Genomic DNA, 72,089 nt, shown 5'->3' on the forward strand with positions numbered 1-72,089 from the left:
AAAGGTAAAAGGCAACAAATTTTAATGAGGCTAACATATGTCGTTTGTTCCTACTAATATCTGCACAAAATAGGATAGTTTGGCTTTAATCGTTACCTTTTTGTTTATTAAACTCAAGCCTCTGTCCAGTTGTATAGTATATTCAATAACAGAAATCTTCAAATTCTTTTCGCAACACATGTTTTTTCATAATAATGTAGATATAACTGTTTCGATTATATTTAATAACGATCAAATAAGAAAAAACGATCGAACACTCAACCTGAAATACGACACAAAAAGTGTATGATTGGCACCGAAAATTCAAATAGCTAAACATTTTCATCGGCGCCACCTCCTGTCAATAGCGCCACTTCCTTGACATTGTCTCCATCATTTTTTGGAAGTAAAACACCAAAGTATCTATTAGATCGACATAAGTCAATGTTTTTGTGCATAGAAAAACTTACAAATGTTCACAGCAATGGTCTGATGATGTAAGCGATTTCATCGGGTGGAAATGTGCCCGTCACACAGTCGAAATACTTCACCAATACTTATAAAGGTCACCACGTTTTCAAATGGATTGTTATAATATGTTTATTTACATGTGTCAATGAATAATCGTACTACGGTGCCAGATTTTAAAACTAATGCGAAATGTGTTATCATCATATCGAACTAACACACTATGTATAATTATCCGTGACATTTCATAACAACCGGTCCTTAGAGCCACCTCAGAAGTAACATTGGCTCATGTATCCATGCATCGAAAAAAGAGGAGGCGCCCGTGCTTAACGACCATGTTTAATGTACATTTCGCTGTCAAAAGCTATACACACTTAATAACGCTTTATGTTTTAATCTTGGCAAACTAAATGTCTATAACTGGCGCCTTGTTACCTGGAAATATAAACCATAATATTTCGTGTTATACCGATACAAACATAAGTTTGGTCATATGTGATTAAATAAACATGTAAAAATTACACTGTGTAAAGTATACCGCCAAATGTCTTAAACTAAGAGCACAAGATGTTACCGTTAAGTATGTTAGAAAGCATTTAAATAACTGTTTATGTCAACTTTGAGATAATTACTTAAAACTTAACAATTCCATATGTATTACATACTGGGTCAACTGCCAAAAAATTATAACTGTAAACTATAGACTTCTAAATAGAATCTTTTTCTTTAAAAGTTCTCATGAATTCGAATTTATTCACGAAAGGTATTTTATTTAAAACCTTCAAACAAAGGTATGAGATGTGTTTGTCGTTTAAAAGTCAGGTCCCAAAATATGCTCAAACGAAAGTCAGTTCCAAAAAGGGGGTAAAACTATTACATGAATAAATAGAGATAAACAACAATCATAAAACTGAAATTAGCGTGATTTATGTTATATGTTACTGTAATATCTCGACGCCTTCGATCTTTAAACAAATAGGCTGAGGGTAGCAAATTCACCGTAAAGCCTAAAAAGCATATCCGTGTAAAAAAAATATAGTGGCTTACAGAGTGAAACTATAAACTACTTCTTAGCGAAAATCATTAAAACGACGCCTTTGTGGAATCACTTCAAACTTATCTCACTTAAAATTAGTCAGATCATGTATACGCATGCCTCTATGTGGATAATAAGAGAAAGATAGCACATTATACGCTTGTAAACAAACTAAATTGATTTTTAAAGTTTTATAACGGATCACGTATTTTTTAAATTGTGTTGTTCTGTTTCGATTGTTTGAAATCCGAAACCTCTGTCGCAAAGCATAAACGTACGGACTCTAACGCTGCGCATCTCTACGCGAAACACATCTTTTTATTAAAGCTTTTTTTTTCAACAAACATATATTGCATCATCTAAAAGCAAATGCAATAAGTAGTATACACCCATCGGTTATCACATTCAACACCGGCTTACAGTTTAATAAACGATAGTAATATCACCCAATAATTCGTTACATTAAACTTGTTGTTGAACACAGTACACATATTAGTAGGAAGTACATTTAGCATAAGAGTTACATGCAAGTAAAATGTGAAAATAATGTCCGTGCCTTGAAGTAAAGAAATCCATTATTTTTTATAAATAAATACTGTCCAAATAATGTGTTGCTAAGAAAATATGAATCATAAAGATGGTAATACATTTAAACTAATCAAACAGTTGAAATATCTCCATAAAATATCAAGCAGATCTGGATTAAGAACTTGTATTAAAATGATCAATACAAAATAAGTTGCAATTGGAAATATTTAAATGATGGATAGTTTTCCTAAGAATGTCAAGAGAAATTTTAAACAGAAACTATAACATAATATAATAAAATAATAACGATGACACAATTGAATAGGTTTACAATGATTAGATTTAAAATATGTCCTGCCGTTTTAAACATCTTATATGAGTATATGCTTAACAAAGAAAAGAATAAACAAAAAAACAGCAGTTAAGTTTAATCTAAACTAGAAATGTTACCATTTTTACATTTATCGTTTCCATTTTTTACAAATATCGCAGCTCAATTTCACCGGATATAAACATAAGTATTGCGTAACAATCATTCTGAGCATAAACAATAATACTAATAATAAGTTAAACCCATGTATACTGAATCTACAAGGTAAGAATGCTTTGTGTTGTTGTTACATAACGTACCTATTACCTGAATAAAAAATAAGTTGATGCAATTGGTATGTTATCTTGAAAGATGATATGCTTTAGTTGATGTATTTAATATGTCATAAATATATGATATGTATTAGTTGATAAACTTGATCTGTCATCTTCAAAGATGATCTGTACTGGTTGATGCACTTTATATGTCATCTTGATAGATGGTGCGTATCATTTGATGCTCTTGATATGTCATTTTGATTGATAATCTATATTGGTTAATGCACTTGATATATCATTTTGAAAAATTATCTGTATTATAGATGTACTTGATATGCCATCTTGCTAGATGATCTGTATGAATCGCTGCACTTGATCTATCATCTCGAAAGATGTTCTGTATAATTTGATTCACTTGATATGCCATCTTCATAGATGATATGTTGTGTGTTATGATCCTTTATTATGCAGTCCTTTAAATAACATTTTTCACCGTATCAATATAAAGAATATTCACAAAATTCAAGTGTTATCGTGTGGATGAAAGTGACAGGTTTTACATATCGATTATTTATGGCAATTTATTTCAAAATTCAATAAAACAGGACCAAATTCTGGGAAAGGCAAAAAATTGTCCATATAAACACACATACTAGTACACCGAACTAATACACACGTGCAAACAAGGTTTTCACTATTTTCCTTCTGTGATTATCATTACAAGAAAACTTAAGTATCACTTCATTGAAGATGAAGCTGAAAACAGTGTTAGCAGTTCTACAAAACAGTATTATATATTTTGGTTCAACTAACCAATGAGTTGTAATCATTGCAAGAATGATAATTTCAAATCTATGACATACGGGCATTACTTGAAAAAGCATAAAACACACCGGATCTACAACAATGTGTAGCTTTGGCTCTGACAGGAAACACATCCGCAATACCTTATACTTTCACCATACCAAGTTGAATAAAATAAATTGAACGAACAGAGCAATGCCATAATATATACCCCCTAAAGACCATCGTTACTCTATTACTCTTTGCTGCTTGTATTCTTTGTTTAGACGAAGACTATTTCGTCAACATCATTGCAATAACGATAATTATGTTGTTACTGTACATCTTGAACTCACTAGAACCTGAATAACAACGATAATGTGTTTTAGTTTAGTAACGAATACTTAGGAAATCATGATAAAATTATAAAGGTTAAGATCACAAAGTGGCCTGTGTGAGAACATATGACTTTACCACTGTGTATACAACACTGCCTTACACAAATTAAATTTATTCCACAGCCCTCACCCAAGGACGCTACAGGTGGAGACACGACAGTGTTCTTCAGGAACTCGCTGACAAGTTGGAACGCAAGAGGACCAAGAAGAGGCCCAGACAGAAACCCCAAATGATTCAGTTTGTGAAGGAAGGACAAAAGGCGCCTAAAAAACTGCAGCCTACCAGTTCTGTATAAGATGAATCTGATCAGTAGGAAATGTATGTTGACCTGAAGCAAAAGCTAGTGTTCCCGAACATTATCCAGACAACATTAGGCCTGACATTGTGTTGTGGTCCACTAAAGATAAGTGTCTGATCATGGTTGAACTGACAGTCCCTTAGGAATCTCGTTGTGAAGAGGCCTTCAGTGCAGACAGAAGGGATGGCGAGTGTGGCTCTACCCTGTGGAAATCGGCACTAGAGGATTCCCAGCACAGTCGCTGTTGAGAATGTTCAGAGCCTTGGGCATCAAAGGAGTAGACAGGAAGAGAACAGTGGGAAAACTGAGCCTAGCAGCAGAAAGGGCATCCAGTTGGTTGTGGATGAAGAGAGAGGAGAGGAGCTGTAATCCTACCACCAACACGTAGTGTCTGATCAACACTGCGGGCCCGCCGCCTGGAGAGTGTCATGTGATTAAAGGGCCGAAACATTTGTTGATAGGCGGTTCTCAGCTGATGATGTTGATGGTTCTAGCAGTACAGAACTGTATCTCACTCACACAAATTAAATTTATTCCACTGCTTCAACAAAGTTTGCAAGAGAGAAATGCTCTTACAAGCCTTAAAATGTTTAAACATTTTTATAAGCCAACACAATCTAAGATATCGTCCGTGACATTATAATCACAGAAGGCAAATAATGATTACTCTGTCTATATGGTATATTATTACCGGTGTATTGTATGTGGAAGAAGATAAGATATGCATATAATTTGAATATGGTTATTCTTTTGGTGTGCCCTTGGTTTTCTTCTTGATAACAGTTTTGGTAAATTCCATAGGGCAAATCTTCAAAGAAATAAATGGTGCGCCTATCGCTGCTAACTTTGCATGGTTGATCACTGATATTTTGTAAAAAATAACAAATATATAATTAATTCAGTGTTTAAACCTAACGTATACATGTATGAATGATTATCTCAACATGAATACGTTTTTCTATTAACAAAATGCCCAAAATATCTACCCTAAGGAACTTCCCTAATATAGGTCATGTTTATCTTTCACCGATGATGCAGTCAAAGACTTACATTTAACTTTTATAGAGAAAAGGGCGAAATTCAGTCAATCATAAAAACGAGATGACTTTTATTTCCTTATTGTACATTTCTCTTTCTTGAATTGTTATATTTTTATTAAATGTATGCTTGACAATTAAAACGCAAAACGCAAAGTCGCATCCCCCTAAATTTTAAATTAGCCGATTGAATATTATTATCTTTTAATTCGGGCCTACTGGCAAACATTTAATTGGATATGTTTAAAAGTAAAGACCTGGGCTTGGAAGCTTATTCGAATAATAATTAGCTATTCGGCAAACAATGTGTGTCAAACAAGACACTCCGGGTGCAATTGAACAATATTTCAAATCCATGTCCATCTGATCGAAATATTATCTATTGTTTGGGGCATTATGAAATAACAAAACTCAAGCAATAATTGAAAACCATTAAGCTGTGTCTCTTATCTTAAAAACGTAGAAGTATGTCATTTATGCGCTCACTGTCATTTATTGTTAATACGAGTGATATTGTTTTCGAGAGCTGAACGTTGAACATTTCACGTGTGCCTGTTACTAGTATGATTTCGAATATAACATGGTGGATGTTATCGTATAGTGGTGTAAAGCTTTGATTTTTATTGGTCATGTTTCACATTGGCTGTTTCATATGTGTTTTTTTAGAGTCTACCTCTGTCAGTTCTGCCTGCATTGTTCGTTTGTTTTAGATCAGTCATTTCAGTTTTGGCTTTTTGTTGGATGCTTATACCTGAAGGTAAACTTCTCAGTCGATTGATAGTAAGGACTGTTAAGTTTTGTTGCTCTCTTGGCTGGGGTCGGTCTCAGCCTCCTCTCTGGCATGAGAAAGGCTGCCGTGCGTAAACTTCAATCTTTGCATCTAGTATGAGCTAGGTATTGTTTATTTTAGGCCCATTGATACGTGTGTTAAAGTCTCGCACTAACATTATTTTTCTTCTCTTTCCTCTTGTGACAAATCTTGAGTAATTTCCGTGATTTGAATGCTAAAGGAAACCCATTTTCCTTTCTTCTATATACATTTTACGGGAAAAGAAGGGCTGTAGATGCTGCTGCGACAGAGAGTAAGTCAGACTGGTTGATGTTCACTTACTACGGACCGACACTTCTACTGATATTTCTGTGCACATCCTCTCCGAGCAAGACTAGTTCTGGGATAAAAGTAGAATACCATCGTTCAGAGTAGAATATTTGCTGCGAAGTAGGATCATTGACGAGTATCATGTGTGTCTCGTATTGCCACGCTTCTATATATTCTTCCCTCTTGTCAATGGCGTCACATCTTCAAATCTGTTTGAGCTGTCAAAGCCTTGAGCGATAAGGAAGCTACTGCTACACACCTCCATCTCAAATTCTTTGCTAAAGGAGCGCTTCTACCTACATGATACCGTCAGATCGTGAAGAGCCTTTTCTCTTTCAAGTTATACTCGTGTACGAGGGGATGTTTATGATGTGCTGCATGCTGACATTTCTCTTATTAAATTGTAGGTCTTCTTGTTTCATAGTCCCTCCGCATTCCAGTGCATGATGTTGATAAAGGGAATGTGTGTTCATGTCAGTGTAAGATCGTTTGTTATTTCACGAGTGAACATAGAAAATATTATTTTTCTATGATCACGAGTGACTTCACAAACGATCTTTAACTGACAAGAACACATTTTCTGTTTCTTTTATGCCCCTTTTTCTATAAAATATTTAACAGCCGTTTCCGTTTCGCTGAAAAGTTAACCGTGGCGTGCCTCAATACATTTCAATACACAAAATGAAGTCATTAGTGTGACGAAATGACGTCATTATAACAGCAAAATTCTCTAGTTAAACTCTTTTAAAATGTAAATAAACGGTGCAAAAGAACAAAATTAAAATAAAACGCGTTGGCTTCGGTAGAATGTCGATTTTAATTCACTCGTGATCGTAGAAAAAAATATATATAATTAGTTATGATAATCTAAAAATAGAAAAGGAGTTCAGATTTTTTTTTATTTTCATCGGTGAAAATAACAATTTGTATATTTTCACTGCTGTTATTTCACTGCAGAAATGTCATAATTTATCATTAGGTATAAAATAAACTGGGTTTCTTGTCCTTTCTGATTCTGGTCTAATTGTCTCCACCACTACCTCCCCTAAACCTTTCTCTGGTTCCAGAAGACGCGATCAAAGGTTCACCAGTACCTGGAAGGTGGTACCATCGAATCTCGACTCGATGACTGTTGTGTTATGTTAGCAACATTATTTGTTTGAATCCGCATTGCAGCATGGCACCTCTGTCTCAGCGATTCAGTTTTTCTGTCAGGGAAATCATTCCATTAGCTCTTAGTCAAAGAACATCCCAAGTGATCGCAGCGAACGAGTATTTTCCAGTGGTCCGTGTCCTGGGACAAAAAGTCATAGCGAACATCTTGATTGCATGATGTTCCTGTCGTTGTACATACGATTATTCCAATGAATGAGTATAGGCCTATCATTTCCTCTTCCAACATTCTAGTAGGAACACGTTCATCTGGCCCGGAGCTGTTTATCTGTCCAGACAGACCTAGATTATCTCACAGCTAGCTTTATTTAGAGACGGTCCTCTTATCGGCTACCACGAGACCCGTCCATGGTCACTACACTACCGATCCGTGGGTAGCATTGTCAAGGTTTTTCTAGTTATGGAAAAAGAATTGAGAAATAAAATCTTAATTTAATTAAATATTTATACTAAGGTAGTTTGAATATACACGCTATGCTATAACTAAGCACTGTCGCGTACGTGTGCTGTGTTTAATGTTAGGGCCCGTGAAAATACTTTATGTTATCACAACAATGCCTTCTTTTATCAAAGTCCTAGTTTGGTCCTTCTTTTAAGAGCGTCCACAAAATCTGGGGTATTATCCTTATATGCGTTTGCTTAGTTCTTTTGTGATTTTGTTGATGCAGTGTTTCTACGCTTATAAGATTACATCCGATTACATCAATGCACCAAAAGTTTGTCCGGACAGTCCAGTACTGGTTAATTTGTCATGACCAAATATATTATTTACTGACCATCAATTGATTAGATGCAAATACGCAAAGATGAAAACATGTACCAGAATAAGAGAAGTCAATCATTCTTCCGAGACAGATTTACGTAGTTTTGTTAATGACTATACAATATGAATCGCATGTCAACTATCTTATCAGCGAATGCTTATGTTAGCTTATAATAAATAAATAGGACAATGCTGCGAGAGCGTCAAATTAAACATGAAAACAATTATTCTACTTGTCATCGAATGGAGTTGTGTAATTTACGGTATGCACTTCATCTTTACACTATACACATATTACAGTACATGTAATTGTTAAGATTGGTGTATTTGTATTTCTTGATTAAGCATATCACGATTTAATAACATAAATCGTAGTGATTTCATTATGTATAATACAGCTAACGCTTACATATTTCACAATGTACTTCTAACCACTTAAATTGTCGAATAACTATGCTTGAAATCATATCGCTAAATATTAAATACTCAACTTATTGTACATATGGGTTTAGACAATTGTATGCTTAAATCATTTTGAGAGGACTTTGTGTGTATTTTAAACACGACTTGCTTTTAATTATCCAACTATTTTTAAGAAAAATCATACAAACGGAAAGAAGCCTCGTAAAATACGAGTTAATTGCAATAAATGCCGAATACTATTAACACTATTTATTTCTGCCTATGATATTCCATTGGTAATATTAGTTGTTTAGAATTCTTAATTTCAACCAAACGAAAGTGCGAATTTAGCAGTGAGAAATCGCATCGTACTATTGTTCATTAGCATTTGTGTTTAACATTTCGAGGTTCGAAATGAATCGTATGCCATGGCATTTTATAAATCTCACATTTTAATCTTAATATCTCCCATTTCAATTATGATACTCTGTATTGTGTCATGGCGTGATCTTATTGTAACATAAAAGTCGAACTAATAACAGACTTTACTAATCAGAAACGACGGCATGCGACCCTGGGTGGATGCAACACGGCGACTCGTGTTATTTCGTGGAAATCCACAACCATAAACATTGGTTTGGTGCAAAGGTTTGCTATGTTTCTGTTTTTTGCTCGAATTATATAGACATACCGTATGTAGATTTTATTTTATATATTGAAAACTTACATAATTTAACAGCTGTATTGCCACTTGACATCCAGTTATTTCGAGTTGTGGAAAATGTTCATATTGTAGTCATCAACAGTATTACACCGGTAAGGAGCATAGTAGTTGCTAAATTAGTTGCTAAACTAATTATATATGTAATGAGTAAATTGCAGTTGTTTAGCATCAACTACTAGCTAATACTTTGGGTGCAATATACAGAGGTGGTGCGAATCTCAAAATGGGTACCTGGCTGCGATTGCGAACTACGACGAGAACGAATTCCTGAAGACGCAACTTCGAAGACTAGGTAATGCGCATTATTATACATGTTAATAGCACATAATAAAATGCAGTTATTCCGCATTTCATTCTTGAATTTGTATCTCAGCGATAAATTTTCGGTCCATTATAAGCTAGATAAGTAAGTACCAGATTAAAGACAGCATTTTGAGGATCACATCTCATTAATTCGACTTTACTTCTTCAGTTATTATTATTTTACCTCCAGTAGAGGTATTGACGACTATATGTTCTCGTATTAATGGATTTACCTTGTAATGGTTATGGCGCATTTGTAATAACGATTTGTCTTTATCGTAGTAATAATTGCTTTTCTCTAATGTTTTACTCACTCAGCGCCGACGGTTCATATATGGCTAGGTGGCACAGACATTGCCGCGGAGCATAACTGGGTGTGGGCTTACACATGGGAACCGTAAGTACTTTTGATCAAGACTTCTACGTACGTAAACTGAATAAACCGATATAAGCATTTGAGATGAAGACATCTAAATTCGCAAACGGGATAAACCTAAATATTACAATCAAACTAAGTTGCATCGGCACGAGACAATGAGTGTCATCTGTACGAGCTCTTTTATTAAAGGCAAGTGAACCTTTGCCCAACCATTAGACACAGGACAAAATCACACGAGAAATGCAAACATAAATTAATAAAACTGATGTTACCAAAAATGAAAAACAATTTATAAAAAAATCAACGTTGAATCTGTTTTATTTCAATTGTAATGTTTGAAAATATTACGATATGTAACATAATATATTTTAATAATCATGTCTGACGAATGGACAGTGTTTTGTGTTCTTTTATAACACACAATGTTCGCTTAAGACAGTCCTTGTGTAATGATCCAATGAAGCAATATATAAGCTCGTAGCGCTATCTGGTTGTTTTAATTGATTTTAGGTTTGGCTTCTCGGATTGGAATACTGGTGAGCCGAACAACGCCGGTGGTCAGGAAGATTGCCTTACATACCTCGTAGGACTGTATCTATGGAACGACTTGTGGTGTGGCTCTGAATTAGCATACATATGCGAGAAGCCGTAAGCCATTCGTTAGTTTAGTAGTAATACAACAAAAGTCTAAGCGCGACCTTGACCTTACACGTTTGATGTTCAAACTGATGTATCATTTTGCGAACAATAATTTTATTTGCGTCATTTATTACACAAGAAATGCAATAATTATATATTGAATTATTGGATTATAAATTATAGAAATATGATTATGTATCTATTACAGTTCAATAGCAGGAAAGTGTTGAGCACAAGCTCGTAGTTTTCAATGCCTCTCTCAATAAACTGCATTCAACACTTATGCATTCTATAGAACATATTCCATGCACACCACCTTAAATGTAGCATGCTTGGGAATCCATGCGAATGGCGAGCGTTTTACTAAGCTTTTATAGTGAAATTACTGCTTTTCAAATGTGAAATATACTTTTCACCGACATACATCGGTTTCTGTTGTAGAAATTCGCTTCATTTCAAACAGTCGACATTGTGCAATAGAAATGAAACGTGTAAGTCCAGCATTGTTTGTGACAATCGTAGTATGTGCTATCATGGCGTTAATTCGTTCTTTTATTTCAGACTGCATCCAGGGCTGTTGATCGGATAAGCCGACTTGATTTTGGTATATCTTTATTAAAGTGGTTCAAAATAAATCATAATCTAGACCTGTTTAACTTATTTTGTTTTTTTATATATATTTGAAAGTACTTAAAAGGATCTGTGTGTTGTTTTCTTATATGCTATCACTCTTTGCCGTGATAGTACAACTACTATTTATCTTAATTATTTAAAGCTTTTTCAGTGAATACATTTTCATTAACAGAAATGACATCACGTTAGCAAACCATCAGAAGAATTAATTATATGTGAATTTGTCTGTCGTTTAAAAGCATGTGATAAACAGAGCCGACTCTCGTTGTCATTTTAGTTTAATTTCAACCTATTTAGTAAAGCTCGATTGCAAAGAAAGCCAAAGGCCTACTTGAAACGCTCTCGAGTCCGTTTCCTGGGCCAGAAACCAGTACTTGGCGTCTATGGGGAAGATCCGAAGAACTCTCCCATCGTGGGGATCGAACCCGGTCGCTAGGCGGACACCATATCCATTACACCACGGCGACCTTGTCATTCACTTACATTATTACAGTAAGGGGTATGTAACATTCAAGCACATACCATTACACTAAGACTTGTCCTACTGGCCGTGTTGGCCGCTGCTTACACTTTTTCTACCATAATAAAAAAAAGGAAAAAAAAACAAGACTCTGATGCAATTTAATCATAAATGAAAGCGGTAAGGTAAGTGTTGTGGGTAAAAATAAAACGATGTAATTTGTATAAGGCCATTCATGTAGTGATCAAACTGGCTGTGTTGTTTACTTAAAAAGTTAAAATCTATGCGTATACAAAGGTGAATAAGTTTAAAAGGTAGGAAAAGGCCAAAGAACGGTAGCTGAATTGTTAGTTGACGTAGTAATTGTGAAATGATACTTAAATCATGAATATTAAAATTGGTTTATGTGCACAATATACATTACTTGAAACATATTTGGAATTATAAAAAAATGAAGTGTTTACCAAAGGTCTGCAACAATCATTCAACTCAAATATCGTTAGATGGGACGTTTCCAAGGACATTATAGGAGGACGTACATACTCTATAACAACATTCCGCACACATGCAGCAATCTTTAATCAGCAATCTACACCTTTTTCTTAAATATATTAACACTTTTTTTACATATTACAGCTAAAACACCCAGTCAAGATCGAGCTTAAGGTATGCTCATAACAATTTTTGAACGTGGAAATCGACGCTAAATAAATTTAGGGGAAATTTCTGAATGTTACTTTCACTGTGATACCGCAGTTTTCATGCCAATGTGGAGACAGGGTGCAGGATCACGTGACTTTTTGGGGTTCCACCTTTTAACTTTTACGGTTTTAAACGACGGTAGGTGGTGTTTTATTTCAAATAACTTTTTAAAACAAGTTTTCATAAGAATTTCAACTAGTGCATAAAAGACAGATTTGTATGCTGCTTATGCCAAAATAAAATATATCAGAATGACTTTATTTAATAAACATGTGTTCTTGTTCAAAAGTTCAATTTTACTGAATTCATTCATTGTACACGATATGTGTCACGCAACGTGAAATTGTGTCACCGATTTCAGACGTATTCAAGTATTTATTCTTATACCATAATAAATCTGCCCAAACTGCAAGAAATCCTGTCTTTTATGCACTATAAATTGTTTGCAAATGTATTTCAATAACTTGAGATATTTGCATAAATAAAGTTCTTTACGGCGTGATTACATTCTGTCCATGACAGCCCGTGTGTAAACCCCTGAAAACCCCGTTGATTCTGCACCCTGGGAGATGTTCCCAACGATTAAACAGAACGAAGGCTGAGCTTATTTGGTGATTTCATGTCTTTTCTTGTCTTCATCTAATGTAAGTGTAATCCGAATATTAAACGATGATTTCTTTAAGTTCCTTTTCAACAACTCATATTATTTCATTCGAAGTAAATCAGAAGCGAGTCAAGACGGCAATAAGTTCAACCATCCATTGGTCACTCGGTAAACTATCGCTAATAATTTAAAACCGTCACTTCTTTTTGTGTGGTTGTCGTTTTAAAGTATTGAGTTAAAAAAATCAGTCTACAATTACCGGATAATTATCATTTTAATACAAGTTATTTACTATTTCTAATTGTGACCTACATAAATATCAAGTGCATGGTGGTGGAATAAAAAACTACTGAGCAGTAAGGTTCCGACATTGTTTACTTTTTAGAAACAAAATACTGAGCTCTTTATTATAACTATTTTTATTTTCCATGACATAAAAGTGCCAAGTAGTGATATACGTAAATTACGTATAAAAGTTTGTTTCGGGTACTTTCAGTCAAGCATTTCTCTCAACAGATATACATTACAAAAAAGCATATTGAACGCTATCAAGATACGAGGCGGGTAGCTCCGTTGGAAGATAGCTGGAATACAAAGCAGAGAATCGTGTGGTTAGAGTCCTAAACCGTGAAGATATTTTTTTTTATTTTCAGTATCGAACATTTATCCAAGTTCCAAATATCTTCGAATCACCAATGTATTAAAGCATGTAAAGAGAAAATTCCAATAACAAATCATTATCTAATCTAGTAGATGACAACACAATTTGATTTGTATAAATCATGTGCATTAATTTATTGGTACAAGAATATTCGTTGAATTAATATCCCTCGCCAAATAAATTGTGTGTATGTATGGGTGCAAATCCTTTGTTTTACAGTATAATCCTAAAAAATATAATTAAGTATAGGGTAATTGTGTTTATGCATTGCAACTCTCCTCCCTGATATATGCATACATCCAAACAAGAGATATATTTTTTAAAAAAAGATATACGGTGCTGATTGTGGTTGGAGTTGGTGAAAGGTAAAGAGTTCAATGAAATTGATCAAATATATCGAATGTCTTTTTCTGTGCAGTTCTTAGCTGCATCACAAGCAGTACGGGATGTTACTCGGAGTTTTCGCGGCTTATTTTACATTATTACATATTTCTGGTCATAAACCTATAGATACAAAACAGAAAAACAAAAGAAGAATAGAAGTGAAATTTAAACATATGAGTCAACCGGCCACACACGAAGTATCCGTACATATCTTAAATATTTATAGGCGCGTTCTTCGAACAAACCTACATGTATTATAGTGGTTTGTCGGGAATTGCTATTTGATTCGATTATTAACAGTAGCGAGAATCATCGCGCTCATGCTTAATACATTAGTAAATATGGTGGAAGAATCCTTGTTAAATTAATCAAAAATAATATTTATCATGGTATTGTTGAAAACACATTAAGAATCTATTATTGACATACCATAATTATATCGCTGAATATCTTCATTTAACATATTTCTGGTCTAAAGAAAATTCCAGTTCACGCGATAGCGTCTATATTATATAACGATTATTTTACTGGCCGCGAACTGACCATTATACCTTGCGGGTTGGAATAAGTGAGGCCACCAGTGGCGTAGCCAGGCGAAAATTTTAGCCGAGGCAGTATCTTAGGTCATTCTACAGGGGTCCGGGAGTATGCCCCTCCTGAATTTTTTTTATACCTTGAACATCTCTGGTGCGTTTTAAATGTGCATAGGGCTCTTAAAAAATACATTAAATCAAAAGCGTTTTCAATCATAAGCACATATAAAAAGGATCATGGATGAAAGCTATTTGGAAAAAACCCGGACCTACTGGGGTTCGAACCAACGCAGTGACAATATAGTAGTGGTCAATGGATCCAGAGTCCGACGAGTTACATATTGCGTCACATGGACAAATTGATTATCATGAGAAGTACACATATTTAACTTAAATCAGTAAAGTTTCTGGCCGTTTTTTTTTCTATTTTCGTGTGTACAATTTTGTTTTAGCAATACGTCATTATTTTCTGTCAGTTCTATCATCAACTATATTGACTATTGAAAAGAAAAGACTTGAACTTCTTTATATAAAAAAAGTTTAATACGCGGGATATCATAATTTGAAAATTCTAATGTAAACAAAGATTCTAATCACATGAAACGGTCCCGGATTTAACTCGACACCGGCCATGAAGAGGAGAATACCAATAAAGCCGAAATCGCCAACCACCCAAAGTGTTTCTAGGTCCAAAATAGACCCAGACCTGACCGTAAAACACCCGATTTTAGCTCGGTACGTTCCGATGATTATAGCATCGAAGTGTACAGTGCGACGCTTTGTTAAATTTACGGATTTTCCAAATCATTTGGCAGAGCCATTTTGGCATTAATTGAAGTTATTAAATTGAAATAATAATCTGCCTCAACATGAACCAATTGTATTCAATGATATTTGTTTGTGAATATCATAGTGCCTAAAATTCACTAAATTACCTCAATTTCTTATATAGATTGTATTGTTTGACATGAATTTTCATTTTTGTCCTTGTAATCTCAACATTGCTATGCAAATGTTAGCCGAGGCAACTGCCTCGTTGTGCCTCAGCGTGGCGACGACGCTGGGCACGCTTCCACTGCTGGAACGACGGCTTGTTTAAAACTTTATACTTTTACATGTTTAATATTCAATTTCGAAAACAATTTGAAATGGTTTGGCCAAAACGAATATCAGAATAGGGAAAAACGATTCTTTTATAAACTTACATATACTAGTACTCAGACAGGAATATGGAAGTAATTACTAAATATGAGAACATAGACTTTAAGTACTAACGCTCTGGCGCTGGCATTCTCGGAAGACAAAAGGTGCACGCACAAACTGTATTGATGTCTAGAGTTGAGTATAAAACTGTTCTATCTATCAAGCCTTTTAATTGTAGGTAAAATTGTTGAACACGCTGTAAAACAGTGTTACAAAGACGCGGTCATATTTCCTATGTTCTGGCGGTATGCTCAAATCAGCCAATGGGTTAAATGAAGTGTATTCATTCGTGTCTAGCCGCGGGAAATTTTATTTGAATTTTTTTGGACACTTACAAAGGTCAGGCAAGGTCAAAAGTGACGTTAAACAGCTACGCCGAAAAATTGCATGTAGAAATCTTGTAGCGTATCTGAGATATAGCCATGAAAAGTAACATTATACAAAAACAACAAAGTGCAGTAAATTCTAATTAAGAAAGTGTAGAGTTATGGTTCTTGTTCAAGGTAATTATACTCATTGATATCTATACACCAATGAAGTTTCATGTTAAAATCTGGTATGGAATAGCCCTCAAAGGTATCATCATACAAATGGCTATAAATCTTATTTAAGAAGGAGTTTGGTTATGGTTCTTGTGCAAGACACTTCTTCTCATTGATCTCTATAAACCCAGGAAGTACTTTGTTTATATATAGTTCCTGAGATTTAGCCCTGAAAAGTTTGTGAAGACGGACGGACAGACTGACAACGAAGTCTATACCCGACTGCCTTTGGCGGGAGATAAAAGTTAAATGTGTTCCTTAAAAAGAGCTGTCAGAGGACAGCGCGCTCGACTATTCGAGTGCTTGACAGTATAGCGTTAGCCATCATGGGGAAATTGTTCATATTCAATAATTTATTCATGGGTATTGTTATTAATAAGATAATGTTTAAAAACAAATTTTTTTTTTTGGGGGGGGGGGGTAGGAGGTGGGTGGGAGAAGGGGATATAATGTGGGGTGTGGTAATTTATTAGTTGATGTTTAAAAAAAAATTGGGGAGGGGGGAGGTTGGGGGGGGGAGGGATTCTGGGTAGGGGCGTGGGGTATTGTTTGGGTGGAATCCATTGTGGTATTCAGGTAAGTGTTGTTTTGTCAAAGTAATAATAAAATGTGATCATAAATAAAGAAGTTATGGCAATTTAAGCAAAATGTTCAATAATCTAAGTATAAAAGGGGCAATAATTATGACAAAATGCTTGATAGAGTTGTCTGCTTTTGTTTATAGGTTGGGTTGATGTTGGTTAACAAGTATGCAAAATATGAAAGCAATATGTCAAGGGACAATGAAAATAAATGGGGTAGAACAAAAACTTAAACATTTGCTGCATATTCTAAGTGGAAAAGGGGCCATAATTATGACAAAATGCTTGATAGAGTTGTCTGCTCTTGTTAATAGGTTGGGGTCATGTTGGTAAACAAGTATGCAAAATATGAAAGCAATATGTCAAGGAACAATGAAAAGAAGACTATTGCCCAGCAATATCAGTCCCCTACCGGCTCCACCATTGTCAGAAATTCCTTTTTTTTTATATTTGTTGCCTAAGCAACCAGAATTTTTGACGTAGGAACAAAATGAAATGACGTGCATAATGTCCATATTGCCATTTATCTATGTTTCAAGTTTCATGAAAAAATATTAATAACTTTAAAAGTAATCGCAGGATCCAGAAAACCACCATTTTCAGCAGTATTTCTAGTCTATTTGTTGCCAAAGCAACCAGAATTTTTGACGTAGGAACGAAATGAAATGACGTGCATAATGTCCATATTGCCATCTATCCATGTTTCAAGTTTCATGAAAAAATATTAAGAACTATAAAAGTTATCGCAGGATCCAGAAAAGTGTGACGGACGGACAGACAAGCGGACGGAGCGCAAACCATAAGTCCCCTCCGGTGAAACCGGTAAGGGACTAATAAATGGGGTAGTACGAAAACTTTAACATTTGCTGCATATTCTAAGTGGAAAAGGGGCCATAATTATGACAAAATGCTTGATAGAGTTGTCTGCTCTTGTTTATAGGTTGTGGTCATGTTGGTAAACAAGTATGCAAAATATGAAAGCAATATGTCAAGGAACAATGAAAATAATTGGGGTAGTACAAAAACTTTAACATTTGCACGCTAACGCAGACGCTAACGCCAACGCCGGGGTGAGTAGGTTAGCTCCACTATATATATTTTATATATAATAGTCAAGCTTAAAATCACATACGGCTGCAAAGTTCGATTAAAATTCGTCCACTAGTTAACCCATTTATGCCTAGCGTCTAGTAAAAAGGCCTTGGCAAACAGCGTAGACCCAGATGAGACGCCACATGATGCGGCGTCTCATCAGGGTCTGCGCTATTTGCTTAAATGAATTTCTGTAAGAAATATTCTTAATATAAAAATAAATATACTAGACATCCCTAATTTTGGAAATAAATTGATGCAATTTAGAAGGATGGGAGAGTCATAAGCGTAAATGGCTTAAAATTCGTCCACTTGTTAAAGAAGAGTGGAGTACACAAGCCGTCTGGAGCTATGAAGTGTGCAAGTCTCAGTGCGATTTAGAACGTCGGTTACGTATTGATATATGGGATATGTATATGCTTGCATGGGTACGTGATGTCATTTTAACACAGTGAAACAAACACTGATACTATCATTTACATGTTTATGAATCATCAATAGCAAACAAAATTACGACTATAACGGTGTGCATTAATAAACGTCATGTTCAAATGAACACTTCAATACACAGTATTATCTGCTTAAGAAATTGATATGGTTCTTCCGGTCCATAAGTATTTCTCTTTTTACACGTGTAAATTTACAACACTGTTTTATGTGGTGAGTAAAACAAGACCATACGTGAAGGTATTTCTTATGGGAGCATTATATACCTGTACATGGTTTTACTTGAGCTTAGATACATTTAGTATCCAAACATACCACCAGGCACATATTTCTGAGAGACAGTCTGATGCTGTTCTGTAAGTCTCCTTGGCCCAAATAATCCCATTTTACTTATTCATATATCAACAATTCCATGATCACGACATTTTTAAATTTATAGTGTCCCATATCAACAATAAAACTATCAACAGCAGGTTTCATATAGATAATTTAAACATAGATAAAATCCAATATCAATAATCCGTTATCAAGAGCAGGTTTCAGACTGATATCGATTAAGACAGGTATATTTATATATTTATAAGTCCTATATCATAAATCGAATCATCAAACCCAGGTAACAGTATGATATCACTTTCAACAGGTATATTTATACATAAACAAGTCCTATATCAATGATCCAAATATCAAGACCAGGTTTCCGCCTGATATCGCTTTTCCTTGTCAAGCATGAGAAGGAAATCATTGGCCGCTGAGTCACTGAGGCCACCATGCACTTTCCCCACCTCTTTGATAGCTTCACGGACTGAATCTGGCATGTTTTTGGAATTTCTGAAAAAAATACATTTATATTAAAAAACTTTATAAAAAAAATATTTATGTTCTATCTAAACTACAATGTAATAAGCTCACAATTAAACACATATAATAATAATACATGTATACAAATTCACTTTGCTAAATCAGAGGGGTTAATCAGGTGACGCTCAAGATGTGACGTCCCTGCTGAAGGAGGTATTTTTCTCTGTTTATACCCATCATAACTTTGGTTTAATTTTTAACTGCCACTCACTTTTGAGCCATATCAGTACGAAAGTAATCTACGTTTTTTTTTCTTATTGATATTTGCTTTATAACTGCCTTCGTATTTTCTAAGCAAGAGCTGTAATTTTGTGATCCTGCTAAGAAATTTCATAAAAAGTGTGACTCTGGGAAAAAAAAAAGAAATTTGAATGATGAATTGCATTGGTATTTTCATGGTTTTAATGCTTTAAATATGGTTTATTAACACTTTCCCCCATAAGAAGCAAAGTGAAAATTGCTTTTGCAACCAGCATAAAACCAGAACAGCCTGCGAGTAACTTGCAGTCTGTTCAGGTTTTATGCTGTTTGCTGCTCATCAGTAACTACGGGTTGGAAATGAAGCCTTTAAAACTTAAATTTAGTAAGAAAGGTATTTATTTAAATTTAACTTTCTAAGGGACTACAAATGCGTCAAAGGTCGCGTTCTGAGAACACTGGGCACAATGCATGTGCGTAAAGTGTCGTCCCAGATTAGCCTGTGCAATCCACACAGGCTAATCAGGGACGACACTTTCCCCCTAAATTGGATTTTTGCTAAGAAGAGACTTCAATTAAACGAAAAATGTCATAAAAGCGGAAAGTGTTGTCCCTGATTAGCCTGTGCAGACTGCACAGGCTAATTAGGGATGACACTTTACGCACGTGCATTGTGCCCAGTTTTCTCAGAACAAGACTCATATGTATCCGAGTGGTAAAGTGTACACTTACCCAGCTACACAGACCACGGCACCTGACTGCAGCAGCCTCCACACCTCGCTGCCTGCATCCCTTATAGCATGCTGTACGTAGTATTTACTGCCATCCTGTGGGCAGAAATCAACATATTATAGATACAACAATTATGTCAACAAAACAGATGGCAATGCAGAGTCTTCAACTTTTAAAAGCTCTCTAAACACTCAAAATCAACGAATATTTCGTACAATATTTTGAAAAATTAAATTTAAACATAAAACATCAGTGTCCCTTATAGGAATAGCCAAAATTTCAACACTATATGTGGTATGGTAACGAGATACAAAATGCTCGTTTAAAAAAAAAATTGAGTCACAATATATTCCATGTGAATTGCTGGCTACAATATCTGAACATTTACGAGCGAAAGCAAGATTAGCTTCAGGCAGCTCCGGTAGCAGGACGTTATTCTCATGATTACGTCGTTTTTCATACGATGCCCGAATCAAATCTCACATTCGCTCATAAATGATCGGATTTTGTGGCAGGAAATTAACATGGAATAAATTGACACAAAAAATAAAAATGAGCAATTTGTATCTCGTTAAATGTATGTTACCATACAACATCTAGCATTCAAGTTTTGGCTATTGCTATAAGGAACACTGATTTTATATGAGTTAACATTATTTTACACAATTAATTAAAACAAGAGTTTTCTATTGCCAAAACAGCATTTCCTTACTGGTTTAATGTTTTTGGAGGATGAATAGGATTTCCTTAAGTTTTATCAACCTATGTAAGTCTTTGTTAGTAATGTCAGGATCCAGATTTTAATTTAATATTATTTTTGTATTCATAGCAACCACAATTTGAGCCTGCAGATAAAACTGAAATAACGTGCATATTCAACATATGACCCCAGGACATCCTGGATAAATTTACTTGTAACTGGACTTTTTTAATTGTGACCATGTCCCATAAAATAACGTGCAGAAGTAAGTTTACCATGTAAGTTATTTATATAACAATTTACATGTCATACTGAATAAATTGGCCTTTATATCACTTTTTGAAAAATACACTACCTTAAACAAAACTTAACTTAATAAATTCAAAAGTTTACAAAAGTTATACTTTTTCAATCAGAATTGAAATCTCCGGAGATTGTGTTGTAAAAACTTTATAATATGAAAGTATTGCTTTTTTTCAAAATTTTGGGAATGTGGAATACGGCCTTGTTTTTAATAAACTTGGAAAATTCTTACTAAAAATTACTTTAAAATTGAGAATAAAAGAATTCTTAATATTACATTTACTAAGTTTCAACTTGTAGAGCTGGATAGAGAACTTAGCTCAATTTTAAAATTCTTTGCCAAATTTTTTTTGGGGGGGAGGGATGAGGGGTTGGACTTCAACTGGGAATTATAGGCAGTCATTTGGGAGTCATTTGGGAAACATATATACGTTTTATCATTGGGTATGGCAACAAATATTGCCCCAAATGTTAACCAAATAAACACAATTTGAGCTTAAAGAGGAACATTCTAACGTCTGTATTACCTGATTATCCCTTGAGAATGCAGTATGAAGTGTCAGCAGCTGCCTAGCAACCATATCCTTCCACTGGGTCTCGAAGTAGAAATCATTACTACTGGAGCGGCACCCGAAAAACAAGGTACTCGCTGAAATAAAAAAGATACTACAAAATCATGTAAATTTGTTGGAATTAATATTTTTTGAAAAACATTACTTTTTCATGGACAGGAAAACTTGCGGATTTCTGAATAAGGAAAAGAATGAGAAATTTGCATGGGTCATTTTCCTATGTGTTTGTGTATACTTCGTGGATGATGAAACCACAAATCAACAAAAATTAATGTCCTACAAATAATAAAGCGTTTTAAAGTATCTGTAAGTTTTCGTCACTTTTTTATATTACTTAGCCCTTTCCCCCTCCGAAGCAAAGTACATGTAAAAATGGCTTTTGCAATCAGGATAAAACCAGAACAGCCTGTGAGTTACTCCTTGTCTGTTCAGGTTGATGCTGTTTGCTTCTCATCAGTTTCTTAAAAGTTTAAAAGAAGCCTTTAGAAGTGCGTTTATAAGGGGTAAAGGTATACAAGAAGTTTACATTTTTTCAAATTAGCAAGCATGTAAAGGATATTTGTTGGGTTTTGGAAGGTCTTTCATTTGAGTCTAATTGATCAAAGAAATTCATTTAATCATGAATAAAGATCAATATAATACATGCTGAATTAAACAATTGTGCAGGACAAAGTATTTACAACAGGGTATGTTGAACTTCAAATCTTTTATTATTAATCAACAGATAAAAATTGACTGGCATCCATGCATCCTATTCTACCTTCGACCAAGGGCAAATAAATCTGTAATGTATCCATGATCGGGCATGATAAACAAAATCTTGCAAATCTTCACTTTATTGTGATGACATTTTTAAAGTTCCATTAAATTGCTTAAGGAATTAGAAAAAGGTTCAATGCAGAAAACAATTAACAATTTATGAAAGCAGTAGGAAGCACACTCGCCGCAGAAAACAATTAACAATTTATGAAAACAAACGGAAGCACAAACAAAATGACTGACCAACAGCATTACTCCAATATACCTCGCCACTGCAAGGATATAATAAAGGGCAGTATGATGACCAGCAAATATTTCTACAGCTGGTTATAAATCAACAACTATATTAGACATTGGGAATTTTGCAGACATTTATAGCACAATCTTACCTCCTTTCTTGTTGACTGCTCTTTCTTCAATAAAACTGCGAAATGGAGCAATTCCTGTTCCTGTAATTTACATTTCAATATAATATAATTAATTATTTACTTTACTTATAATAGTCACAGATTGTTTCATACTCAAGTATGTTTAAGTGTTTATTGATTAAAGAAAATGAATCTCCTCGTCCGTAATTTCAAATTTGAAAATATTAATTGCATAAACATTTATTAAAGATCGGATCAATAATTAACAAGAGTTGCGCAGTCAGAGACATATGCCCCCCCCCCCAAAAGAGAACTTTGAACTAGTGACCCCAATTTTAATAGGGGTTGTCTACTGTCCATGACCAATACATATGTGAAATATCAAGCCAATATGTCAATTAGTTTGTCAGTTATTGATCAGAAAGGATTTTCACACTTATTGTGACAGTGACCTTGACCTTTGACCTAGTGACCCCAATTTCAACAGGGTCTTCTACTTTCCAAGGCCAAGGCACATGTGAAGTATCAAGCCAATCGGTCAATTCGTTGATGAGTTATTGATCGAAAACGATTTTCATACTTATTGTGACAATGACCTTGAAATTTGACCTAGTGACCCCAATTTAAATAGGGGTCATCTACTGTCCAAGGCCAATGCACATGTAAAGAATCAAGCCAATCAGTCAATTTGTTGACGAGTTTTTGATCAGACACAAACTGGTCTACCAACAGACCGACAGACAGACATACCGACATCTAGCAAAACAGTATACCTTCTCTTCTTCAAAAGGGAGCATAATAATATCCTTAAGCATAGTAATGGTTGGGGCCCGAAGAGGTTCGCCTGAGCCCGTACTCCAAAAGCTTCTTATGGAACTGTTAACTTCAGTACTACTTAAGTGAGAATTTCCGATAAATCATCTAGGAATCCAATATTTTCTGCTAACAAAGGATAAAACAGTAATATGGAATTGATATCCCCCGCCAATATGCTTCTGGACACAAAAGTGTTATATTTGACACTCAAAAAAGCATTTTTTCAAGATACAAAGGGCCATAACTCCGTTATTATCCGATGGTGTACAATGCCATTTGGCCTGCATCATCCTCTTATCCATATATATACTCATCCCAAGTTTCAATGAAATCCCCAAAAGCACTTCCAAGATATGGCTGCAGACACAAAATAAGCATTTTTTCAAGATACAAAGGGCAATAACTCCGTTATTATCCGATGGTGTACAATGCCATTTGGCCTGCATCATCCTCTTATCCATATATATACTCATCCCAAGTTTCAATGAAATCCCCAAAAGCACTTCCAAGATATGGCTCTGGACACAAAATAAGCATTTTTTCAAGATACAAAGGGCCATAACTACGTTATTAACAGATGGTTTACAATGCCATTTGTCAGGCATCATCCTCTTATCCATATTTATACTCATACCAAGTTTCAATGAAATCCGCCAAAGCATTTCCAAGATATGGCTGAGTGAATATTTGATTAGGTTCCATTTACTGTCCATATTCAACAATTATCTAAATGGTAGACATTAACAGAGATAAGTTTCATAATTACTATGTTAAATAATATGTAAACAATATTAGATAAGAGTTCTTAGCAGATCACACACTTAAAGCAGTTTTATGCTTTGTCGAAGCAACTAACCCCCATGTATTTTAGTAACGGTGTGTTGTCCGAATTCTTAAAGGGTAATTTTCTTGATTGTTTTATAAAAGAATGTCAAACAAAAATAAAACAAGGGACAAAATTGTCACAAAACCAGGTTTTCAGTTGAAAAATAGTCTGATAAAGGGAGACAATTCAAAATGTGTATTGTTAACCCCCTTGTGTAAAATTGACCTTGATTTCAATTAGAAAACAAGGGCTGTTTGTAAAACATGCATGCCCCCATATGGGCTGTCAGTTGTAGTGGAATCCAGTGTGTGAATACGTTTTTTTGTCACTGTGACCTTGACCTTTGACCTAGTGACCTGAAAATCAATAGGGGTCATCTGCTAGTCATGATCAATGTACCTATGAAGTTTCATGCTCCTAGGCCTAATTATTCTTGAGTTATCCTATGAAGTTTCATGATCCTAGACATAAGCATTCTTGAGTTATCATCCGGAAACCATTATACTGTTTCGAGTCACTGTGACCTTGACCTTTGACATAGTGACCTGAAAATCAATAGGGGTCATCTGCCAGTCATGATCAATGTTCCTATGAAGTTTCATGATCCTAGGTGTAAGCTTATTGAGTTATCATCCGGAAACCATTTTACTGTTTCGAGTCACTGTGACCTTGACCTTTGACCTAGTGACCTGAAAATCAATAGGGGTCATCTGCCAGTCATGATCAATGTACCTATGAAGTTTCATAATTCTAGGCCTAAGCGTTCTTGAGTTATCATCCGGAAACCATCTGCTGGATGGACCGACCCACCGACATGTGCAAAACAATATACCCCCTCTTCTTCGGAGGGGGGCATAAAAAAATGTTCAGATCTTTATTTTTAATTTTAGTTTATATTAAATATTGGCAAAATCTTGTTTAGTTTATCCAACAAGAGTAGAAAGGTGATACTCCAACTTTCTTGTACCGTGACCACCATTGACTTATTAAACTTGCATGAACAGTGTGATGAATAAACGCTGGAATGCATACATCAAAGCCCATATACAAACACAGCACTAGCCACACAGCCTACTGTTTAATGCTTGTATGAGTCAAAAATGTACTACCAAAGACTTGTTATCTGACATTTAGGTGATGGTTGCTCACCCTAAGCCTTTCAATACCTTTTTATACAATAGACATATGAGTTTTCTCAGAAAATCAAGGGTCAACAAAAAATGTTTATCTTATTTCTATCACTACAATTATGAACCTTATTTTGGGAAAACTGGGCTAAATGTATGTGTTTAACCCTTTATCACTTAGTCTGATAGATACGTATTTTTACGCATTTATAGTCTGTTAAAAAGTTAAATTTAATTAAAGACCTTTCTTACTGGATTCAAGTTTTAAAGACTTCATTTCCAACCCTTAAATACTGATGAGCAGCAAACAGCATAAAACCTGAGCAGACTGTGAGCTACGCACATGCTGTTCTGGTTTTATGCTGTTTGCACATAGCAATTTTCACTTTGCTTCTGAGTGGGAAAGGGTTAAAGTGTTGTCCAAGAATATGGGACAGCACTTCCTGCTTTTATGGAATTATTGGTTTTAAAGTAAGTCCCTTCTAAACTATTATTATGACAAACTTGAGTATACCGCACACACTTAAATTGGCCAACACTTAATACAAATGCATTTAGCGACGTTTTTCCAAAACCTGTCTGATACAATACCTGGGCCAATCATTATCACAGGACACCTCTGGTTCCCGTGGAAACACGATGGTTCCCTTCTTCACCCAGACAGGAACTCTGGTACTGGTTCCAGGCTCAAGAGAAGACAACCATGTTGAGCAGACGCCTCTTCGCGGGGCCTGAATGCGAGTCTTGTACTTAACCACTGCCACCAGCAGCTGTATTTCATCGGGGTGTGCCTGAGTGTTTTTAAATGCAAATGCTTTAAACAATTACATTGTCCTTAATAATTAATATTTTAGACGATTTTATCTGAAATTCTCACTTAGGTACAGTTATTATTATAGTAGCAGAAGATAATGTTAGTACTTAATTGGTTAAAAAGCTGTTTCACTCTTTCAGTGCTGGAGCCGAATTTTGAAGGCCTTTGCAAACAGTTTGGATCCAGATGAGACGCCACAGAACGTGGCGTCTCATCAGGATCCAAACTGTTTGCTATTCTTATAGTATTCTTTGAAAAAAATCGTAGAAAATGCTAATTTTAGAAATTCAGCAGACAACATTTTAGCAGATGACAAATTTCCCAGCATGCAAAGGGTTATACATTACTGCCATAGGAAACTAGGCTTAATGTATGACTGTACGCAAAGTGTCGTCCCAGATTAGCATGTGCAGTCTGCACAGGCTAATAAGGGACCAGACTTTTTAAATTGTAGGGTATTTTTCGTTTAAAGGAAGTCACTTCTAAACAAAAAATACAGTTTAGGTGGAAAGTGTCGTCCCTGATTAGCCTCTGCCAACTGCACAGGCTAATCTGGGCTGACAATTTATGCACATGATTTAAGCCCTGTTTTCCCAAAACGAGGCTCACCTTTAAAGATGATGCTATAGAGAAGGACCGTGGCTGCAGTACAGGTATCAGGTCTAGGAGGTAGGCAAACGGAATATTGGGGCTTGTTTTTGGGAAGTCGTGTAGAACCTGACGAAAATATTGATCAATGAGTTCACTTGCAATTTTTTTAATTTTTCAGTCTGGCTCTGTGAAAACAAGGTTAATGCATTTTCGTAGTGTCATTCAACATTAGCGAGTGCAGTCCACACAGGCTTATCAGGGACGACACTTTCACTTGTATTGTCTTTTTAATTTCAAGTCTCTCCAAAGGGAAATCCTGTTTAGACAGAAAGTGTCGATCCTGATTTGCCTGTACAGACTGCAGATTGAGGCTAATCTAGAAAAATACTTTACGCACATGCATTAGCATTAAGCCTCATTTTCCCAGAGCGAAGGTCATTGTTTTGTCCTAAGAGCGTTGATATCATTCTCAAATTAAGACAGTAAACATAAAATTAAGTGATCATTTTATACTATTTATGCACTCAATGCCACAAACAAAACTGGCTTATTTTTTGTTGTTGTAAAATGATGCAATACACCAAACTGTTGAAGTACCTCAGATATACCTCATTTATGTAAATAACTAACCATCTTGATAAGCTATGTTGAGGTATAAAGATTATATGGTCAGTGTCTTTGAATGAAGGTTGATGGGTTGATGAAAATTGTTTATATCCAAAATTTAAACATAAAAAGATAAATAATTAAGATTGAAAAGTTATCAGTCGAAAGAACGTACGTGATTGCGGATTTACAACCAATCTTTTCCTTTCAAATTAGCTGACAGATGGTTTCTTTCTTTACATTTATTTAGCGGAAGGATAAAAAAAGTAAGTTTTTACCTCCAGAAGTGTTCTTCTCCCTCTGTTGCAATATGAAAAGAGCTCCTCCTGGAAAACAAATAAAAGTCATGTTCTGGGAAAACATGGCATAATGCATGTGCCTAAAGTGTCGTCCCAGATAAGCCTGTGCAATTGGCACAGGCTACTCAATGACAACATCTTCCACATCTTTTTTTAAGTCTTTACTAAATGAAAATCTAATCTAGGCAGAAAATCTCATATAGGCAGCAAGTGTTGTACCTGATTAGCCTGTGAAGACTGCACAGGCTATTCTAGGATAATACTTAACACACATGTATTAAGCCCCATTTTTCAAGAGCATGGCTCTTTTTTTTTATTTACTGTTTTTTAGGATCATCAATGTAAAACTATCCACTTAACAGTACAAAAGACACATGTGTACATAGGGCACAGATCTTATTTATAAATCTTACAAATCAGAATTCAGAATGATTGTTGCTTGGTCATGAAATAAAATTAAATACAAGAGCACCGCATAACGGGCGCAAATGCTCGGCTGCTGGTGCAGTTTTGAATAAATGAAAGCTTTTCAGATTTTTTTCTTTTTTTTTAGAGGTCAGAGTGACCTTGACCTTTGACTTAGTAACCCAAAAATGGGTGTGGCGTGTAGAACTCATCAAGGTGCATCTACATATTAAGTTCAAAGTTGTAGGTGGAAGCACTTTGATTTTAGAGCAAAATATCAAGGGTTTAGCATGGCGGATGCCGGACAACGAGGTGGCTATGACAATACCTCGGGTTTTCTGCGAAAACAGCTGAGCTAATAAAAAATCATTAAACAAATTCCTGATTTCCTTTTAAACCAGCCAACCAACAAACCAATGAAAAAGTGATTTCAGTGTACATCCCAACTCCTTGCAACACAAACCCTTTTAGTTGTTGCATATAAAGTCTGTAAATTCATTATTATTCGTGGGACAAGAATGTTTGTAAATTTTGTGGGTTGAACATTCCACAAATTTAACACATCAAAAAATTACCTACGCAAATTCAAATCTTTTTTCCCAAATAATCAGATATCAACTTCGTGTGTCCATGAAAGTCTTATTTTTAAAGCACAAAATGTCATGCTGACCAATGTATAGAGGATATTTGTTGGATTCGGGGGAATATCAATATTATTTGGCAAGTGAAAATAAAAATAAATAAAAAATTCTTTGATTACGAGTGAGTTAAAATAGAAATACCACCGAATCCAACACATTTTCTTTTAATGTTATGTTTCGTCGTAGTTTTTATACATTGTAAAAATTTAAATGGAGAATTTTGCTGGAATTATCATTTCGCCAAAAAGTGACGTCATTTTACAGTAAACCACTGAAAATTATCAAAACAAAAAACTGTTATTTGTCATTGTTTGAAACAGTGAATTATCATTTAAAACAGTGAATTTCCATTTGAAACAGTAAATTATCAGTTTTAATAAACTAAAATCACTGGAAAGTAAAAAATAAAAATGATTTTTAAGTATTTAGAAAATATTCTGCTAGCCTGTCCAGTGGGAGACGTGAATTCTTGCAGTTTGTCTCTCTCAAGTTCATCTTCAGCGAAATATAGCATCATCTCGAAGAAGGATCTTCTGGGAACGCAGTTTATATCCAGGTAACTCTCCACAAGGCGTCGAACAGTGCATGGGCTTGGAAGTCGTGGGACGGAAACATCTGTCATACAAATAGGCCTTTACTCTGGAAAAACCGGGCTAAATGAATGTGTTAAAAGTGTTCTCCCAGATTAGCCTGTGTGGTCTTCACGGTCTAATCAGGGATGACACTTTCTGTCTAAAGTGGATTTACGCTAAAGAGAGTCTGATTTTAAATGAAAAATACCATAGAAGCAAAACGTTATCCCTGATTAGCCTGAGGACACTGCTAATCTGGAACAACAATTTATGCACAGACTTTAATCCAGGTTTTCCCAAAGTGAGGCTCAAGAACATACATTGGATATTTGAAAAGTTGAAGTAATTCTTTTAATATGCTTTTTCAAACTTAAATTTAATTTTCAAAGGCTCTGTTTGAAAATTGTATGAGACCATTTTATTACATGTTTAACAAAATTATGTGTTCCCTTTTAGTTCACTGATTTGTTGTTAAAAAGCACTTGAAAATGTAATAAAGATTTATTTTTTTACAACTCTTATAAACTCTGTTCCTCCTAGGATAAAGGCAATATTTTATTTACATACTTCTCAACGCCTTAGAAATGCCAGTCTTATCTGATAGGAATAAATTGGTACAACTATCAGACGAAGATACATGCAACATTTAAATTTCATGCCAAACCTGGTTTCTGACAGAACAATGTCAGACAGTGTCCTAAGTTTGACAAGCATTGTAATTATGTGTAAGCTTTGTCTGACAGATTGAACTGGTCTAGTACAGCCTGTGATTTACATCATTGTATCCAATTTGTTAAGAGTTGTTGAAGGCATTGGATACTCAACAGCTGAGAGTTTTAAATAGAACCACTTTTTATCGAATACCCCATAAAAAAAGCATGAAATTTTGTGGATTTTCAAAATTTTACTTTTTGTGAACACAAAATTCTTTGATTTCTGATTTTGGAAAATAATTATTGGAATTTGCTTCAATCATTTTCTGATGTGTTTGTGTGCAATTTCTTTGATTGGTTAATCCAGGAAAGCAACAAATAAAAGATCCCAACAAATGTTATGAATACAGTAATAAATTGTACAGTAGTGGGCAAAATTTCAGTTTGTAATATGTGTCAGTTGATCATAAATCTGGATGAGATGATTATTTTTAATTTCCTTAAATATGCTCATAAAATAAAGTTTAGATCAAAATAATTGATTGTTGGACAAGAAAATGGTAAACAAGAGATGTGTTTGTCAGAAACACAATGCCCCCTATTGTGCTGCTTTGAATCCATATATTTAACCTTTGACCTTGAAGGATGACCTTGACCTTGACCTTTCACCACTAAAAATGTGCAGCTCCATGAGATACACATGCATGCCAAGTATCAAGTTGCTATCTTCAATAATTCAAAAGTTATCGCAAAACTTTAACCAAGGTTAAAGTTTTAGGTTAAAGTTTTGATGACAGACAGACAGAATGACAGACAGGCCAAAAACAATATACCCCCGATCATTCAATCCGGGGGCATAAAAAGTGGTGTCTCAAACAACAGACCAAAAGAATAATATTATTTTGACAGTGGACAAAACTTTATTAAAGTTGAGCATCAAACTGTTGTATTTGTTTTAATTAACCAACTTAACCATGTATAATGTGCAACATTGTATAACATGCACTCAATTTTTAAATACTAAATATGGGGGAAAAAATTTATAATCAAGAAACTCGCCAAAAATAAAACTGCAAAACTGGAGTCATTTTACTTTTTATCCTTGTTTGGTCATGTGCCTGAAACATTGATCAGTGTAACTGAATGGATTACTGTTATTTTAAATTCAAAATATTATTAGATTTATGATAATTAGCTTTGGTTTAGTGGCACAATAATTTTGACAAATGTATAGATAATTCCCTGGAGATCATGAGGGGTCCTTAAATGTGTGCTTTTGTCATTGTTTGTCATTGTCGTTTGTCATTGCGCAAGTATTCTGCTTTACATATTGAATTGGAATGCCTTACAATCCCCCTTTTACGGAGATTGAAATAATTATTCATTTGCTGTGCAGTAAATATATTTGTATGTCAAATAATACTGTCCCATAAACAAGTCTGAAATTTGTCTACAGCAATTGTGTTTGCCCTGTTGTGAAAAAAAGTGCGTGAAAAAACATGATATTGGGAAAAGTCATGAAGTAATCAGATTGGAAAATGGGTGTATTGGATTTGTTGCTAACAAATACATCAAAATTGATAAGGAAGTGTTGTCAAGCTATCAATATTATTTAAAATTAGGTTCAAGCCATAGGGCTGCATAGGGAAATGACTGAAATTTTGCATTTAATTTACCGCCTATTTTTTTTTGTTTTTTACCTTCAATTGTTTTGTTTTTTTCATAGAACAATTGGGAAATTGTTATTTTTTTCCCTCATTGGGAAAGCCGTTATCTGGTACTATATAAAGAAGGAATAAAATTGCTGATTTCTAAAACCTATTTACCACTATCATTTGGATGCAGTATAAAGGACTCCTCAGGATTCAAGTTCATGTATTCCATGAAATCGGCCACGGTGTCAGGCATGTTCTGTGGGCACACAACGGCAACATCTCCTGGGCAGTAGCTAGACAAATAGGAGAACATAAACAAAACTCAAAAATAACAAAACTTTACCAAACAGACATTATACATAGATTACAGGTGAGTAGCTAGGAAAATATGAGAACATGAACAAAACTTCACAATTACAAATAGAAAAGATTTTTTTACATATATCATAGCTAGGGTAAAACGAAAAAATAAACAAAACTTCAAATTAAGTTTACCAAACGGACAAGAAATAGATTTAATTCGGAACTCACACGCTGTGGGTTTTTCCGATTTCTGAGCGCGTGTGGGAGATACATACATTGTCATTAATACAGTAATGACCAGTAATGTCGATATCTGATTTGCTTCCCGTTCAGTAGAGGATAATAAGTATTTAAACGATAGAAGTGTTTCTTTTAGGAAATGTCAAAATTCTAGTATTTTGTTATTATTACTATTACTATTATTATTAATAATTACACATAACAAATCTAACACTGAAATACATGCATGTCAGACTTTAAATACAGAATTAAAGTCTAAATACACCGTTCAGATGTACAGCCACCTAAACGAATGGGTCCAGTAGCTAACATCCTAAAAATACATGAAAAACAGACTTTGTCAGCTGTATGGTAATGAAGGAACCTATACAAATGGCTTGACATATGCAATATTCCTTCTGAAAAACATTATTCATCTTCTTGTTTTTTCGGCATGCTTTTTAGATATAGCAAATAAAAGTAATGTTTGGTAAAGCTCGTTAGTTATGTGCCTTCTAATCTTAAGGTCTTAGTCTTTAGCGAATCATTTTCTTTACTTTTCAGATAAGATTAAAGAAAAGCATCACAATAGAGCTATATCAATAGACATATAGATACCTAACTGATATGGAACGATATATTAGTTCTAGTACTACGAATGGACTGAGGATAGTAAGGTTTTTGTTGTTTGGTACATGTCTGTATGATTTTAAATATATCTGAATAGTATAATATATATATATACGATAGAGTATAGTTTCATTGACAAACTTCCATTAAAACTGTATGCTCAGGCCTACGCACAGTATATGCAATGACATAGTTACCTGACCGCAGCTGTTTACATGTACATGCAGCATTATATCGTGTTACATAGTACGTTTGTATTCTTAAAAATTAAACACGATCGAGATTAGTTCATCTACAGAAAAATGATTAAATCATGGTATTTTTAACAACTATAACGAACGTTTGAGCAGAAAAGGTGGTGTTTACTATTCAGCTATAAGAGAAATAATTGATTCACTCTCTTTTAAAATATGCTAGTCAGCTTTTGTTTGTACCTACAGCGCTTGCTCAAATATCGGAAAAACCCAGACTGGAGAGTTCCGAATAACAACTATTGTTTGTATAAAGGTCATAGGAAAATAGGAGAAAACATACAAAACTTAAAAAACACAAAAGTATACCAAACAGATATTGTACATAGCAAGATTAATATGAAAATAGGAGAAATTAAACAAAATGTTGGCAAGGAAAATAGGAAAATAGGAGAAAATAAACAAAACTTCACAATCAGTTTACTAAACAGACACGAATTTTCTGTAAATAGATCATAGTGGAGTAGACAGGATAGCTTTGATACTGTAGGAATAAAGTGGACCTAAACACAAACCTTAACCAAATTTTCAATTTTCTAAGTATAAAAAGGGCACATAATTCTGTCAAAATGCCAGTCAGAGTTACATTACTTTGCCTGCACAGTCCCCTTATGATAGTTAGCAAGTGTTGCAAGTATGAAAGCAATAGCTTTGATACTTAAGGAATAAAATGGACCTAAACACAAAACTTAACCAAAATTTTCAATTTTATAAGTATAAAAAGGGCACATAATTCTGTCAAAATGCACGCCAGAGTAATCTAACTTTGCCTGCCCAGTCCCCTCATGATAGTAAGTAAGTGTACCAAGTTTTAATGCAATAGCGTTGATACTTTCTGAGAAAAGTGGACCTAAACGCAAAACTTAACCGGACGCCAACGCCGACACCAAGGTGATGACAATAGCTCATTTTTTTTCTTTCAAAAAATAGATGAGCTAAAAACAGTAGGGCCATGGTTACCATGGATTTTCCTTTTGAATACAGGTCTTTACCATTTCAATTGATAATCTTATTAAATTAAAATAATTAATATTCAATCTAAAATTAAGTCAGCAGGTGCCAGTAAATTATGTACAAATACAATTCCAACATAATACCTCCATCAAAACTTTATATAATTTAGCAAAAACTTGTTTCCTCTATTTTTTGCAACAATGTCCATAACCTTTATCCTACTGACCCAAGATGCAATTGCAAGTTAAATCTATACGACAGCAACATTCATAAAACATTCCAGTGTAATGCTTCCCTCTGAACACAAGCTATTAAGCAGGTACAACGGTTATACTCTTAGTATAAATGACCCTGAGCTTATCAAGACAGGCCCCAAATGAAATCCCTTGGTAGATCTGCAGGTAATCTACCTTCATAAACGATTTCTGACCAACACCTCATTGCAAAATTAAGTTATATTTTCAAACAGTAACCTTGACCTTGACATGACCATCCTGACTACCAATACCAAGCTCAGTATAATTTGTTCTACCTATACACAAAAGATGCATGCACAATCTCCAACCACATTTTATTAAGTTCACGGAACCTGTTAACCTTTTCTTAGTAACAGTGACCTTTACCTTGACCCGGCTAGAACTGAATACCATTCCAAGGCAGATCTACTTTTAAGATTGTTATAAGCAAAGTGTAAGTAAGATTTATTAATGCAAACAAATGGCATTGAGCCAAAAACCATCTGTCAACATGTTGAATTTATTTTACTTTAATTATCTTTTAATGTTAATTAGTTTGTAAATGATTATGAAAACTATAAAAACTGTCTGACATGTCTACTCGACATATGACTTTCACAAAGTTTTTATTTCTGTTTTAACCTGATATTAGATCCTGATATGTCCAGCCTAATAAGCCTTGTGTCCTGAAAATGTTCTTCACTGGTTACCCGCTCATTGGAGATCAACCTGGCAGGAAATGGCTTTGCTGGGAACCAAATTGGCATGCTTGATGGTGAGGAGGTTTCTTCAGAAGACAGTTCAAACGGTTTCAATCTATTAGAATCAATGAATTCTGCCCTAAATCTGGATTCAGGTCTGTAAAATACAAAAAGGATCATACAATTAACCACTAGAAAATTTAAACATGAAATCAAGTTATTTATAGAAATATGAATATATTACTAAAAGTAGACTAGGTATTAATATCTTACCTGTATTACCCAACATTATTCATGTATGTGCAAGAAAAAGATTGTCAAAATGTGTTGCATAACTATTAACAACTGAAAGTATCAACACCCTTAAAAATAAATGAATGCGGTTTTGAAATGGTTTAAGTTCTAATGAAAGTAAATTATTATTTTTCTGAATAGTACTTTGTTTTTAAGCAATTCATTTAATTATTCCATTGTTCAAAAACCCTTGGTGCATATGGGATATACAAATTACTGCTGTTTTTTAAACATACCTACACAATTTTCTTCATACAATTTCCAGCAATTGTATTTATAGAAACAATAAAATTAATAATGACCAAATTGTTATTCTTGTACCAATTTAATGCTTTTTTAAGTTTGCTCATTTTGATACCCATTCATTCAAAATGATTTCTGCAAATTAAGATTTGTTTACAGTTCTTGGGAAATGAGGCTTAAAAAGACAACAGCATTAGTCACATCCAAAAGTAATCAGTAAGATCAGTAATGCATACACACCAGACTCATGTTTATGGATCGTTTCTTAAACATTTTTTGATTTTGTGTTGTTAATCAACAAATAAACAATAGTTAAGAGTTCTGACACTAATGAATTAACCCATTGCCACTCAGAAGCAAAGTGAAAATGGCTATGTGCAAACAGCATAAAACGGGAACAGCCTGCGAGTAACTCACAGTCTGTTCCGGTTTAATGCAGTTTGATGCTCACAAGTATCTAAGGTGTCTTTAATTAAATGTAACTTTCTAAGGGACTAAAACATGTGTCAAAGTACATATCTAAGTGGTGAAGGGTTAATTAAACCATGAGATTAAATAACCAATACTGTTTGAGTATTAACCTTTTACCAAATAGATACATATTTTGACACACATGGAGTCACTTAGAAATTTAAATTTAATTAAAGACTTTTCTTACAAGATTCAAGTTCTATAGGCTTCACACCCAACCCTTAGATTCTGCTGATCTTCTGCAGCAAACAGCATAAAACCAAAACAGACTGCGAGTTACTCGCAGGCTGTTCTGGTTTTTTGCTGTTTGAACATAGCCATTTTCACTTTGCTTCTGAGTGGGAAAGGATCAAGATACATTAATTTACCTCACACTTGTGGGAATAATCTGTAGGTTGTCAGGCAAGGGGTAGATAACCAGGAGTTGTGTAAATAATTTCTCCATCCAAGGGTAGACAACTGCGTCTGCACTAGAAATAAAAGGTTGGAAAAGGGGAATGTATTTACTAACATCAATGTGTTTGGCTTTACAATATGACACAATTTTCATTGTTTTAGCAATTTATTTCCTTATTTAAAACCGTTTTTATGAAAAAAGACCTCAACATAAATAAGCCTGCGCCTTTAAGATTTGAATAACATACAGTACAATTATTTAAATTTGTTTGCACAAAATTTCTTGGTTCTTCAAAAAATGACTTTCATCAACACCTAAATTTTCAGATTTCTGACTTTGGGTGTAATTGAGAATGAATACATTTTTTGTGTGAATTTGTCTATTATATAGAGATTCAAGAAAACTGTTGTTACCTAAATAATATTATCTACACTGGTCTTCGTTTATAAAATTTAAGCAACTTTTGACTACTTTGAATAGGAAGATATTAATTAACCTAGCTTAATTTACCCAAATGGCCTTTGATCTAAGATCTATCATCTAGTCACAATTAGTATTAATTAAGTATATATGTACATTGTATATATGATTCGTGTTCTTTTTAGTTATTGTTGTTTTTGTGTGTGTAGTTTTATGGCAACCAATGTCACCATGATTGACCTAGTTTACATGTATGTTGTCTACAAGATGATTTCACTTTTCATATGTCATTATGGTAAACATTCCTATAACCATTAATTCATTATTATTTCATGCCCATTTTATATAAACCATACTTTCCATCATCATGATGTATAAGCATTTATTTAAACTGCTATTACATTTCTTATGTATGTTGTTTGGCTATGTACTTATGTATTTGCCAATAAAATTGACTTGACTTGATTTTGGAGAAAAAAGAATAGAAATTCAAGTCCCTTATTTTTGTATGTGACGAAATATACAAAATTAGATGTCTTATGAATAATACTGATTTTATAGTATCTGAATTTTTCTGAACTTTGTAAAAACTGCTCTTGGCTCATATTGAAGAATATCTTTAAAACTGCAATGTTTCACAAGTGCTTTAATGTCCATTTTATCGCTTTATTTAACAAGGGTAATCGCTGAATAAATCAGCATTGGTATGCGAAAACTAAAAAAGTCTTGATTGGGAAAATGGGTCTTAATGCAAGTAAGTAAAGTGTCGTCCCAGATAAGCCTGTGCTGACTTTAAGCACATCTATTAAGCCCTTTTTTTCCAGAGTGAGGTACAAATATTTGGAAACTGATCTAGTATTCTCTCAATAACAAAATGCTCGATCTAACTCACCCCAGGTCATGCTGATCATCAGCTAGCCCCACGTCAATGAGAGGTGTACAGCTCAACTGTCTAACTTACCCCATGTCATGCTGATCATCAGCTAGCCCCAAATCAATGAGAGGTGTACTGCTCAACTATCTAACTCACCCCATGTCATGCTGATCATCAGCTAGCCCCACGTCAATGAGAGGGGTACTGCTCAACTGTCTAACTCACCCCAGGTCATGCTGATTATCAGCTAGCCCCACATCAATGAGAGGGGTACTGCTCAACTGTCTAACTCACCCCAGGTCATGCTGATCATCAGCTAGCCCCATGTCAATGAGAGGTGTACTGCTCAACTGTCTAACTCATCCCAGGTCATGCTGATCATCAGCTAGCCCCACATCAATGAGAGGGGTACTGCTCAACTGTCTAACTCACCCCATGTCATACTGATCATCAGCTAGCCCCACGTCAATGAGAGGTGTACTGCTCAACTGTCTAACTCACCCCATGTCATACTGATCATCAGCTAGCCCCACATCAATGAGAGGTGTACTGCACAACTGTCTAACTCATTCCATGTCATGCTGATCATCAGCTAGCCCCACATCAATGACAGGTGTACTGCACAACTGTCTAACTCACCCCATGTCATGCTGATCATAAGCTAGCCCCATGTCAATGAGAGGTGTACTGCTCAACTGTCTAACTCACCCCATGTCATGCTGATCATCAGCTAGCCCCACATCAATGAGAGGTGTACTGCTCAACTGTCTAACTCACCCCATGTCATGCTGATCATCAGCTAGCCCCAGGTCAATGAGAGGTGTACTGCTCAACTGTCTAACTCACCCCATGTCATGCTGATCATCAGCTAGCCCCATGTCAATGAGAGGTGTACTGCTCAACTGTCTAACTCAGCCCATGTCATGCTGATCATCAGCTAGCCCCAGGTCAATGAGAGGTGTACTGCTCAACTGTCTAACTCACCCCAGGTCATGCTGATCATCAGCTAGCCCCACGTCAAGGAGAGGGGTACTGCTCAACTGTTCCAGACGCCTGTGAAGCTTCTTCGCAACAAAATTGAACCTGGATAACAAATAATGAGCTACATATAGGCCTCTAAATGGGAAAACGGGGCTTAATACATCAGGGCTTACTTTGCCATTTGCCTAATTAGCCAATGGCTACAAATAAGGAAATTTGGCTACATAAAATTCCATTTGGCTACAAGGTTTTCTACATTCACCCATAAAATATCTTAAATAATAAAAATTAAGACATAAAAAGGTAAATTTAGCAACAGAAATTTATGAGCCAGATCTCTGATACATATATGTAAAGTGTCATCAAAGATTAGCATATGAAGTCTGTTTAAAGTATGTCCTTGTGGCCAAAAAAAACAGTTAAGGGGTAAAGTGTACTACCTGATTAGCCTGTGCAGATTCACATCTATAGCTACCTCTACCATGATGAATGTATCATCTATCCAAATGTCATCTATTTATCCCAACATAAGAAAATTGCATTAACAGATTTGTTTAACTAACTTGGCATTTGGATTCAACATAATGAAACATACTTGTTTTAAGTTTGGAATAAGAAGATTCTCTGCATCATACTTGATAATGAAAAGCAATCAATCTATTGGCCTAACATTTACATTAATAAATAAAACAAACTTAATGGATATTATAATTTGTCTAAGACACATGAAGATTTTTACAATTAATTTGTCCTTGAATCAATGGATAATTCTTTGCCAGTGTGTTGTCAAAGTCCCACTAATACGATACTTAGTTTCCCCTTTATAACCTTTAAATACTCTTCATGATTTAAGCTGAATATAAAATAATCAAATGATTGTTAGTTTGGACCCAATTATTATTTCTTTGGACCCAATGATTCTTTCTTTGGCCCTACTGATTCTTACTATGACCCCAAGGAATCATACTTTCAACCCAATGATAACTACTTTGGATTCAATTATTCTGTTTTTGGACTCAATGATTCTTCATTTGGCCCCAATTAATCCTACTTTGGACCTAATGATAATAACTTTGGACTCAGTGATTCTTTCTTTCGCCCCAATGATTCTTACTTTTGCCCCAATAAATCTTACTTTGGACCCAATGATTCTTACTTTGTACTCAATGATTCTTACTTTGGCCCCAATGATTCTTACTTTTGCCCCAATAAATCTTACTTTGGACACAATGATTCTTACTTTGGACACAATGATTCTTACTTTTGCCCCAATAAATCTTACTTTGGACCCAATGCTTCTTACTTTGGACCCTATGATTCTTACTTTTGCCCCAATAAATCTTACTTTGGACCCAATGATTCTTACTTTTGCCCCAATGATTCTTACTTTTGCCCCAATAAATCTTACTTTGGACCCAATGATTCTTACTTTGGACCCAATGATTCTTACTTTTGCCCCAATAAATCTTAATTTGGACCCAATGATTCTTACTTTGGACCCAATGATTCTTACTTTGGACACAATGATTCTTACTTTTACCCCAATGATTCTTACTTAAGATAGGAAGAGTCTCCTAGTCCAAGAACGGCGTGTTGAAGTTGACACAGCGAGTCCCTCGGTAAGTTACGACGCAGTATGAACTTCCAGAAACACTGAAATAGTGTATGGAAATGTTAGTTTTTCAATGTGCAACCTGCTGAAATGAAACATATTTTTCGTAGCTTTATGGCTTAAACCTTAGTAAATGTAATATTGAAAAATTGACAACTCTTAGTTATCAATTTTAAAGAATTTGTGAGCGAAAAAATCTAACCAATTTCCCAAAGTGAAGACTTCACAACAAAAATTTACCTAATTTCAGGGTTTTTCGCACAAATTTTTCCAAATTGGGTTGGTACCAGTACTTATCCCAATCTGGCAAATTGCTGTGACATGTCAAGCGGCTGATAAAGGCATGTCACAGCCAATTAACTTTTTACCACTCAGAAGCAATGGCTAAATGCAACCAGCCAGGGCTCCCTCTAGCTCAACATTTTCTGTAGCCAAATTTACCTTTTTATGTCTTTATTCTTATTATTTGGGATCTTTTATGGGTGATAATGTATAACACCTGGTTGCCAAATAAAATTTTGTGTAGCCGAATTTCCTTATTTGTAGACATTGACTAATTTGGTGAATGGCAGAGTATACAACCAGAACATCCTTTTAGTTATTTGCAGTCTGTTCCGTATACAAGGGTTTGAAATGAAGGCTCTAAAACTTGAATCTAGTAAGAAGGGTCTTAAATTTTATTTGATTTTATAAGAGACTACAAATGTGTCAATATGCCTATCTGAGGGGTTCAGAGTTAAGCGTTGTTGGAATACTATCGCTGATTGAGATTGGTTATCAGCAACAAAGTTCAAGATTGGATTAGATGAGCCACTTTATGGGAAAACAGGGCTTAATGCATGTGGTCAAAGTGTCATCCCAGACTAGCCTGTGCAGTCAAAACAGGCTAATCCTGGACGACATTTTCCATCTGAAATGGAATTTTGCTAAGATGAAATTTCCTTTAAACCACCATTCAATACAAGTTGCTTGTATGGAATGGTGCTTTAAAGAAAGTTTCATCTTAGCAAAATTCCAGTTTAGCTTGAAGCGAGCAGTCTGGCCCTTTGAGCCCTGGAACCAGAATTTGAAGGCCTTTGCAAACAGTTTGGATCCAGATGAGACGCCACAAAACGTGGCGTCTCATCAGGATCCAAACTGTTTGCTATTCTGATAGTATTCTTTGAAAAAAAATCGAAGTAAATGCTAAATTTAGAAATTTAGCAGACAACATTTTAGCAGACGACAAATTTCCTAGCATGCAAAGGGCTAGTACCTGATAAGCATGTGTAAACTGCAAGGCTTATCCGGGGCAACACTAACGCACTTGCATTAAGCCCTGTTTTCCAAAAAGCGAGGCTTATATATAGTATTTAGCTATAACTTGTACCGTCATATTGTCTGGAGGATCGCCCTGGCCTGCCGTTGAGCACACAAATATGGCAGTCGTTTCACTGACGAGATTTGCCTGAAAAAAAGTAGGTTGATGCATGTCTTGCATTAACAAATGTTTCGGGGTTTGCATACATTTTTGAAAACTGGCAGGAAAACTTAATAAACACTGAATTTAAATGTTTTGTTCATAATATTTAATGGTTTTGACCCGACTGTACAATTCAAGTCCTGATCATTTCAGAAACGAAACAAGGGCTGTTTGTAAAACATGCATGCCCCCCATATGGGCTGTCCGTTGTAGTGGCAGCCATTGTGTGAATACGTTTTTTGTCACGGTGACCTTGACCTTTGACCTAGTGACCTGGAAATCAATAGAGCTGCAACGATTCACCAACAGTTCGATTCGATTCGATTTCGATTTCAGACACTCCGATACTGATTTTTTCGATTCGATTCATCTTCAAACCTAGTTTTATCATATATTCACTCGTATGCCTCAAAATTAACATTTCTGTTCAAATGTGATTTCAATAAAACACATATAAAAGAATAGCAAATTAGGACTCAATTTTAATTTTAAAACTTCTGACTAGATTACACAATAATATAAAAAATAAATAAATAATCATAAAAACGTATCTGGAATCAGTTGAATGGTAGTAGAGCAAAGTCGGGTAATTTCGACACCTTAAGAGTAAAATTTGATTTAGTCCTGATGTGTCGAAATTACCCTCCAAGTGCCCAAACTAAATGAAAAACACCGTTTTGACTTGTTGATATTTGCTAACGAACGTTATTATCGTTGCCGGCATAATTCAAAACTTCAAGCGATTTAACTAAATGCGGCGGAGTGTAATTTCGACAGTAAGCGGCTAATTTCGACAGTCAGCGGCTAATTTCGACACTTGTCTTTGTATTAATTTTCAACAACTGTTTTAATCAGTTATTTACATTGTATGTCTCAATTGATAGAATTTCACGATCTCTTTAATGTCTAGTGTTAATTAGGCTCGATTGTTCATTGTCGGCTCGGGTACTGCTAACATTTACCCCGGGTACATTGAAGTATACTTACATGTACCCCGGGTACGGTAAATATACTTAAACGTACCCGGTCGAAATTAGACTGTACCCGAGTTTTATTCCCGCCCTAAATCAGATGTCGTAAAACGCGCTACCGATTACCGTTATTACGAAACAAACTTCTGTTATTTGTTTTTATAAACTGCATCAACATGCTTTTTGAGTATGGATTCCGATAATATAGAGGCAATTTAACAGAAAATTGACATAAATATGAACATAATTAATCTAAAAAAAATAGCCGACGACGACCGATTTAGCGTAAAAATTCCCGGGTAGATTTTAGTATATTTACCGTACCCGGGGTACATGTAAGTATACTTAAGCGTACCCGGGGTATATGTAAGTAGTACCCGAGCCGAAAATGACCAATCGATTGTTAATAAGGTTGTGGTGGTTTAGTGGATGTGATGTCCGCCTAGCGATCAGGAGAGAGTGTTTTAATAAGTCGTAGGCTTTCCATGCAGTGGAGCTTTAATAAATAGGATTATACTAAATTAATTTGCAAATCAGAGAATTATAAATAAATTGCATTTAGAGTCCGTATTGTGCTCCCACTTGACTCAATATACAGTACAGACACCGTGTACTTAAACAAACGCCACTCGCCGTAATGTTCATCTCACTGTTAGCTTACCAATATGAACCCCGCGATAGGTGTTCAGATCAAATGTCGCGGGGGCCGTTTGCCATAGACTAACACCGCGAATCACCGCGGACCCATAATATCTACCGCGGTGATCATCGTGTTCGCTAAATATAATTGAACATAAACGTATTGAATTGATCCCTTTAATTTAAGAGTGATAATGAATAAATAAATTCTATTTTAATGTACATGCTGGTCGAAAGGATGTGATAAGTATTTAAAATATATTGGCGACAATAAAACGCCTCCGATACATATGTTTCAACTGTATCTATCGAATACATGCAACTTCTCCCTTCTTTAATTATCCATTACTCGATAATCCCATATACGCCCGATTTCCGTTTTTAAAGCAAATTATCTGAGGGAAATATAGACGATAAGAGTGCTCAAGAATGCCTTAAACATAAACGTTCGCAATTTTCGAAAGTATCAAATGAATTTCGGCATATGATTCTATTTAAAGGTTTGATGAACTGCATGTAAGCCCCTAAACAATACAGTTGTATTCCAACATGCGAAAATCATCTTACACGGTTTGCACGCGCCGGGTACAGCTATTTTCGGTTAGCAACTTCTAGATAAAATAAATGAATTTCTTTGTCCTGATAAAAAGCGCGCGAAAATTGGCGTGGGTGTATTTATTTGTAAATACAAATTTCGTAGCGGGTACAACATTGTGATCATTTGATTTCCATTAAAAGTTTCGTTGTGAATTTCAACTAAAGTTGAAATATCTCGCGATATATTTGGCATTGCCATTAAGAGTTAATAGTATTGATCATCTAAACGCTTTATTTACGTTTCCGACGTTATGTACTGTACAAATTTAAGTGCATACGTGTGCACATACTTATAACATCTACATGTAGTACACGTGTATATGATTTTCTTTTGTACATGTACATTTAAAACGCGTGAATGACCCTTGCAGACAGGTGTTTACGGTGGTTGCGCAGCATCCGAGGTGATCACAGGTGATCCAATTAACGATATAATTAAGTAAAAAAAATACATTTTCATTAATCAATAACCTTCACAATCTTTAAATAGCTCTAATTTTATACAATCTGCTTGAAAAGATATAGAGAGAGCTAAATATAATATTCAATAAGCTGCGTCAACTATTTAAAGAGTAATTTTATTCAACGAATCTATCTTTCCATATGCGCTGGGAATGCTTGAAAACATTTGGAGTGTCGGAATTACCCACCATCGTATAAAATCGGAGGATAATTTCGACACCCCACAAATCATAGTTTAACAAACGATTTGCACTATTCAAACACAAATACAGGTCAAGTGAAACAAATTTTATACTAGAACTTGTACAAATACCAGAAATACAGCGAAATCCTGAAGGGACGTAATTGACAATTATGTAACCTCTCTTAGCGAAGCTCATAACGCTAAAAAAATTCTCTAAGTAATATAATGTACGTATTTTAAATGACTCACTTACATGCAATTAGCGAGACGTTTGATAGAGAGATGTTATCTGGTGACGTCACAACACCAACTACGTCACATTTTACAACGAAATCATACGGGATGATGATGATTTAAGACTGGTCTGATAAATACTGTGAAAAGTGTCGAAATTAGACGACTGTCGGAATTACCCGACATTGCGCTACTATCATTACACCTTTACCCAAAACCGCTATAAGCATGTCTACCACTGTGCCATGACAGCATAACCTGTTACCTGTATGACAAATCATATTTTTTAATAAACTTAACAAAACTCCAACAGAAAAAGAACTACTTTTCTGGCTGGCGACTTGAGTAGTTGCACTTGTGCGACCTCTTTGTCTTGCTAAATTAACGCTATGTTTGCGTTTGACATATTGCATTAAATTAGATTAGTGGTTGAGCCGGACTTAGCGTACGCCACATCCGTGAAGCACAGTTTACACTTAGCTTTATTGGTAGGGCTACCATCCCGAAACCCAAAATACTGCCACACTTTTGATTTTAGCTTCTTAGCCGCATCTGATAATTTCAATTTGTAGGCAACAACTTGTTCAGCCATTTTGACGCTTTTTACGAAAGTAGACCGTAACGGGATTATTGATTGGATGACTAAAGTAATAAGCAACCAATCGCGCGTGTCGTAATTACAGGTAAACATAAAACCTACACCTCCCTGTATCAATAGTCAGAATACAGCGCGCTTTACGTATCTATGTATATATATATGTATATATTTTAAAGAATCGAATCGAATTTGGTAGGTTTGGTATCGTAATCGAATCGAAGCATTTCGAATCGATTTTCGATGAATCGGATCGAATCGTTGCAGCTCTAGAAATCAATAGGGGTCATCTGTGAGTCACGATCAATGTACCTATGAAGTGTCATGATCCTAGGCAAAAGCGTTCTTGAGTTATCATCCGAAAATCATTTTACTATTTCGGGTCACCGTGACCTTGACCTTGTGACCTCAAAATCAACAGGGGTCATCTGCGAGTCATGATCAATCTACCTGTGAAGTTTCATGATCCTAGGCATATGCATTCTTGAGTTATCATCCGAAAACCATTTTACTATTTCGGGTCACAGTGACCTTGACCTTTGACCTAGTAACCTAAAAATCAATAGGGGTCATCTGCGAGTCATGATCAATCTACCCATGAAGTTTCATGATCCTAGGCGTATGCATTCTTGAGTTATCATCCGGAAACCATTTTACTATTTTGGGTCACCGTAACCTTGACCTTTGACCTAGTGACCTCAAAATCAACAGGGGTCATCTGCGAGTCATGATCAATCTACCCATGAAGTTTCATGATCCTAGGCGTATGCTTTCTTGAGTTATCATTCAAAAACCATTTTACTATTTCAGGTCACCGTGACCTTGACCTTTGACCTAGTGACCTCAAAATCAATAGGGGTCATCTGCGAGTCATGATCAATGTACTTATGAAGTTTCATGATCCTAGGCCCAAGCGTTCTTGAGTTATCGTCTGACAACCACCTGGTGGACGGACCGACCGACAGGCCGACATGAGCAAAGCAATATACCCCCTCTTCTTCGAAGGGGGGCATAATAAAGTAGAAATATCAGGTTAACTTAAATGTTTGTTTTCAATTTTTATAATTAGGTGTTTATTAGCCAAATCAATTCAGTGATAAATATAAAAATGTTTATAAAACTTTAAAACAAATGAGCGTTTCTGTCAATCTAACCTTTTTGTTGTAATTCAAACATGATCAAACTTACATCACAGCAATTTTGGAAGTGCTGAATCAAATTTTGGGAGTAAATAGAACTTGATGCAAAGCCCATGTTCGGAAATAATTCGCTCCAAAATTTCCAACTTTTGATGACAAATTTCAGAAACTGCAGCCTTGGGAGCATCAAAACTCCCGTTCCTCCCCACCAAAAAACATGCTTAATTTCAAATAAGTAGAACTTTGAAGTAAGAAGAAAAATAGTACTTAAATGCATAATCTAATAAAAAATAATTCATGTTTACAAAAGGTTTTCAAATCACTTTACAATAAATTACATTGAGAGAAAAACATGAAGAGAAAGAGTAAAATTGTATTCTTCTTCTTTGTAGTGTCAGTTATTTCTATATATCACCGTTATTTTGGAATTTATTAACTAGTTCTGTTAAAAATGTGTGAATAATCTTTTTTTTTTTTTACTTTTTTCACATTATATGTTGTTGTTTTATTCAACAATCGATTCAGAAGACTTAAGTAAATGGCGTGCCATGTTTTATTGCCATTTTAATACCAATATTGGAAGAACCTTTTCAGTTTTGAGACTATAATTTCCATCGGAAACTTGACAAAAACTTTGAGGCTTTTTTTCCTTCTTTAGCAAGGGCCTTATATAAGCCCCTTCCCCCAAGAGAAAGGCCCCTCCCCCTAAGAGAATTTCTTTAAAATGATTCAATTTCCCCATATTTCAAGCTTACTTTGGGAAATTTTTTCCCCTTTTTCAGTTTTGCCAATATTGTTTTCCCCAAAATGGAAAGACAGGCCCTTTCCCCAAATCAAGAAAAAAGCCCTGTCCCTCTAGTGATAAAGGGCCATAACTCTGGTCATGAAATGTCTACTTACAAAACTGTATTATCAAGGGCCATAACTCTCAAAAACATAAATCTTCTTACAACACTGTACATTTAAAGGGCTCTGGTCTTAAATCTACGTGCAAGATTTTAAGTATAAAGGGAAATAACTCTGGTCTTAAAATGTCTACTTACAACATTGTATGTATCAAGGGCCATAACTCTGGTCTTGAAATGTCTGCGCTTAGCTTCCCTGCCAAGCTTTTCGGCCACATCCTGTGCTGTGCCTGTTTGGCTTCCGTAGAGAATTAAAAGCTTGCGGTCTTGTTTCATGGCATGCAGATCTGATTTCCCACGAATACAACTGAAATTGAATATCAAAGTGTTATATAAAATTCTTTTTTTTAATTAAGGATCATGGAATTAGATACTTATCTGTGTTATTCCTGTCACATTTTTTAGATATAGCATGTATATAGTTTTGCATATTACATGAGTTTTTATTTGTCATAAGTTTTTCTATAATTAATAAACTATTTTCAGTCTGAAAATTTAGTGATTTATTAAAACACTCCTAATTGATGGTCTGACTTAGGCAGGATAGAAAAAGAGGTGTATATACCGTAATTACTATATGTTTTCAGACACTGACTGTAAGTTTTCGGACACCCCTTTTTTTAGCAAAAATAATTATTTTTCGCAACTCTTAATTTTCGGACACACGAGTTTTCGTCCATAATTAATGTCTCTTAAGTTTTCGGACGGTATATTTTACAGCGCTATTTTACCAAATTTCGGTCCTGTTTTCGATATCTAATGACACTTAGATCATGGGTTTTACAACCAGATTAACATCATAAAACATGGCAGGTGCATGCCTGACGGCAACGGACCATTTCATTTACGTTATTGGGTAAATAACCTTGTAAACCGGTATTAAACAATGGTTTTGCCCGATAGCATAAGCGTTATGACAATTTCCAGGGGTAGTGCCAATTAACAGTTCAATTATCTACCGCAATGGTACTACCCCTTCTCATTAAAATAACTTTGACAAATACTTAACGCTTCAAAGTGGGATGCACCCTATTGCAAGTTTTACAAACAATGGAAGGTGTTGGACAACAACTATCGGAAATGAACAAACAAAGAATTCATAGTTTGCTTTTTTATTGCGTTAATTACAGGTTCATACTAGCTAGTATCGGTACATCACATGCTAATCTTTGAACTCGTTGGTCAATGTACAACCTTGTATTAACTTTCTGACAAATAAATTAAGCATTTAAAATTATTTAAAAAGCAGCACAAACATATATAACTGTAATTTATACTATACAGCATGGTTCTTTACAAGCGCGTGCTATTACCGGTAGTCGTTGATACAATTGACGCTATTTTCGGACACTTTAATTTTCGACTCTAAGTTTTTGGACACCTGTATTTTCTGAATATTTTTTGTATCCAAGTTTTCGGACACGAAAAAAATAATTATTTTTAAGTGTCCGAAAACATAGAGTAATTACGGTAGTCAGGTTTTTTTTATCTGATTTTGTGGAAAGGGCCTGGCTTTTTTTTAGGGGAAACAAGAGCTGTCCATACAGGATGACTTATGCCCCCTATAAACGCTTGATAAAAGCTATGAGCTTTTTTCGAAACCTAAATGCAAAGTGTGACGGAAAGACAGACAGACAGATGGACAGACGGACAGACAGAGTGAGACAGACGGACAGTCCAATCACTATATGCCGTCTTTTCTTCCAAAAGGGGGCATAAAAATCGCGCAAAACGCCGGATTTTGGGGATAAATTTTTCGTAATATTTCCCTTAGGAACGATTTATGTTTATAATTAAAGCGATGATAAAAGTAATTTTGAGCAGAAATTAACTTTTTCAAGGCTTTTTTACATGAAATTAGCACTTTTCAAGCACTTTTTCTACATCAACCTTTGTTCAAGGGCTTTTCAAGCCTAGGACTTGTTTTCAAGCACTTTTCAAGCCCTGTGCGAACTCTTAAGCATGCGTTTGAAATGTAAACAAATGCAGGGTTCGAAAAGAGTCGAGGTTCGAGAAGAGGTACTTAAGTTAAATGATAATATTTGCAAAAGGCCATTTTTTTGCTTTTGCTACTTGTGATATGGTGTTTAAAAGAACGATATCCGACAATAATGTGACACGGACCTTTGCTAGTTTGTCACCTTAATTTACCACCACCTACTTTCAAAGTCAGTAGTTGCGAAAACATGTGACAAAAGTAACTTACACATTCACAGTTACTTACATATAGAAAACATAAGTTATTTGACATTGAAGAACAATATATAAGTTGTCAAAAAAGAATCAAAAACACGATCGTTTACCTGATATCTTTGAAAAATTATGTATCGCTATGACAGATATCCCTTCGCCGATTGAGTGTTATGCATATTCGATTTATCATAATAATTAGTAAAACCGGTTAGGTTGTATAAACTAATCGATTACAATGCTTCCCAGGTTACATATCAGTCAAATCTAAAACCGATACCTGTAGCGTAAAATCTGCAAGACCCGTAAAATCTGCAGGTTCCGGTTCCGGTCTTGAATATTTTAATGCTCGGCTCCGTAAAAAATGCAAGACCCGAAAAAACTGCAATGATTATATAAAAAATGAAGATTGTGAATTGGCCGATATTCGTTTCTACAGGATTGAGCAAAAAAAGTTAATTTTCTCCAGATAACAAGTATGACATTTTTATTGAATAATACATCCAGATGGCTAAGAGCCCAAGTGGACAAAGTAAGCTTACAGAGTTTACAAACGTAACAGTTATGATTAAACAAAGTACTAAATAACTTGAATTGCTACAATACACACATATACTAATAAATGTATAATAATACATACGTCAAATTGTGATTAGGCAGGGACCTAATTCTTATTGTAAAGGTCCCTAGATTAGGCTCATAATCTCATTAAGAACACCAATATATCGAATTTATTGTATTGAACATATAATTATTAGATCTAAATATGAACAATTGTTATTATTATAATACTTTCTACATAACGAAGGTGGCACAATTCAGTCGTGCATGTGTTAGTTGTATACAAAGCAGTATGTGAATGTTTGAGAAAAGAAGAAACATACTTCAAGTTAGTTGTGACGAAAAATACATATTAATTATAGCTCACGCATGTTACAATAGCATAAGCCATTGCTTGCCACCTATACGAAACGAAAATAAAGGTCGCCAAAAGGCTCCTGTCGCAGTAAAATATTTATTGAAAATGATATTTTGACATGGTTTTTGCAGATAGACAAACACGCAAAACTTAATGTATTGAAATAATAACGTTTGATATTTAATAACAAGCATTTTATATAAGCAGACCATCTACGAAATAAAAATATTGATGGCCCGAACGCCATTAAATATGCGATATAAAATGTTGCATTTGTGCGTACAGTATCGTAATCTTATAGTCGTTGTTCTATTTAGTACATTACATTTCTACATATAATACAACCATTTTGTCGACGAAAGCATTAATAAATAGGCAATATATTGTTATATAATCTTCGTTGAAAAGACAATAACGGCAATTGTTAAAAGACATTGAAATACATTTTTGACAGTACATTTTTAAATAACCGTTCAACACGTATATTGATCAACATGGAACATTTGTATTACTACCCTTACTAATAATGTTATATATATTTAACAAACATCAAATGTATATGTAAATTATGTTTATGTTCTATATGTCATACAGCAGTTTATTATTTAGACCGTTAGGAATCATAGTTTTTAATTTGTGTATCCAATATGTTTCTTTACATAAACGGTCTAGATTGTTTTGAACAACATCAATTGGTACAAAGGAGAAATCTGATAAAGTGCAATCATTGTCAGTAGATCCAAAATGTGTAGCACTTTATCAGATTTCTCCTTTGTACCAATTGATGTTGTTCAAAACAATCTAGACCGTTTATGTAAAGAAACATATTGGATGCACAAATTAAAAACTATGATTCCTAACGGTCTAAATAATAAACTGCTGTATGACATATAGAACATAAACATAATTTACATATACATTTGATGTTTGTCTATTACTATGTTTTTTTTTTATAAATTATCTTATTACTAATAGACTGTTGTATCAGCAATGATCCATCTCTGTATTATGTATTATGTAATATGATGTACTATATATTTTTCCGCCAAACGACGTTACGTTATTGTATGACGTTGACGTCACTTCCTTTGTATTTGTTTATATTAATGTACTACTGATGAAGGCTATGGCCGAAACATGTTTAGTACCAGAAACATTTAAATAAACAGTGACGTGTTTGTACGATTTATTTAATTTTAATATATATTTAACCGCATAATTTGTGCAGCATTGTTTTATTTTCCATTGTTAATAATTCATTAAATTTGATAATGTTAGGTCTTTTTTGTAATAAGTGGTATATACTGCGATCGTTATTCTGAAAACACCCTACACACTTATTTTGTCAATTTACCAACACGTGAAAAGATCCCTTTAACGTGGTAAAACCACATCCAAAACAATGAATTGCTATTAAATGACATGCAACACATGTATCGGTAGATTTATGGGCATAATAATGCTTTTATGTTTCATGTATTTATTCGTCCAGATCAATAGATCAAATTAAACAAAAGTTTGTTGGTTGTAATTGCTTAATTCTTAACAGCACCTGATCATTATCTTCTTCGTAATGTGTGTATGTAATTTGAAGTTCATGAGGTCCTTTCCGAGACAGGGGCTACATTATATGGCCCGGAGTGTGGCCCAGCACTCCTGCCTAATTAACTTAATAGACTCTCGAACGTTTTGGACGAACTTTGAATTATTGCTGCAATGTCCAGCTATTTCGTTGATACTAAAATATTTCATTTTTTTGTGTTGTCTTGTGTTGTTGGGGGAAGTCGGCATACCCGGAGGAAACCCCACCTGTCCGGTAATGTACTTAAACTCACAATTTGTGTGCTGCACAACTAAATTTTTATATAGTACAATTATATCTGGGAATAATTTTATGTAAGGGACTCCATTTTTTCTTGCAAAGATACACTATTTCGGAAAAGTATACACTATCAACCCCTTATCAAATATCAAACTTCAAAGCGCTTGAAATGTATATAATGTCGGCGGTTATATAATATTACCCCCGTATAGTGCAAACATATGGCTTCAATTTGTCTCATTTTTTGAATACGTGAAATTTAATGTATTTCTTATTTCCTTGTATTATTAATTTTTATTATTTTATTTATATAATAGATTTTTTTTTAAAGGCACCATCTCGTAATTTTAACAGAGAGTGTCTCAATAAACCTAAGGTGTTCTGGAAAATCGAGCTGAAATTAATTTTTAAGATGTCAAATCGATAGATGCTTCAACATCGGAGTTAATGAAATTTTAAAACATTATAAAAAACATATTAACTCATGTCCGATGTAAAAATGAACACAAAATCAATTAAGACGCGTCTACTGAGAGATGCACCTTGCGCACGTTTTTTATTCTCCAACCAAAAGAAACACTTGCATTGTGCTTCATAACTTAGTGTTTAGCAAACGTTAGAATGCTAGTTTCTATTCATGCTAAACACTTAATTGATAAATGAATAAATAAATAAAATAATTGCTCAAGTCAACATAAGAGGCGTTTTTTTAAGATCATGTTTATTTTAGATATCATTATCAAAACTATTGCTGTGTTGTATCGAACTACATTACTGCATTCACATGATATAAGTACTGTATTTTCGTGATGTAAGGAAGAACAACTTATGTTTGATAAATTGCCATCTTTCAAACACAAATAAATAAATAAAATTAGTCTTATTTTGTTTATGTATGTTAATAATATGAAAAGAAGGGACGTTTGGTATTCTGTCACCCATTATATGCGCTTTATTATGTAAAAAAAAACCATAACACCAATCAAAGTAATATAAATGTAAATAAAATAGTGTTTCTTTTTTAAAGTTCTTAAAGACATTGGAAAATTTGGATGTTTTTTTTTACATAATAAAGCGCATATAATGTGGGTGACAATAATTTCCTACACAAACTTGCAACCGAATGCACCGGTTTAAAGTTGTAAAATAGATCATTTTAATAATTGATAAATTCACAAGGAATACACTTCGATTTTATGACAGAACGTCGCATAATCATGATTCACCTCAGGCGTTTCTCAAATAACACTTTTACTCCGTTACGTCAAAACGTAAGACCTGTCTTTGAACGTCCGTTAGCGTGTATTGAACCTCTACCCGGAAACGTACGTTCAATCATGGATAACACGTCTACACTTATCTGTATATAACCCGCAATTCGCTGGTCAAAATCACTTCTGAATCGGAAAGTCACGCGTAAGTACATGCGAATACAAACTTAAATGTAATTTCTTAATTTATTTTAAATAAATTAGAGTATACTAAAACATAAATTGGTTAATTTATTTTGTTGAATTAAACAGGGTTTTTTTCATAATGAGTGTTATAAATAATATATTGTACTTATAAATCAGTTTTATTCGCAAGCTTATCTAGAATACTATTGAATTTTTTAATTAATTTCCTTCGAAAAATTAATCTTCAGGAGCTTGAATTTGTGGAAATATTTTAGATTTTCTTAAAAGTTTAAGTACTTAAAAGTGCTTGCTTGTGGTATTTTTTCTCCGTGTTACACACATTCTCTGTACCAAATCAGTCAAACGTTACATTACGAGTTTCTATTTTTTTAGCCAACCAATCAACATATTTTTCGACTTTCTATTTATAGCCAGCCTATCATCAACCATGAAATCCGTCGCAGTTATCGCTCTTGCTCTTGCCTGCATCATCGGCATGGCTGCTGCCCAGTTCGGTTACGGTGGTTTCCCCGCCCAGCAGGGAGGAAGCGGTTTCGGAAATGGCGGACGTAAGTAGCTCTTATAAAACATTATCTTTATTTTCGTGCAAGATATGTTTAACAATTCAAAACCACTTGAACTAGTTACATTCGGTGCCTATCACGGCTGTGAAACATACTTTCAACAAGCATGTATCGCATAAGATTCTTTTACTGCTGTAGTGAATTGTACGCGAACGATTCTTATTGCTCACGATTTGTATGTTACCTTTCTCTTAACCCATTTATGCCTAGTGGAATCTCCCTTTGTTATAAATTGGATCAATTTATTTCCAAAATTAGGGATATCTAGTATATTTATTTCTATATGTAGAATATTTCTTACAGAAATTCCTTTAAGCAAACAGCGCAGACCCTGATGAGACGCCGCATCATGCGGCGTCTCATCTGGGTCTACGCTGTTAGCCAAGGCCTTTTTTCTAGACGCTGGGCATAAATGGATTAAACAATAGGACCGTTATATGGATGGAAATATATATTGATATGCTTGCATATTTCGTTTTCAGTTCTGGCCCTTTTCGGTCTGTTGTTCCTCGTGACCTTCCTGTTCAACGGTAACAACAGACTTGGCACCGGATCCACCACCCTGATCTATGGCAACTTCTCCGCACCGTGAGTACATTTAAGTATCAGCTTACAAATCTAAGGTCTAAATGAACTTGCCATTAAAGCTCTATAACGCATGTAAAAATACTGGTCACTGGTAGAATCACGATCATTTACGGAAAGTTTTCTTCACCTCGAATTCGGTTGGCATAAAGGGTTTCAAAATCAAAGGACTGAGTGTATTCATTATATATGTCTACAAATCAAAGTACTGAATGCAACTTTCGTTAAGCCGTCCGACCATGTTGTTAATCGACGGTGTCTGCTAAGAATCTGTCAGGAAAGATAACATTTAAACTTAGAATATTATACAATAATAATTTCCCATTTGTATACGAGCTTAATGCGATTTCTAAACAAATTTTATTCGAAACTATATATACTACATGACTCTAGAAAAATTATTTATGTGTGTATAGCACATTACTATTTATATTAAAATTATTATTATTTAATATTATACTTATTCCAGAACTGGCAAATAGACGTCCACCACTCTCAAACGGATATCAGACTATACAGACCAGTTACTACGTCATATGGACACGATGTTACGTCACTTGGATCGGAGTTCACGTCAAAAACTTCATTCGTTTATTCATCTCTCTGTTATCGTTATTTCATTTGTACAACTTCTGTGATGACTGTTGTTTATGGGCACAAAATAAATCAGTTACCACCACAACGATTGCGTTTGTTGAAGTTTGGCTTTATATGCAAGAATACAATAATTGAAAACGTTAAAATCTTATGGACTTAAATCTTAAGGGTTGCTTAACTTTCAATGCGTGTATGTAAATTATGCACGAATTGTTTGTAAATTCGCTGTATTGTATGTGAGCTTTTATATAGAATAATATCTATTTAATAACGAGGCAATAACACTCTTAACAGTTGTTTGATATGCAAAATTCCTTCATTAATATTGGCATTACTATTTAAGTTCGTACAGTAGACACTTTGAAAGGAATCTAGAGTGGTCAAACACTTTAAACTAGGAACGAGATTCGAGAGCGTATTTCGAACGGTTTTAATGCAAATGCTTTGCCATTTACCGTTCCAGGGCGATGATACCGCAGCTGTCTTAAATGCGGATTAACAAAGATTACTGGCGATAATTTCATGCAGCCTCAACCCATTTATGCCTAGTGGACTCTCCAATCCCTCTAAATTGGATCAATTTATTTCCAAAATTAGGGATGTCTAGAATATTTATTTATATATTAAAAATATTTCTTACAGAAATTCCTTAAAGAAAACAGCGGAGACCCTGATGAGACGCCGCATTATGCGGCGTCTCATCTGGGTGTACGCTGTTTGCCAAGTCCTTTTTTCTAGACGCTAGGTATAAATGGGTTATTATTAAATACCGAGTGAATTAAGAAACGTTTACTATTATGGGGATGTAAAGTTACAACAACAATTTAATGTTTAACACTTAGTATCGTAAATTAAATAAAAGGTGCAAGCTTCTTGAAATAAGCAGCTAAAATAAAGTTAAGAACAAGTTATACTCGATATATTTTATAATTAAACAAAGATACGAACATTTTTATTGTTGTATGTTAAATGATTGGAATGATGTATTCACGGAACGAAATACTTATTTTTCAAGCATACCGAAAGCCACTCGATGATAGTAGTTTAAACCCTTTCAGTGCGGGAACCGAATTTTGAAGGCCTCTGCAAACAGTTTGGATCCAGATGAGACGCCACAGAACGTGGCGTCTAATCAGGATCCAAACTGTTTGCTATTCTGATAGTATTCTTTGAAAAAAAAAATCGAAGAAAATGCTAATTTTAGAAATTCAGCAGACGACATTTTTGCAGACGACAAATTTCCCAGCATGCAAAGGGTTAATGCTGCATTTCATGGATTTAAGTCAAGTAAAGTAGCTTATAAATAATCAAAAGCTTCATCAACATGATAATCCTAGTTCTTCCTAAAATAAAACTGTGTTCGATATCAAGGTAATACAGTAAACTTTTTTCTTAGTAAAATAAGAAAAATACACATTTGCACTACCGCCAGCGCAAGTATTTTTTTTCTCACTGAGAGAATATTTCACGGTATATTGCAACTTCTGTTTTAGTAAGAAATATGTAAAAATGTAGCCTGTACGTGGTCTTCTTAACCCATTTATGCCTAGCGTCTAGAAAAAAGGCCTTGGCATGATGCGGCGTCTCATCAGGGTCTGCGCTGTTTGCTTAAAGGAATTTCTGTAAGAAATGTTCTAAATATAGAAATAAGTATACTCGACATCCCTAATTTTGGAAATAAATTGATCCAATTTAGAAGGATGGGAGAGTCTACCAGGTATAAATGGGTTAAAAGTAACAACACAACCTCACACTCAAATGCCAGAATTCATGAGTTACGGACCGTCATACTTATGTCATTGTTCATGCAAAGGACATGGATTTGAATCCCGACAGAAAGTGGAAGACATTTTATTTTATTGGTTTATCATTTCCACAATGTATGATATGGTAATTCCATTTTATCTTTCAATTCATATGCTTGAATATTTCAAGTTAGAACATTAAATGGCAAAACTACAAATACACCAAAATCTGTAAGCAAGTCCATTACAGTATTAGTTTACAATGAGGCAAGGTCTATTTCACCATATGGAAAATTTGGGATTAATGCATGTGCGTTAAGTTTCGTATCAGAATAGCCTGTTCAGTCGACAAAGGCTAATCATGGACGACACTTTCCGCCTAAAATGGATTTCGTTTAAAGTGACTTCTTTTAAACGAAAATGTCAATTAAATTAAATACAGAAAGTGTCGTCTCTGATTATCACGTGAGGACTGCACATGCTAATATGGGATGAAACTTACGCACACACAGTGCGGGAACCGAATTTTGAAGGCCTTTGCAAACAGTTTGGATCCAGATGAGACGCCACAGAACGTGGCGTCTCATCTGGATCCAAACTGTTTGCTATTCTGATAGTACTCTTTGAAAATAAAAATCGAAGAAAATGCTTATTTGAGAAATTCAGCAGACGACATTTTAGCAGACGATAAATTTCCCAGCATGCAAAGGGTTAAGCCCTGTTTCACCAGAGCGAGGCTTATGTATTATTCTGTTCGCCTACGCCTATCGAATTTACATCGTTTACTTCGTTTATATAAACAGACTACTTGATAAAACTACAGAGCATTTGATAAAACAAACTACTTAATGATGGTCATGCCATGTGATTAAAAATCACCTTAGCTGTGACATTTGCTTGAGTGCATGGACTCGACCATTCTTTAAATGATTTAGGTTTCCTTGTCAATCGTGATACATCGACTATCTCCGGAATCCTCCGCAATAAATCGTCTGCCGATCCAACGTGTTTCCTTGCGTGATAATTATGATAATAGCAATATGACTTTTATTGAAGTTACCAAGACAGAGAGGAACATCCTTTCAATGACAGAGTGAACGCTTCGTCTAATAATATCACAGGATCACGAGATTTAAGTTAACACGTTATATTTAATCCATTTATGCATAGCGTCTAGAAAAAAGGACTTGGCAAAGGAATTTCTGTGAGAAATATTCAAGTATTCTAAATATAGAAATAAATATACTAGACATCCCTAATTTTGGAAATAAATTGATCCAATTTAGAAGGATGGGAGAGTCCACTAGGCATAAATGGGTTACATTAAAGGGATCTTTTCACGTTTCGATAAATTGACAAAATTGAAAAAAGTTGTTTCAGATTCGCAAAATTTCGTTTTTAGTTATGATATTTGTGAGGAAACAGTAATACTGAATATTTACCATGGTCTAACATAGCCATTATGCATCTTTTGACGATTTAAAAACCTGAAAATTATAAAGCGTCTCAACGCGAAACGATTGAATAATTTGGATAGTTCTGTTGTTGTCGTTTTATTTTGTGAAACTACGAAGATTCCTTATATAAAGTATAAAATACGTCTCGTGCATATACTTGGCAGGATGGTCGAGCGGTCTGATTGGTTTTTAGATGGTCGCTTAGCGACCGTCTAAGGTGGTTAGTCAAATATTCAGGTCGATAGGGCTTAGCTACTAGGAGCCCAATACCCGCTTACTACGCGTATCCGCGCGAGAAAGAGTTGTATAATTTATGCAAGAGGTTTGAGTTCTCCAACTATATTCATTCACAAATGGAAACATGATATTAATATCGTGTTAAATGCAATAGTTTCGAACGGTGCTTTTATAGAAAAGAATCAATTAACAATGATCGTATTGTACGTGTCGCGGAGGAGATTGTTAATGAATGAATAAATAGTCCACTTTCTGCAGCGTCTTCATGACGTAGTTTTTTTTCTCAGTCCATTCATAATATGAGGCTATTGATAGATGCGCCTGTCGATAAACAAAGGAAAGTCCACGGGCGATAACAACGCAATAGGTTACGCTCTCACATACACCTCAATGACGTAGTGCAGGTCGTAAATTTAGGCTATTAATAGATTCGGGAAAAAGTGAACGCTTATTTATATTCTCAATTTATAAAACGTTGAATATAAGTTCAACAATTACTTCAGCGATACGATAGACAAAAACAAAAAAAATGTTTCATAATCGCTAAACCCGAATATAACAAACAATTTATAATAATAATACGAATGACCTGTTTCGTAACCTCGTTCATGCTACTACAGTGGGTATTTCTGGAAAACGTTCTTTGGTTCTCAACAGATAGCGGCGATCTTTTGTATATACGGGTGCTAGCAACGCAATAGTAAAAGGTTAGTAGAAGGTTTAGCTTGTTTATATTCATAGTTCTCAATACATAGACAGTTGGATATGAGTTCATCAATTACTACAGGCATACTACATACACTATACTGTATAGACAACCTCGAAAATGCTTTATAATCGCTAAAACCGAAAACAAATAAATATATTATATTAAATATATTTATTACAATGAATATCTTTTAAAAATGCAATCGGCGTATACGCTGACTTTGAAATAAAGTTTGCAACTTACTTTTCTAAATAAATAAATTCAATTAAACAACAGATTAACTATTGTGTTGTGTTTTTCACTTGTAAGTTGCATATTCACCGCATGAAATGTGTGTCAGCATTGTCAAGCCACACATTAGTGTGAGTAGATAAAAAATATACTACGGGAGAGCACTTCATATGTGTCCTCATATGCCTTGTTATGAGTATCTTTTATCACTATCGAAATATATCGTATGTTGATATTTGATTTAAACGCAGTTTTCTTTCAACACATTTAAATCACACGTCAATAGCGCCGTCATGCGAAAATGGGTCTTATGCGTTTCGGCAAGCGTTTGTTAAACCCAACATGTGCTTTTGCGCAGTCAGGCCATAGGCGATGCTGTTCGCTATAAAATCACTCAATATGTTATGTTTCTCCTTACCAGAAGGAGAGATAGCTGAGTGGGCTATTTATATGATAGGCGCATATGGAATAAGACCCATTTTCGCATGACGAGGGTCATTACAAATCTCATTGCGAATTGAAAATGCCACATTTAAGAACAATGCATTTTGATACAAAGTTGAATTAAAAATAGCAAACTTGTTAATAATGGCAGCCTATCCACACATTAAGGAATGATTTTCAGACGTGCTGACCAAGTACGGCAAACATTGTGGTATGATAATTAAACGATTTTCTCTTTTCGTGACACTATACTATTTCGCTAATGATTGTTTTCTCATCTTGGAGGCGAAAGTGAAATTCTGCGAGATTGATTGTAACGCGTTATTGTAACAGGGGCGCAATTTGTGTCGTTTGAGCATACAGAGAGTAGTCCGGAATTCCTTACACTGAACAGTGCTACATCCTTTGAATTGAGCACATTCAGAGGTAGTATCTCGAATCAGCTTATTAAATATTCGAAAATATTCATGCGTGTCTGTTGGCGTTGTGTAAAAGTCACTAAGATGAAAACTGAGTAAAACAGCTACGCCTAAAAGCGCATTAGTGCTCTATACCTATGTTTATGTCAAGTTGTTGACACCGTGTGAACTGCTCGGGTAACAAGTAAAACATAAACAGCGATGTTTATTTACTTTTATTCCTTCATATTCAAGATACGAAGTTTATTGTATATTTTGAATTTGTATATGGTGTCAAAAATCAAAAGTTTTGTACATGGAACTTTCATTATGAATTTATATTCTTGGTGAGATAGTTATTTTATATTAGAAAAAAATATTCCTTTAATATGATGGTGACTGCAAATTGTCTTTATATTAAGTTCTCATTACCATTTTCATCATACTTTCTATGCTTTCAGAACGTCGAAAAAGCATGTTGGTTTTATTTTGTCGAAGCGATTTCTATGAAATAATAAGGATGATAAAAAGTGCACACAAAACTCGACCCGTGCTTTATGACACACACTTTATAAAGATGAATGGCGTGTGTTCATTTCAAACTTGCAATTGATTTTGAAAAATGAATTGCGTGTTAAATTATGCAAAAGCGAACATCTTCAGTGCCTTCAGCGCTTTGGTTACTCCAGGACTCCGGGAGTCACTGGTTCGAGCCCTGCTTCGGGCTACTTTTTTTTCTTTTTTATTTATTTTATTCTTGATTTTTTACTGGAGCATTTTAGATCCAATGTTTACATGTATCAATATAAAGCATTTAATGAAAAACTTCAAAACATGCCAAAATCTGTGAAAAGGCCCCTTTAACACGTTAATTTGCAATAAAGCCAACAGACGCATGCACATTTTTACATGTTTGAGGACAACCTCCGCGCATAGATTTGACTGCAACCAGCATAGCTGGATCAAATCCCTGCCATCATAGCCAACCATGTGATGATAGCCGAGCCATGTGTTACAATCATTTTACCGTGGTCATTTGTCCTTTTTTAAATAAGTTAATTTATTGTGTATTATGAACCTAAACTTATACATTTTTTCAAAATATTAAAGAAAATGATGCTACTTTTCATAGTATAATACTAAAACAAAAATAACATCTTACCAAATCTGGTAGGATTTTCTTGTGATGGCAGAGATTGTATGCGTGAGCATGGAACGACAACACTGCGAGGAGATTGAATTGAAGATAATTGATTACTACACATTTAAATAGGATTAGAACGAGAGATAATAGGCTATAACCGCTAGCCGAAAACAGCATCAAACCTCGAAGTAATTGCAAAGGAAACATTTTGTTTCATTTTCATTAACATAGTTTCTTATATCTAAATAACCACACGGAAAAGGTGCACTCTGAAATATGGTGGAAAGTGTATAAACCGTTTTCAAACTTAACCACCCTTTGATGTTGTTTCAAACATGTGAAAATAAAGCATATACATTTAAATAAACACGTAAATATACAAGCGATGCATCATATGTGTATTATGTAGAGAGAGAAAGACACCAAATATTAAATCACACCTTTGTTTTGAACTTTTTTTGTTATTTATGAATAGCATCACATTTCTTAGTATTGTTAAATAACATCAAAGCTAAGAAGTCGAACTTGTAGCTTATTGTAAGGATAAGTTATCTTAAGTACGAGCATTGGAGGCATTCACAAAATGGGGATATAACGATGTTGCTGAAAAAAAAGTTCCCAGCAAGCGCACATCAGTTATTCCCGATATGTGTGTGTAGCATCTTGAGACATCTGCCTTCATATGCAAAGTTTATGGCGGAAATTTTTCGCGTTTGGTCCATGAAAAACAATCGTTTTAAATAAGCATAATTCTGGAAAAACCGGGCTTAATGCATGTGCGTAAAATTTCGTTCCAGATTAACCAGCGGATATTCGATGAAGGCGGAGAGTATCGTCCGCGAGTAGCCTGTGCAAAAAGCCCATGCAAATCTGGGACAACACTTTATGCACTTGCATTAAGCACAGTCTTCCCGGTAAAGGGGTCAAACAAAAAGGTCTTATATTCTTTCGTTAAGCAGATTGTTCCAAGTAATAGTAGACGGAACACATGTGCTCGAATAATTTGTTATTTCGTGTTAGGCAGATGGTACCACGTGATAGTAGATGGAACACATGTGTTCGAATAGTTTGCTATTTCGTGTTAGGCAGATTGTACCACGTGATAGTAGATGGAACACATGTGTTCGAATAGTTTGCTATTTCGTGTTAGGCAGATGGTACCACGTGATAGTAGATGGAACACATGTGTTCGAATGGTTTGCTATTTCGTGTTAGGCAGATGGTTCCACGTGATAGTAGACGGAACACGTGTGTTCGAATAGTTTGCTATTTCTCGTTAGGCAGATGGTTCCACGTGATAGAAGACGGAACACGTGTGTTCGAATAATTTTCTATTTCTCGTTAGGCATATGGTTTTACGTGATAGTAGACGGAACACGTGTGTTCGAATAGTTTGCTATTTCTCGTTAGGCAGATGGTTCCACGTGATAGTAGACGGAACACATGTGTTCGAATAATTTTCTATTTCTCGTTAGGCATATGGTTCTACGTGACAGTAGACGGAACACATGTGCTCGAATAGTTTGCTATTTCGTGTTAGGCAGATGGTACCACGTAATAGAAGACTGAACACATGTGTTCGAAAAGTTTGCTATTTCGTAAGGCAGATGGTACCACGTGATAGTAGACGGAACACATGTGTTCGAATAGTTTGCATTTTCGTGTTAGGCAGGTTGGAAATATTGTAGCGTTTCTTTACGCAAAGTTGCTAGATGCGCATACCGTATAAGCGACGAGATATGCCACATAGATTACATATTTTGTAAAAATGCGATTTTGTTTGAACCAGTGTCATGTATTACCTTAAGCAGTATGTACGTGACTTATAACTGTATGGGGACTTTTTTGCATGAACTTTGTATATGTATATGTGTCTTGTTCTGAGAAAATTGGGCTAAATGCATGTGCGTAAAGTGTCGTCCCAGATTAGCCTGTGAAGTCCGCACAGGCTAATCAGGGACGACACTTTCCGCTTTTATGGTATTTTTAGTTTCAAGGAAGTCCCTCCTAGCCGAAAATCAAGTTTAGGCGGAAAGTTTCGTCCCTGATTAGCCCGTGCGGACTGCACAGGCTAATCTGGGATGACACTTTACGCACATGCATTATGTCCAGTTTTCTGAGAACGCGGCTTATATTATGACATGGTTAATGCTGACGATGTATTATGTATAAGTCGTAATAGATAATTTTGCTGCTCTGGTATTAAGTCTTTGCGGTGTATTGCTATTTACAATTATATACATTATTATCAATTTGTGCTTGCGTCCTCGAATTGACGTGTTTTCCAAGAAGTCATTTTTCGAAAGTCCAAGAAATTTCATGCCGACGGAAATATTTTATTTTATAATAGATATTGTTGAATATTGAATATTCGGAGAGGGGGGAGGGTATGAGCTCTGCAAATAAATGTTGAAGTACAATAGCGAATACAACTTTTTCTTTGCCTGAAGAAGTAACGAAACAACATTATTACATGTATTTCAGAGTGGTACGTTTAAGCTTTTCTGTACAGTTTCAGCTGCTTAGTGCGAAGTTTAATAAATTGTTCTATATGTACATGGTAAACTTTGATGTTGATTTCATTCTAGTTTCTATGGAGTAAATTGCTTTGAGCATTATAAAACAACAGTGGATATTTGTTTAGCAAGAACATTAATATACCCGGATTTACTAACCAAAGATCTGAATATGATCCGTGCGATACATAGAGCATACATAGAGCATACATAGAGCATACATAGAGCATACATAGAGCATACATAGAGCATACATAGAGCATACATAGAGCATACATAGAGCATACATAGAGCATATTCAGTCATTGTTAAATGTTGATGAAGTTAATAAGGATATGTTGTGTAGCAATAAGTCGAAATTAAAAAAAAAAGAATTATAGCGTTTCCAACTAAACTAGATGTATACTGAAAACGAAAACATAAAACGGTCGTGTATGTGTTTCGGTGCTTTACAACGAGGCAAAACAAGAATATAAGTGAAACCGATGGATGCTCCCCGATGATGCGCTTTGTCAATCTATATGTTAATTGTGTAACCACCTAAAAATCTATTATTAGCCTCGGTGACCTTGACCTTGACCCCAGTGACATCAAACCTCATCAAAAAGTAGAGGTCCATGCAAGGTACCTACATGCCAAATATGTAAGAGATCGGTAAAATATTAAAGGCGCTATGAGAAACTGTAACAAAAGTGTGACGGAAGGAAGGAAGTAAGGAAAGAAGAACAAATTAAAAGAACAATTAAATGCTCCACCGAAAAAATTTCGGGGAGCATAAAAACCAATTGATAATAGTTTGAGTCGCGCTCTGTCAAAACGAGACTAAACGCATTTGAGTAAAGTGCCGTCCCAGGTTAGCCTGTGCAGTCCGCGTAATTGAACGGACGTTCGCTTTTCAGTTGTTTTTTTTTAGGAATGTCAAGGCGATACTGGTGGTTCAGATGTTGATAATGAATAAGCGTTATACGATTAGCAGTTTCGTCTTCGTGTTCTTCGCTATCGTTTCCGAGATGGAAAGTTCCTTTATTCAGCTCGTCATGGGACTGTGTTAATTTCAAGTTTACTAAGAATGGCCTTACTTTAAACGAACAGAACGTAAACAGAGTTTCGCACATGCATTTAGCCCGGTTTTCCCAGAAAGCGGCTTAAATATTCGTGAAGTCGATATATTGTTACCCAATTAATTTGATCCCTAAAGTGTTCATACCACATGCGTTATCTGCACTTGTATTACCGCAAGAGTCATTCAAGCTTTGCAATTGTGATTTAAAGGGGCCTTTTCACAGATCTGGCATGTATTGAAGTTCGTCATTAAAGCTTAATATTGATAAATGTAAACTATTGAGCTCAAGTAAAACAAACAACAAGAATAACATTAAATAAAAACACAAATAAGTAACCCTCGACTGGGCTCGAACCACTAACCCCTGGAGTAAATGTCTATTACATAAACCACTCGGCCATCCGTGCTTATACAATGAATTATGTATTTTATACATATACACATGTATAAGCAATCCTCGTAGTATCACAAAATATAACGACAACAACAGAATTCTCCAAATTATTCAATCGTTTCGCATTGTAACGATTTATAATTTTCAGGTTTTTAAATCGTAAAACGATGCATATAATTGATATTTTAGAGCATGATAATGGTTCGGTTTTACTGTTTCCTCACAAATAAAATAACTACAACGAAAATTTGCGATTGTGAAACTTTTTTTTTATTTTGTCAATTTACCAAAACGTGAAAATGCCCCTTTAAACCTAACACACCTATTCTACCCAAACCTATTCAGACAACAAACTATGCTTGAAAAGTCATAATTTAAGTATTATATGTTTATTTTTTTACACAATATGACATATATATTTAAAAGATAATGATGCTGTTTTCTAACTAAAATGTAAAATACAAACGCGTTCTGAAAACTTTATTTGTTAAATATATTCATGTCTACCAACCATAAACGGAGAATACGTCCCTTTTAATTCAATATCGGATAATACACGACAACTTTCATTAAAGAAGGCTCTAGGCGACATAGCTGGGACTAGGTCGCCCTACCTGACGTAAATTACGTCTCAAATTAACAGCGACACCCGGAAACCTATCCAACCATAATGTAATCGACCGCCGTAGAGTTACTATATAACGGCCGAAACGACGTTTTAAAGTCACTTCTGAATTAGAAAGTCACACAAAGTAAGTGTTGTTGTTTTTTTCATTCTTTATTGAGCGAAATTTGTTTAAGCATTTTTTTAAATAAATAATGTGATAATTTTTATATATTTCAATTTTGGTGTACATAAACGTCATAGTTCATGGAAAGATATTTTAAATGGATATTTGATTAAAAATTAAAGACAAATGGATGCTGTTCTAGTAATTTCACGGTTAAATCATTTTAATTTTTAAGTAATATCGAATTTCAGCTTTATTATTTAACAAAACCTTTTGTACATTAACTCATGAAAGTTGTCATTGCCATTTAGTATTGAATTTTAGCTTCATATAAGATCATTTTAAGTAGCCTCAAAAATAGCTGCAGCAAAGATTTCAGCAATATCAGTTATAAAAAAATATTTTGTGCACTAAAATGTTGGTGATTTTAAACTAGTAATTCGTTTAACCAAACAATGAAAACTTATGGTCAAATGACGTATTTGATTTTATGCAATTTCTTACTTTTACCGCGATCGACAATATCACTGATTAGTGGTTACGTCGTTTATTGACACCTTGCATTGATATACAAATATCATTTAACAAGAAAACGTGTTGTTGTTGGTGATTATCGTATAAAATAAATCATTAAATTTATTGCAGTCATCAACCATGAAATCCGTCGCAGTAATCGCCCTTGCTTTCGCCTGCATCATCGGCATGGCTGCCGCCCAGTTCGGTTTCGGTGGAGCGCCATCACAGGGAGGCGGTATCGGAAACGGCGGACGTAAGTAGCTTTTATAAAACATATGAGCTTTGCTCTGTAAAAAGGGGGTTTAATGCATGTGGGCAAAGTGTCGTCCCAGATTAGCATGTGCAGTCGGCACAGGCTTATCAGGTACAACACTTTCAGCTTTTATGATATTTTTTATTTTAAAGAAAGTCTCTTCTTAGCAAAAATTCAGTTTAGGCGGAAAGTGTCGTCCCTGATTAGCCTGTGTGGACTGCACAAGCTAATCTGGGACAACACTTTGCCCACATGCATTAAACCCCCTTTTCACAGAGCGCGGCTTATCTATGTTTAAAAACTTAAGAACACTAACATGACACTTGTTACGTATCGCTACTATGTAACATGCTTTCACAAAACATGTTTTTGAGATTCTATATCTGCTTAAGTGTATTATACGCGTAAGAATCATTCTGTTCGCGATTCTTTATTTTTTATTTTATTTCTAATTAAGATGTTTTTAGTTTAACGATGTTACCTTCTCTAAAGCAATAGTGAGGTCATATAAAAAAAATAAAACGTCAATCTTTAAAAATAAATGCATTAAAACATAAAGATAGCTAAATCTGATTACTTTTATTTCGTATCGCGACTATTTTTCATACGTTTTCATACTTTCAACAGATTGCTTCATATCAAAGACTGTATATCAGTCATTTACACGAGGCTTACAGGCCGCGACAAATAAATTTATGTTATAACTACAATACCATTATCGTATGAAAACATGAACGAATCTTTATGAGGAATTGTATTTGTAAACTTATCATTTCGTTTTCAGTTCTCGCCCTTTTTGGTCTGTTGTTCCTCTTGACCTTCCTGTTCAACGGTAACAACAGACTTGGCACCGGATCCACCACCCTGATCTACGGCAACTTCTCTGCACCGTGAGTACATTGAACGTTAACTTTTTAACAATCAAAGGACTGTATGGATTTATAAACTCACTTCTGAAAAAAAAAATAGGCATGAGCACCGCGTGTATTGCACCACTTACTTAACATTAATATTACCAATAGAATGGCCAGGAATCTTACTTCTACGTTAACAATCTCATCTTATTATTTAGAAGCAAAAATAATATTGGAAAGGGCGACAACAATCTTCCCTACCAGTTTTTTAAACGTCTCCTTTAGTAATCTTTATCAAACTTCAGAGATCTGAATTGCTGCAGTACTGTTAGCTATGATTATATTTAAGTTGGTATTTATGATTTTCAAAACTTACCACTTTTTTGAAAGCCACTTAACCGCAGCGTCATTTCAAATTGTCAAAATTATCGTAGTTAAAATAATGTCATACACATCTTTGTGAATGGTACATGTGTTTTTATTTTGACAAATTATCCAATAAAAAATGTAAAATCTTAAAAAACATTCTTCCACCTATAATTACAGAACTGGCAAGTAGACGACGAACACCATGCGGATTTTATGCTTCATGGGCAGGATATTACGTCAAATGTACCGGATATTACGTCACATTTCCTGACAACAGACCCGCATCCATGTTTCTGTGATTACATGTACATACGTAAAGATGCTGTGATGACTGTTTTTAATGGGCACGTAATAAATCATCTATCACCAATACCGTTGTCGTTTTGTTTGCTGATATGTTGATATATTATTCAAGATTTTTGTAAAGTAACAGTTTATGTATTTGCGACTTAGGCATATACAGTTCATCGTCAAAAACAATACAGCGATAATGCTAACTTTAATCCACATGTGTCCAAATATCGATAAACAAGAGATGTGTTTGTCAGAAACACAATGTTCCCTAACGCGCCGCTTTAAAGCCATATATTTGACATTTGACCGTGAAAGATGACCTTGACCTTTCACCACTCAAAATGTGCAGCTCCATGAGATACACATGCATGACAAATATCAAATTGCTATCTTCAATATTGCAAAAGTTATGGCAAATGTTAAAGTTTGACGCAAACAAACCAGGGCAAAAACAATATGTCCCCTACTATAGTGATGGAGACATAAAAAAGCAGTGAAAATAAAAACATACAAAAAGTTATTATTTATTTCTCAAAATATATGGATGTTTGTGAGAATGTATTATGTAAGAGAAGGTTTATTATGTTAATTGATACCACAGTGACCTTGTTGTTTGACAACAGCTGGTGTTGACTCTAAGGAAAATCATTTATTCGCCGCATACGTTGTATATTCCACCAATTACTTAACCACAGAGGGGTATATTCCAATAATTATACACAAAACTTTTTTTTTTGATTCCAGGTTGTGTTTTCGATCAATTGTTCTGCATTCGATAATATTCACAAAATAACATTTACGTTAAAATAGAGATATGATTAAAAGAGAGTTGGATGACTATGTCATTCAACAACCAATAACTGTTATTTAGTAAAACAAATATATCCAAACGTGGTTTTTTCCGCCTTAACTACCCTATGTTTTGAGCGGAAACAGACAACTTCATTGTTTCTAGTACCTACAGTGTGGAGTGGGATGTCCTCGATTCTACTACCTATTGATGAGGAGAATAAAATATATTGAATGGACAAAAAAAGCTTGAGACAAGCTTTCGATAAATTGTTAAAAATAGGTTTTTTAATATAAACTCAAATTTAACAAAAAACAAGAAAACAACAGCAACACCAGCAATATTAAAGCAAACGAAAATATCATTAAATAACACAACATGTTTCTATAGAGCTGAAAAACTCCTATCAATGTACTTAAAAACAATACATTCAACATGGGTTTGTGCCGTTTCTACTATTTCGATATAGGATTTTCGGCTTCACTTGTCAATATATAGTGGAGAATTATCGATTCAGCTTTATCAGGGTAGGTATCCCACGTGACAATTTTGCTAAAAAGGGGTTCTGGAAAATGGCGCCGCCCGTCGCTTCAGGTGAGTTTTCTTGGTATTTTATTGTATAATACTTAATGAAATACAGAATGCTATGTATAAGAGCCGTGCCATATGAAAACCACATGATCGGCGACACCTTATGTTGCTGATAAATGCCCATCTTGCTCAGAAAATGAAACCGCGTGTCTGAGTAACAGAAAATATTGCCGATAAACAGGGGTCACGGAGCATTATTTTTTCAAAATACATGTATTTCTAGTTGTTCAAGACAGACTCATGGCTGTAGCACAATAACACATCGACAAATATGACTAGCCAAAACATTCTCCAGAAGAAATTCATGATGAATGAAGTGTTTTATCGCTCCGATCCGAAAATGATAAGTAATGGGTCACGCAGACTAACTTGCTAAGATGGGGTCACATTTTGACCAACATATATTTACAAACAAATGCTTACATTTCTTTCACCAAATGTACATTGACAAGCGTATATTTACTATTAACCCTTTTGGCGCCTAATTTAAATTGTCGTGTGTGACTAGTTTTGAGTAAATTGCTTGCTATAATAAAAGAAGAAGAATTGAGATGAATACATACTTTTTGTTAGAAAGATCGATAATGAGACTAAATACCGAAAACAGATGGTGATACGCTGTAAAACGACAGCCATCCTTTTAGCCTATTAATGTCTAAAAGGACAGGTGGTCGCTTAAAGTAGGTAAAAATTAATGCAGACAAATACCTTATTGTATTGTTCAGCCTGTTATGCGAACATGAGTTAACACTTTATGTGTTTTGGAGTTACAGTCAAGATTAAAAACAAACCATTAACATAACAAAAATTCTTTAATCATAGAAAAATCGTATTTGAATCACAGACAATATATCACATTTATTATGAAATGATTAGATTGATTGTATAATATCAAACAAACACATATACTTGTACGAGATCGTAATTGAGAAACACGCCTTCAGATACATTGTCATCTGGCTTTAAATTGTATATCATATACATATTCGGCGTTCCGCTTCAGATACAAAATAAACACAAAAATAATATCAGAAAAATCGTATATGAAAGCACCGGAACTATTAATTGAAAAATACAAATATAAGGGCGATATGAATAATTGGGGGCCACTATGGGATTTCTTACCTTAAGCTACTGTAAACAGTTTAGACTCTGATGAGAAACGGCGTTAAATCAGCGTCTACACTGTTTGAAGAGAATTAAGCATACTACTGTAGCTGCTGAAGATACGAAAAGTATATTGTCATGATAATTGATATTATGGAAGCTCAAAAGCGTATTTGGGATTATGTTTTTGCCATGTTATAATGTTGGCATTCCACAGCGGCGCTCATATATACACATATATATATATATATATATACACATCGCACGACATTTTACAAACGCAAAACTAATTAAGTTATAGTAAATCCTGTATTAAGTGAAAATCACGTCAGTAAATATGTGGTGGTCACTATCAGATGTCACAAAATGCAGATTGAAAGCAGTGCATACATTCAGTCATTACTTTCAGCGTTTATTTAGCGCCCAACAGTCTGACA

General features: G+C 34.8%; 2 protein-coding genes across 2 annotated transcripts; one reads left to right on the forward strand and one right to left on the reverse strand.

Moving 5' to 3' along the window:
• Positions 1–8,267: 8,267 nt before the first annotated feature.
• Positions 8,268–11,248, forward strand: LOC127838764 (perlucin-like). The gene is made up of 6 exons (XM_052366747.1): positions 8,268–8,417; positions 9,113–9,204; positions 9,485–9,572; positions 9,902–9,980; positions 10,473–10,610; positions 11,163–11,248. Exons 1-6 carry the CDS (start codon positions 8,369–8,371, stop codon positions 11,188–11,190), a joined length of 474 nt encoding a protein of 157 aa, XP_052222707.1. The 5' UTR covers positions 8,268–8,368; the 3' UTR covers positions 11,191–11,248.
• A 7,218-nt stretch (positions 11,249–18,466) lies between these two features.
• LOC127838471 (NADPH-dependent diflavin oxidoreductase 1-like) lies at positions 18,467–50,173 on the reverse strand. Its single transcript, XM_052366255.1, is given in 17 exon segments — positions 18,467–19,274; positions 20,235–20,329; positions 21,765–21,886; positions 22,958–23,017; positions 26,297–26,318; positions 26,320–26,496; positions 27,129–27,236; positions 27,995–28,042; positions 29,507–29,676; positions 32,113–32,234; positions 35,177–35,392; positions 36,612–36,713; positions 38,919–39,017; positions 40,471–40,568; positions 41,897–41,974; positions 47,854–48,022; positions 50,019–50,173. Coding segments are annotated over 16 exon segments (1,800 nt in total). The 5' UTR covers positions 47,992–48,022; positions 50,019–50,173; the 3' UTR covers positions 18,467–19,129.
• Between the last annotated feature and the right edge of the window lie 21,916 nt (positions 50,174–72,089).

The sequence above is a fragment of the Dreissena polymorpha genome, chromosome 7, assembly GCF_020536995.1.
Source record: "Dreissena polymorpha isolate Duluth1 chromosome 7, UMN_Dpol_1.0, whole genome shotgun sequence".
NCBI lineage: Eukaryota > Metazoa > Mollusca > Bivalvia > Myida > Dreissenidae > Dreissena > Dreissena polymorpha.

Excerpts from the sequence above, each read along its gene's own strand:
- LOC127838764 (XM_052366747.1), top strand. The coding sequence starts at position 8,369 with ATGAAAACAATTATTCTACTTGTCATCGAATGGAGTTGTGTAATTTAC. Across the intron at positions 9,205-9,484 it reads AACATTGGTTTGGTGCAAAG|AGGTGGTGCGAATCTCAAAA; the intron begins GTTTGCTATGTT and ends TGCAATATACAG. Across the intron at positions 10,611-11,162 it reads GCATACATATGCGAGAAGCC|ACTGCATCCAGGGCTGTTGA; the intron begins GTAAGCCATTCG and ends CTTTTATTTCAG.